Raw genomic sequence first — 71,620 nt, forward strand, 5'->3', positions numbered from 1 at the left:
TATGCCCAGTGGCAGGTTGAGCCACACCTGAGCCAGCAGGAACCAATGGCTGGGGCAGCCAAGGGGCACACTACTGGCATGTGGGAAGCAGAGTCATGAGACAGCGTGAGCCAGTGAATGCTGTCTGTGATGGAAGGGGCAGCCTCAAACAGTGCCAGAATGCCTTCGGGATCATTCTCCCACCGTCTTGATAGCTCCTGGGTTCCTTCTATTTATAATAATCTTTTCAGCAGTCTCTGGAGATACAACCTTGGTTTGCTCCCCTAAACACACCTTTTCACTTCATAAATGGGCAGCCTGCAAATTCCATATCTTTTTGTTCTGCCTTCTAATTATGTTTTATCTTTAAATCATTTCTACCTCTCACATCTTACTATATGCAGTTAAAAGAAAACATGTAACTCTTTCAGTATTCTGCTTAGAAATTTCTTCCACCAGATATTCAGTTCATTGGTCTTAAATTCTGCCTTCCAATAAAGCCCAAGGCATGGTCACAAATTCAACCAAATTCTTTGTTAATTTCTAGTAAGGATGGCCTTTATTCCAGTTTCCAATACCTTGTTTCTCATTTCCGGCTGAGACCTCATCAGAATTGCCTTTGCCATCCCTATATTTATCAACGTTCTGATCACAACCACTGAAGTAATCTCTAAAAAGTTTCAGACTTTCCATACAGCTCTTCTGAGCCCTCACAAGAATCACCCTTTAACATTCCACCCACAGCAATAGTCTTTTTCTAACATTCACTTCACAACTTTTTCAGCTCTTCCCCATTACCTAGTTCCAAAGCCACTTCCAGGTATTTGTTATAGCAACTCCTCACTTTTCCAGTACCAATTTTCTGTCTTAGTCTGTTTTGTGTTGCTATAACAGAGTACTACAGACTCAGTAATTCACAGCAAACAGAAAAATATTGACTCATGGTTCTGGAGGCTGAGAAGCCCAAGATTGACAGGCTGACATCTTATGAGTGCCCTCTTGCTGTGTCATCTCATGGCAGAAGGGCAGAGAGGGGGTGAGAGAGACAGCAAGCCAGCAAAAGGGGCCAAACTCACCCTTTATAAGAAACCCACTCGTGATAACAAACCCATTCCTGTGGTAACAGCATTAATCCATTCATGAGGGCAGAACCCTCATGACCTAATCACCTCTTAACAGTCCCACCTCTTAATACTGTTGCATTAGGGATCAAGTTTCTCCCAAAAACTTGGAAATGAACTTTGGGGGATACATTCAAACCACGGCACCTTCCACAAAATAAAAGTAAGTATTACCATAACTCCTTATTTTTAACCAACTCTCTGTAATGTCACTCTGTTCATAGATTAAGATTTGTACCTCGAAGTCCAGTTTGCTCAGATTGGGCAGATGTCATTGATTAGTCATTAATCATCTAGAATAATAAATCTTTCCCACCCAAGATTTCAAATTGCTTTTAATTTGTAAACAGTAAACTGTAACATGAAGAAGACTATTTTAAGTGCTATAGTAAAATTAGGTTTTGCTAATAGGACAGTGTGTTTCTCCTCTTAGGTAACATTTTCACATTAACAGAGGTCTTCTGGAGACAGTACATTTACTCAGAATTTCTGAAAATATGTTCCACAGAACACTAGTACTTAATCCTACTTGAAGGAAATGATTTTGTGAAACATGTATGAGAGCTCTGTATACTATATTTCTTGGGGGGAAAAGTCACATTAAGTGCCTATCAAAATGAAAAGGGAGTTTTATTTTATCTAACTCAGTGTAATTCAGACTTCACCATAGAACTCCCATTCCCAATACCTATTGCAGATGTGATTCTACTTTGGCAGATGCTGCCATAACCAAAGGACTTCAAAGATGAAAATGTCAGCATTATGGCATATGTATGGTTACTTGTATGGTGAGGAAAGCAACTCCCATCATGGTTTGTAACCAACTGCTTGCTTTTTTTGAATGATACTTTTCAATAGAATAGAAAGTCCACTGGCCCTATGTTTTATATTTATACTATATGTATTTAAACTTTCTTATTGATCAATATTTAGGTGAGAAGCAATTTCTTGCTGTGAAAAATACCTTATTCAACAGGTCTGTGTTTATTACTGTACATAAGCAAGAGTTTCTCTAAGGTATTTATCAAAAGTAGGATTGCTTGGTCATAGTTAATATTTACTTTCAACCTCACTAGATACTGTCATAGAAGTAGAGAGCATCAGTATGCTCCCAGTTCACAATCCCTTCAACCAGTGAAATATGTTTTCCTTATATCCTTACTTCTGGTATGCATAGTAATATTTTCCTGGTTAATAGTGAGTTGGGCATCTTTTCACATCTGCACATTGGCTCAACACTGTAACTTGCCAATTCATGTATTTGCCTGTTCCTTTAAAAAAGCTTTTAAAATATAAGAATTATAGGATTCTTAAAAAATAAAATTCTAGATAGTAGTCCTTTATTATAAATGGACTTACCTTCTCCCATATTGTATTTATGTTGATATTGTCATATGAATACGTTAAATGTGGATACAATCATAGCTTTCATTATTACCTAATAATCTTTTAAATTTTATTTTTTACTACACTGCTGGTTTTCTAGGCAATCAGGTGTGTCAAGTGCAAATAGATATAATTTTGGTTTTATCCTAAATATTTTACTGATTTTTTAAAAAATTATTGTTATTGTAATAGAGTCTCCAGAACAAGGTTTAGTATTCGTGGTGATAGCAGGCATCTGTTCATTTTCTCCAATTTAATGAAAATTACTTGGTGTAATGTTTACTCTAGGTCTGAGATAAATAGATTTTGTTGTGGCTCAGTTGTTTCAGTTCTGTTTAACTTTTTTTTTTTTTTTTTTTAGAAATGTCTGCTACATATAGTCAGATGCCTTTTTGGCTCATTGATACGATGTTTTTCTCCTTGAGTTTGTTAATGTGACAAGTTGTACTGTAGTCATTAAGGCAGGTATGTTAGAATGAACAAGAATGTTCATTCATGTATGTTAGAATGAGCAAGAATGAACAAATAGACCAATGGAACAAAATGAAGAGCCCTGAAATATCTCTCTCTGTATATATATATATGTGGTTGTCTAGTTTGTGATAAAGTTTCCTCGGCCATGTGGTTTGGAAATGGTGGTCTTTTCAATAAAAAGCACTGGATCAGTTGTCTATCTGTTCTGATAAAAAATTCATCTTGACCCTTACCTCACACTATACATAAATCAATTCCAGATGCATGAGTGATCTAATAGTAAAAGGTAAAGCAAGAAGGGCTTCAGGAGAAAATGTAGAATATCTTTCTAGCATTGGAGAAGCAACACAATTTTTTTTCTTTTTATTGGAGAAATTTTGAGAAAAAAGCCAAATTTTAAATGATGATATTAAATTGTTTAAAAAACCGGCCGGGCGCGGTGGCTCATGGCTGTAATCCTAGCACTTTGGGAGGCCAAGGTGGGTGGATCACCTGAGGTCAGGAGTTCAATACCAGACTGGCTAACATGGTGAAACCCCGTCTCTACTAAAATACAAAAAAAAAGAAAAAAAAAAAATTAGCCAGGCATGGTGGCACGCACCTGTAGTAATCCCAGCTACTTGGGAAGCTGAGGCAGGAGAATTGCTTGAACCTAGGAGGCAGAGGTTGCAGTGAGTTGAGATCACACCATTACACACCAGCCTGGGCAACAAGAGTGAAACTTCGTCTCCAAAAATAAAAATAAAAAATTGTTTTTAAAAAAACCAAGTGTGGGCCGGGCGCGGTGGCTCAAGCCTGTAATCCCAGCACTTTGGGAGGCCGAGACGGGCGGATCACGAGGTCAGGAGATCGAGACCATCCTGGCTAACACGGTGAAATCCCGTCTCTACTAAAAAATACAAAAAAATTAGCCGGGCGAGGTGGCGGGCGCCGGTAGTCCCAGCTACTTGGGAGGCTGAGGCAGGAGAATGGCGTGAACCCGGGAGGCGGAGCTTGCAGTGAGCTGAGATCCGGCCACAGCACTCCAGCCTGGGCGGCAGAGCGAGACTCTGTCTCAAAAAAAAACAAAAAAAAAAAAAACAAGTGTGTTGGGTATCATTTGTTGTTGTTGTTTTGTTACAAGTATTCTACTGTGCCCCAGGCTCTTTTTTGTGCTACAGAGGCTAGAAGCCTCAGCACTACAGTTTTTAGACCCTCATGCCTCTAGAATTCCAGATGTGATCTATGTTCTTCCAGTGAGATAAACTCATGCAAGATTAGGAAGACAGAAGAAAGCAGAAAGCAACAGCTTTCTCCTTCATCAGTGCTGATGGTATGAGGTTTTGCAGCAGCTTCTGATAGTGCCTTTGTCATTAAGGTATTTAACAAAAGTTGAGGTCATAAATTATACGATATTACCACAAATGATTAAAACACAAGGTTTGGTACATGTTGGGCCACTTTCAAAATATGCAAATTTAATGTAAAGTACATCCACAAGATATAGTTTTGGAATAAATGAAGGCTCCAGAAATATGTTGAGAAATAACATAGATTTAATTCCTGCTGAGGCACCTTTAGTTTTTCTGATTTCAAAGTTAGTAAAATCATATATATATATGTATGTGTGTGTGTGTGTATATATATACACAAATATAAATATGAAAAAAATTGAGTAGTTGGAATTACAGATGTGCCTCACCATGCCTGGCTAATTTTTGTACTTTTTTGTAGAGTCGGCTGTTACCCAGGCTGGTCTTAAACTCCTGGGCTCAAGCCATTCACCTGCCTCATCCTCTCAAAGTTCTGGGATTACAGGCTTGAGCCATCGTGCCTGTCCATGACCTGTTAATAAGAACAACAAACAGGTTAGAATGACAGGTTTTAGATGTACAATGGAAGGGTTTTTGGAAAGGACACTGCTCTGTGTCAAATGATGGAGCATTTGACACGTGGGTTTTTTTTTTTTTCTACTGAGAGAAACTGCAGGTGTCTGAGAGGTGACTGAAAATATTAATAGTACAGATTTAGATAATGAGAAATGAAACTCTCTGAAAGAAACGCTCTTATTCTGCATGATTCTGATGATTGAAGATTCAAACAGCTTTTTTCAAACTGAACAATACGAGAAAAGAATCTGAAGAAAATTCTATTTCAGAAGGTCAGTGAGCATGATATTGGACTAAGCGCACCATCATTTGACACAGTGCAGGGCCCTTTCCAAAAATCCCTCCATTATACCTCAGGGAGGTCAGGCGTTAATTCTCTGGTGCTGTTGGACAAGGAAAATGACCTACAGTTAGTTATGTTCACCAGCAGTCTCCTCACCAGAGAGAGTGTGAAGAATTTAGCCCCTAGTGTCAGAAGGCCTCAAAACTTAGTCAAAACAAGGCCAGGTGCAGTGGCTCAAGCCTGTAATCCCAGCACTTTGGGAGGCCGAGGCAGGCGGATCACTTGAGGCCACGAGTTTGAGACCATCCTGGCCAACGTGGTGAAACCCTGTCTCCACTAAAAATAGAAAAAATTAGCCAGGCGTGGTGGTGGGCACCTGTAATCTCAGATACTCAGGAGGCTGAGGCAGGAGAATCCCTTGAACTTGGGAGGCTGAGGTTGCAGTGAGACAGTATTGTGCCACCACACTCCAGGCAGGGTGACAGAGTGAGACTTTGTTTCAAAAAAAAAAAGTCAGAAAGAGAATATGGAAGAGATATTTTAATAATTCTTTATTGCTTTTTTTAATGGAGTATTGATTTCCTTACATAAATTTAATTGTAAACATGTACATAGGACTGTGATTTTGAATTTAAAAAATACTTTGGGACTTCAGCCTTCTTAGTAGTTTTGTTTGTTTGTTTGTTTTTGATACAAAGTGTTGCTCTGTCGCCCAGGCTGGAGTTCAGTGACACGATCTTGGCTCACTGCAACCTCCGTCTCCCAGGTTCAAGCGATTTTCCTGCCTCAGCCTCCGAGTAGCTGGGACTACGGGTATGCGCCACCGTGCCCGGCTAAATTTTTTTGTATTTTCAGTAGAGACGAGGTTTCACCATGTTGGCCAGGCTGGTCTCGAACGCCTGACCTCAGGTGATCCACCTGCCTCGGCCTCCCACAGTGATGGGATTACAGGCGTGAGGCACCGCGCCTGGCCGCCTTCTTTGGGTTATTTAGTAGCTCAGATTTTTCATTTATCTCCTATTTCATGCATATCCTATTCTTTGCAAAATGAAACAAGATTGCCTAGGCATTTTCAAATATCTTCTAAAGTTTTATATTCTTTTTTTTTTTTTTTTTTTTTTTTGAGACGGAGTCTCGCTCTGTTGCCCAGGCTGGAGTGCAGTGGCCAGATCTCAGCTCACTGCAAGCTCCGCCTCCCGGGTTTACGCCATTCTCCTGCCTCAGCCTCCTGAGTAGCTGGGACTACAGGCGCCCGCCACCTCGCCCGGCTAGTTTTTTGTATTTTTTAGTAGAGACAGGGTTTCACCGTGTTAGCCAGGATGGTCTCGATCTCCTGACCTCGTGATCCGCCCGTCTCGGCCTCCCAAAGTGCTGGGATTACAGGCTTGAGCCACCGCGCCCGGCCAGTTTTATATTCTTAAGGAAAGAACAAATTATTTCATGTATTAACTAATGTATCAAATAATTTGGGATACAGAAGATGCCTCAGGGTGGTCCCTGGTGGGCTTATCCCATTTCTTTCCTGAAGGAACGCAGGGCAGGACAAATTCAATCTTATCTGAGACCTCTCCAGTTAGTCTTTTTCTTTTGGAACGGAGTTCTGCTCTTGTTGCCCAAGCTTGGGTGCAATGGCGGATCTCAGCTTAATGCAACCTCCGCTACCCGGGTTCAAGCGATTCTCCTGCCTCAGCCTCCCCAGTAGCTGGGATTACAGGCGCGCGCGACCACGCTCGGCTCATTTTTTGTATTTCTAGTAGAACGATACATTCACAATTGCAGGAGATACGAGACAGAGAGAGAGAGAGAGAAAGGGAGAGCGCAGTGAGCACGAGCGACCTTTCTAGGTCTAGGTCCTGCTCCAGGTTCTGGTGGGCTTTGAGAGTATTTTCATTGCATGCCTGATGTGTGCCCACACCTTGCTTGGGTGTATGCAGTGAGTAACTGCTAGGTGTTTAGTACACGTATTAGGCACCTGCTGGTGCCAAAACTTCTTTCTAAATCCTCCGCAGCTGAGCCTGGTGCCTCACGCCTGTAGTCCCAGCATTTTGGGAGGCTCAGGCGGGAGGATCTTTTAAGCCCAGGAGTTCGACACCGGCTTGAGTAACATCGGGAGCTCTGGTCTCTATAAAAATTTTAAAAATTAGTTGGGCGTGGTGGCGCGCGCCTGCAGTCCCAGCTACTCTGGAGTCTCAGGTGGGAGGGTAGCTTGAGCCCGGGAGGTCGAGGCTGCAGTGAGCTGTAACTAATCACGCCACTGCACTCTACCCTGGGCGACAGAGCGAGACCCTGCCTCAAGAAAAACATAAATAAAAAAGTATTCCTCAGCGACAAAAACAAACGCAAGCCCGAGCTCGCCTCAGCCACAGGAAGCCTGGAAAGCCCTCCCGCCCAGAACGTCCAAAGTTCCAGCGCCCGCGCATGCGCACTCCGAGCAGCCTGTTGGGGCTGGAACCAGTCCCTCCCATCGGCGGACTACATTTCCCACAGGCCTCCGCGCGCAGTTCTTTCCGGCTTCCCTGCTGGTGTCGGCTCCAAGAGGTGAGTTGGTCGCGTGCACCCAAGCGATGGGCGCGGGGGCGGCGCGGGGGCGGCGCGGACCTCTGTGTGAGCCAGAAGGCCGTAGCTGTGGAGTTTGTGGCGCTGACTGGGCGCCGGGTGCCCTGTTGCGTCCTCTGCCTTACCGCTTCAGAGCCGCGCAGGTCCAGCGGCCCGGAATGGCTCCGAGTTAGATGCAGGAACCCCGGAGTGAATGAAGGCCCCCAAACAAAAAGACGCAGTCTGAAGAAGGACTGCAGATTGCACAGCTTTTCCCGAGCTCCCTCCCATGGAAACTGCGGGGAACTCGGAGACAGATTCCAGCCCCTTCTTCGTGTACCTGGCCTTTCTCTCTGATACGGGAAAGGGTCAGCTTTATTCCAGGCTCCCTGTTATTTCCATCGGGTTTTGCGCGCAGTAGACGGAGGGAGCAAGTGAGCTAGCGGGGGTGTGTCCTGATCATCCAAGGCCGGCTGCAGGAAAGGCCTGGGGTCTCAAGATTCCCGTATCCTTTCCCAATCCTGCTGTTCTTTAGGAAGGCAGCGGGGAGAGGGGAAATGATTACTGTTGCATATACACAAGTCAACATCCAGATGAGTTTGTGTTTCCTTTTTGTTCCATGAAGTGTAATTTTTATTTTTCTGGGCGTGGGGACGTTTGCTTTCCTCTTCTGTGAAGGGGTGAAAATCAGCTCGGACTGAACAATGAAGCAGCTCTGTCATTAATCAGGCTAGGAAGGAAGAGACAGATAAAGCCAGTTGCAAAATTAATAGAAAACATGATTTTTTCCCAGATGGTGCAGTAGTTGTAAAATGGCATAATGACTCCCTCTTTGAGAGATTAGTTTTCTTACCAGTGATGTTCTAGACTTGCTTTGCTGTTTTCATTCTATTACTGGGGATACCCTCTTGATTACACTCATGATTGCATTCAATATCTCATTAATTCCTGCCTCTCATAATCTCACCTTGGAAACAACAGCTATTCCAGATCGCAGCTGTCATTAGATCCTCCTTAGAATCCTTCAGCTGGAACTCAACCGTTTACAAAAAGAGCTTTTCTCCTCTCTCTCGTCCATCCTATTCCAACCCTTCCTGTGGAATTTTCTCCCTTTCTACCAGTCAATAGATATGATTTTGTCGGGCTATGCGGGCTTGTTCCCGTTAATCTTAAGCTGGTTAGGCTTTAACTCCTGAAATGTCCTGTCCACTGACCTGGTGCTTTGGCCTTCCTTCCCAGTGAATGATGGGGTGATCAGGGTAGATTCCAACTTCCTACCCCTTTGCAGTAGGTTTTTGTTTTGTTTTGTTTTTGAGATGGACTCTGGGTCTTTTTTTTTGAGACGGAGCCTGGGTGTGTTACTCAGGCTGGAGTGCAGTGACAGGATGGGCTCACTGCAACCTCCGCCTCCTGGGTTCAAGGGATTCTCCTGCCTCAGCCTCTCCAGTAGCTAGGATTACAGGGATGAGTCACCGCGCCCAACTTCCAGTAGGTATTGACGTGAGCATTTGGCAGTAATTTAGTTTCTCTTATGAGCTGCCTCTTTCTAATCATTTGGATGGTCTGGAAGTAAACCTCCTGAAGAGAAGCTAACTGCAGAGCTTTATTTTATTACTTACTTACTTTTTTTTTTTTTTTTTTTTTTTGGTGGGGGACAGAGTCTCACTCTGTCCCTCAGGCTGGAGTGCAGTGAGGTGATCTCGCTCCCTGCAGCCTGGACCTCCCTGGCTCAAGTGATCCTCCCACCTCAGCCTCCTGAGTAGCTGAGACCACAGGTAGGTGGCCCCACGCCCAATTTTTAAAATTTTTTGTAGAAATGAGGTCTCCCTATGTTGCACAGGCTGACCTCAAACTCCTGGACTCAAGGAATTCTTCCACCTCAGCCTCCCAAAGTGTTGAGATTACAGGCATGAGCCACCATGCAGAACTTTCATTCGATGGTGATTAGTTGAGGAGTTTAGAGTTTAGATGGAATTACACACTAGGTCTCTTTGATCCCCACCGCCCTAAGTTCAAAAGCAGGGAAAGGTAAGGAGGTGGTTTGGCGACAGGATCTTTTCTGCTTTTGAGGCTTTTAAGGAGTGATAATATGATAGGGTTTTTAGTGGAGAGGTCTGTGTTAACAAGGGAAGGGGTTATTAGAAGGGAAGGGAAGACAGTAGAAATTTGGAAAGTGGTTTGAAGTTTTTGACAGGGTGAGTTTGTTTCAGGCCACGTATTTATCAGGTCTCATGAGATGCAGTTTACTATAGTGACAGTCATATGGGTTATGGAGCTAAAGTAGCAGGGTTCTAGTCCTCAACCTGCCACTTAGAGCTGCCTGAGCTTGGGACAATTTATTTCATCTCTCTGTGCCATAGTTTCATCATCTGCAAAATGAGGATAATGATAGAGCCTACTATATAGGATGGCTCTGAGTAGAGGAATTAATATATGCAAAACCCTTAGCTAATGCTTGGTACATAATAAATGCTCAGTAGATTTTTTTGTTTTTTTTTTTTTTGTTTTTGTTTTTTGTTTTTTGTTTTTGAGACGGAGTCTCACTCTGTCACCCAGGCTGGAGTGCAGTGGCGGGATCTCAGCTCACTGCAAGCTCCGCCTCCCGGGTTCATGCCATTCTCTTGCCTCAGCCTCCAAGTAGCTGGGACTACAGGCGCGCACCACCACGCCCAGATAATTTTTTGTATTTTTAGTAGAGACGGGGTTTCACCGTGTTAGCCAGGATGGTCTCCATCTCCTGACCTCGTGATCCGCCCGCCTCAGCCTCCCAAAGTGCTGGGATTACAGGCGTGAGCCACTGTGCCCGGCCAATGCTCAGTAGATTTGTTACCGTTAGATTGTAATTTAATATCTTTCCTCATCACCCATATCCAAAAATTAGTATCCTGCCGCATTTGTCTTATCTATGTACCCTCTTTTCGTAAACTGTTGATCATCAAGAAGGATTGCCTATCAAGAGCAGGGCTGTGAAGAATGTTTTTTGTTTGTTTGTTTTTTGAGACAGAGTTTTGCTCTGTCATCCAGGCTGTAGTGCAGTGGCACTATCTTGGCTGACTGCAACCACCACCCCCCAGGTTCAAGCCATTCTCGTGCCTCAGCCTCCCAAGTAGCTGGGATTACAGGTATGCATCACCATGCCTGGCTAATTTTTGTATTTTTAGTAGAGACAGGGTTTCACCATGTTGACCAGGCTGGTCTTGAACTCCTGACCTAAGTGATCCGCCTGCGTTGGCCTCCCAAAGTGCTGGGAAGAATTCTAAAAATAATTGTGGGAAGAAGCATATGTAGTATTCTTCATCTTTAGTAATATAGCTGACTTATGAAATGCTCATTTACTATTCTAAGTGCCTTATATGTAGTATCTTATTTATTTCTCATAACAATTCTTTCAGGTAGGAACTGTAGTTCTCACCATTTCATATGGGGGAACTGGAAAGTAACCTAATATCATGCAGTTAAAAAAAAAAAAAAAGCGGCCGGGCGCTGTGGCTCAAGCCTGTAATCCCAGCACTTTGGGAGGCTGAGGCGGGCGGATCACGAGGTCAGGAGATCGAGACCATCCTGGCTAACACGGTGAAACCCCGTCTCTACTAAAAAATACAAAAAACTAGCCGGGCGAGGTGGCAGGCGCCTGTAGTCCCAGCTACTCGGGAGGCTGAGGCAGGAGAATGGCGTAAACCCGGGAGGCGGAGCTTGCAGTGAGCTGAGATCCGGCCACTGTACTCCAGCCTGGGCGACAGAGCGAGACTCTGTCTCAAAAAAAAAAAAAAAAGCATATATTGGTAATTACAAGAGTATACCAAATATCATCATTATACATACTTAAAAAAAAAAAATCTGGCTGGGCATGGTGTCTCATGCCTGTAATCCCAGCACTTTGGGAGGCCAAGGCAGGTGCATTACCCGAGGTCAGGAGTTTGAGACCAGCCTGGCCAAAATGGTGAAACCCCATCTCTACTGAAAATACAAAAATGAGCTGGGCATGGTGGCACACGCCTGTGGTCCCAACTACTCGGGAGGCTGAGAATCGCTTGAACCCAGGAGGTGGAAGTTGCAGTGAGCTGAGATCGTGCCATTGCACTCCAGCCTGGGTGACAAAGCGAGACCTTGCCTCAAAAAAAAAAAAAAAAAAAAAATCCTTCCTGCTTTATTCAGCAATCTCATAATGAAGGGAAGAGATATCAATCTGATAGATATCGATCTGATGATGGCACGCACTGTCAAGTTTTGTCCAGATTATACTGAAGCTATAGGGTCTTTATGGAGGTAACTGGATTTCATACAGATGTATACCTTACAGTTTTTATTTTAATGATGTTATATGCAAAGTGAGACCAGTTGGTCAAGGAGACCCAACATCTGCTGGAGGGCTTCATAGGCATCTTAGCCAAAAGAACTGGTTCAGACGCGAAATAAACCTGTTTGTCTGGAAGATGTAAAAGGAAGCAGCATGGGGCTGCCTTCAGTGCTTAGAAGACATCAGTCAGGGACTTTTTGCCATTCTTTTCTAGGCCATACTCCAACACACATGGGCAAATTAAATCATAGAGTTGGTTCATGAATGGGAAGCTGAAGTGAAAAAAAAAGCCACTCAGGAAAAACAGCATCTGTTTTTACAGTATCCTTAGCTTTTTTTCTCAGTTAAAGGGAAGACTGAAAGAAAAACTTGAGCCGGGAAAGTCTTATTTGGAGTATTTGGGTATTTCAGGCTCACACTGTATTTAATGTGGTGATGCGTGTTGCTGGCTGTGACTGTAAACATTTTAACTGGTCCTGCTAGGGAAACATGATTTTTTTTTTTTCTGTCAAAATAGTTTCACACTGCACATGCTGGTATTTTCTTTTTTTAACACGCTGGCTTCACCCATTCAAAATTAAGGCAACATCATTTTTAATAGTTGCATCATTTTCAATGGTATGGATAAGCAACAGGTTATTGAATCATTCTGAAATTAGGTTCCTTTCATCTTTAATTCATTATAAACCATGCCGTCAGCATAGCTCTGCATACATTTTTTTTTTCTTTTTCTTTTTTTTTGAGACGGAGTCTCCCTCTGTCAGCCAGGCTGCAGTGCAATGGCATAATCTCAGCTCACTGCAACCTCTGTCTCCTGGGTTCAAGCGATTCTTCTGCCCTAACCTCCCAAGTAGCTGGGATTACAGGCACCTGCCATCATGCCCGGCTATTTTTGTATTTTTGTAGAGACAGGGTTTCACCATGTTGGCCAGGCTGGTCTTGAACTCCTGACCTCAGGTGATCCGCCCACCTCAGGCTTCCAAAGTGCTGGGATTACAGGCATGAGCCAGTGCCCCTGGCCATAGCTCTGCATAATCTTTATGTACAGATACAAACAGTCCCTTTAGTGTCGGAAGTGGAGCTTCTGATTCAGAGTTTACAGGGTTGAAATGCTACTTCACATAGCTCTAAATGTGGACTGACCTAGTGTCGGCGTCCCCACGACCTTGCTAATATAGGGCATCATCCATCTTTGAGGTCTCCCAATGCAGTCCTTGTAAAAAAGTACATTTTGTTTGCTTTAACACTCATTTTTTTCTTTTATTTTCTTTTTTCTTTTATTTTCTTTTCTTTTCCTTTCCTTTCTTTTCCTTTCTCTCTTTCTCTCTTTCTTTCTTTCTTTCACAGGCTCTTACTCTGTTGCCCAGGCTTGAGTGCAGTGGCATGATCTCAGCTCACTGCAACCTCTGCTTCCCAGGCTCAAGCCATCCTCCTGCCTCAACCTCCTGAGTAACTGAGACTACAGGTGTATACGCTACCATGCCTGGCTAATTTTTAAATTTTTTTTTGTAGAGACGAGGTCTCGCCATGTTGCCCAGATTCTGATAACTACCATTCTACTCTCTACCTCTATGAGATCAAGTTTGTTTGTTTATTTATTTATTTTGAGACAGAGTTTTGCTCTTGTTGCCCAGGCTGGAGTGCAGTGGTGTTATCTCAGCTCACTACAACCTCCTCCACCTCCCGGGTTTAAGTGATTCTCCTGCCTTAGCCTCCCGAGTAACTGGATTACAGGTGTACACCACCATGCTCGGCTAATTTTGTATTTTTAGTAGAGATGGGGTTTCTCCATGTTGGTAAGGCTGGTCTTGAACTGCCAACCTCAGGTGATCCGCCCACCTCGGCCTCCCAAAGTGCTGGGATTACAGGCGTGAGCTACCACCCCTGGCCGAGATCAACTTTTTAAGATTCCATTTATGAGTGAGATCATGTGGTGTTTATCTTTCTGTTTCTGGCTTATTTCTCTTAACATAATGTCCTTCCAGGTTCATCCATGTTGTCACAAATGACAGGTTTTGTTTCTTCATCATAGCTAAATAGTATTACATTTTATATACATAGCACATTTTCTTTGTCCATTTATCCATTGATGGACACTTAGGTTGATTCCATGTGTTGGCCATTGTGAATAATGCTATAATAAATGTGAGAGTGCAGAGATCTCTTTGACATTCTGATTTCATTTCCTTTGTATATATACAGTAGCGTGATTGCTAGATATTTGAGGCCTTTCCATACTGTTTGTCATAATGACTGGCTTCCCAAAGTGTTGGGGTTACAGGCATGAGCCACCATGCCCAGCCTGTTCAGATTTTTTATTTCTTCATAATTCAATCTTGGTAGGTTGTATGTGTCAGGGAATTAATCATTATTCTAGGTTATCCAATTTCCTGGTGTATATTTGTTCATAATAGTCTCTTGTATTTCTGTTGTATCAGTTGTAATGTGTCCTTTTTCATTTCTGGTTTTATTTGAATATTTTCTTTTTTTTTGAATATTTTCAATATTTTCTGTTTTCTCTTGGTTAGTATAGCTTAGTTAGGTTTGTCAATTTTGTGGGTTTTTTTTTCTTTTTTCAAAAAAAAAAAACCTCTTAATTTTATTGATTCTTTCTAATGGCTTTCTAGTCTGTGTCATTTATTTCTGCCCTAATCTTTATTATTTTCTTCCTTCTAACTTGGGGCTATACCTGGATATTTACCTTTCGTCAGGTTTGGAAAGTTTTTTTGCTACTCTTTTTTTCTCTTTCCTCTTTCTTTTTTTTCCTTCCTTCCTTCCTTCCTTCCCTCCTTCCCTCCTTCCCTCCTTCCCTCCCTCCCTCTCTCCCTCCCTCCCTCCCTGCCTCCTTCCTTCTCATCTCCCTTCCTTTCCTTTCATCTCACTGATGCCCAGGCTGGAGTGTAGTGGCATGATCATAGCTCACTGCAACCTTGAACTTCTGGGCCCAAGTGATCCTCCTGCCTCAGCCTCCTGAGTAGCTGGGACTACAGGCACCCACGACGACGCCACCTATTTTTTTTGTATTTTCTAGTAGAGACGGGGTTTCACCACATTAGCCAGGATGGTCTCGATCTCCTGACCTCGTGATCCACCTGCCTCGGCCTCCCAAAGTGCTGGGATTACAAGCGTGAGCTACCGCGCCTGGCCTATTTGAATTCTTTATCAGGCAGTTCAGACATCTCCATTTTTTTAGAGTCAATCAGTGGCACTTTATGTTGTCCTATTGGTGATATCATGTTTCTCTGATTGTTGTTGATCCTTGTGACCGTGCGTTGATGTCTGCACACTTGAAAGGACTGTGTACTTATTCCAGTCTTTGCAGAATGAGTTTCATCTAGGATAGCCCATCAGTAGTCAGCCCATCCAGTGATTCTGGGCAGCCTGTCTGGTTTGGTTCTTAAGGCCGGGGCTGCTATGGTGGGTATAGTGCTGGGATGCTCCAAAAGGCTGGAACCACATTCTCTGATGTTGCACATAGCATGCCCCAAGGCCAGGGCCAATCTGGCCAGTGCAGTGCTGGGGCACGCTCAAAGCCTAAGACCACTGTGACTGGTGCCATACTGTTATGTGCCTGATTGCAGAGGCCACTGAGGCTTGCCTGTTGCTGAGGGCTGTTGGAGCCCAGGGCCTCTGATGTCAGCCTGATGGTGGTGGCAGCCTAGAGGTGGAGTTCATCATGATAGCCTGAAGCCTGGGCGGCATGATCTTTCCTGATGCCAGAGCAGGTCTAGAGGGTTAGTCTGTGGCTACTGGCCTGGAGTCTGGGGTTGGGAGTCTCCCTGTTGCTGGGCGGGCCGGGCCTGGTGTTAGGGAACAGGCAAAAGTTCTGTGCTCACTTCCCTGACTTCCCCAAATGGGCAATACCTTTGTCTACACTGTGCTGCCTTGAGTTGGGGAGGGGTGACATGGGTAATGTTGAACTGTCCTTCCTGCATTCTTCAGTGCTTCTTTTCTTATTATTGTGCTACAACCCAGTACTGCAATCTCTCACCTGGTTGCCTTAGCTATTGTGAAGGCATTTTTGCTCATGGATAATTGCTCAAACTGATGTTTCTGCAGGTGGACCATAGATGGAGAGAACTATTTTGCTATCTTCTAAGATTTAATATTTTTTGAAAGATTATTAGCTGGGCATGGTGGTGCCCACCTATAGTCCCAGCTACTTGGGAATCTGAGGTGGGAGGCTGCTGTGAGCCAAGATCATGCCTCTGCAGTGCAGCCTGGGTAACAGAGTGAGACCCTGTTTCTGAAAAACAAAACAAAATCTACTGTTAGTTATTCCTCTTTTTTTTTAGTGAATTGCTGATGGTCAGATTTCTCCTGGTGAAGTAGAAATCCTTGCTTCAGAGACAAATACCTGAGTTGAAAGAGAAACTGGCTTTTAGGCTGGGTGTGGTGGCTCACGCCTGTAATCCCAGCATTTTAGGAGGCTGAGGCGGGCGGATCAGTTGAGATCAGGAGTTCGAGACCAGCCTGGGCAACATGGTGAAACCCTGTCTTTACTATAAATACAAAAATTAGCCGAGCATAGTGGCAGGCGCCTATAATCCCAGCTACTCGGGAGACTGAGGCAGGAGAATTGCTTGAACCCTGGAGGCAGAGGTTACAGTGAGCCATGGTCATTCCACTGCAGTTCAGCCTGGGTGACAGAACAAGACTCCGTCTGCAACTTAACTGATTTTACCCTTGGGCATTAGTTTCCTGAGCTATTAAAAGGAGAACACTACATTGCAGAGCAGTGCTGAGGACAACTGACAGTGTGTATAAAGTACCTAACACATAGAGGTTCTCAGTGAATGTTGTTGACCAACTGCAGGAATCATGAATCCCTTCCGTCCCCAGCTTGGATACTAAAAGGAAAGTGGGACCAGGCACGGTGGCTCACGCCTGTAATCCCAGCCCTTTGGGAGGCTGAGGCAGGAGGATCACCTGAGGTCAGGAGTTCAAGACAAGCCTGGTCAACATGGTGAAACTCCATCTCTACTAAAAATATAAAAATTAGCTGGGCGTGGTGGCGTGTACCTGTAATCCCAGCTACTCAGGAGACTAAGGCAGGAGAATCGCTTGAACCCGGGAGCTGGAGGTTGCAGCGAGCTGAGATCATGCCATTGCCCTCCAGCCTGGGTGACAGAGTGAAATTCCATCTTAAAAAAAAAAAAAAAATCAATAAAAGAGAAGGAGTGGTGAAGGATGTCATGGTATGGGAGGCCCTGATTGGAAAACTGGAGTGGTGAGCTTCCTGGCTGGAGAAGGCAAGGGTGGCCTCACATTGGTGGAAGCTGCCAGGTTCAGTCTGTGTGGTCTTTTAGGTGTTGTGTTTAGGCAGTTCAGGCAGGATCCTAGGGGCAGGATTCAGGGCCCATCTCAGTCCTGAAAAGATGTCTTACCGTGAGGAGGAGCTGCTTAGAACAAATCTGAGTAATCCAGTGCCTGGACCAGATCCACATTGCCAGAGGGCGACCTGGTCAGAAATCCTCTTGCAGAAGTAGCTGGCCTTCTACACCAAGTTCATCATTTGTCACCTATTTCTTCAGAGCTTTTCTTTCTCTTTTCTCCCCTTCCCCTTCCCCTTCCCCTTCCCCTTCCCCTTCCTCTTCCCCTTCCCCTTCCCCTTCTCCTTCCCCTTCCCCTCCCGCTCTTATTGCCCAGGCTGGAGTACAATGGCACAATCTCGGCTCACTGCAACCTCTGCCTCCTGGGTTCAAGCAGTTCTCCTGCCTCAGCCTCCCGAGTAGCTGGAATTACAAGCATGTGCCACCACGCCTGGCTAATTTTGTATTTTTAGTAGAGGTGGGGTTTCTCCATGTTCGTCAGGCTGGTGTCGAACTCCTGACCTCAGGTGATCCGGCTGCCTCGGCCTCCCAAAGTGCTGAGATTACAGGCGAGAGCCACTGCACCTGGCGAGAGCTTATATTTCTTTAGACTCCCTATACTTTTCCCCAGTTTATGTGGGTATAGCATAGGATGGGCATAGTAGTAGGTAGTATTTTGGAAGAGCCAGTGGAAGTAGTTTGGGAGAAGGAATGGAAGAGAAAAAAGTTTTCATATTTATGATGTACATCATTTTGGGAGCTCTGTGGCGCAGCTTATTTCATGGTTTCTTTTTTTTCTTTCAGCTCTGGCTTATCAGGATTCCGTAGTTCTCCAACAGAGAAATCTTGAAGAGGACTGACCAGTTTTTGCACTTCTAAAACCATGGCCCATGTAAGTTAACGTTTCTCTGTCCTTTTCGAAATACTGTCAATTTCTGTATCATATATATAGATTCTTTTTTTATTCCGAAACTTCCTGCTTACCAGAGCTTCATCCAAGAACCTGCTCCATGGCTAGGCACGGTGACTCACGCCTGTAATCCCAGCACTTTGGGAGGCCGAGGTGGGCGGATCACTTGAGGTCAGGAGTTCGAGACTAGCCTGGCCAAGATGGCGAAACCCCGTCTCTACTAAAAATACAAAAATTAGCCGGTGTGGTGGCAGGCGCCCAGGAGGCTGAGGCAGGAGAATCGCTGGAACCTGGGAGGTAGTTGCTGCAGTGAGCTGAGATCACGCCACCGCACTCCAGCCGGGGCGACAGAACCTGATCCAGTCCTTTTCCCTCCTGTGAGGACTGGGGACAGATAGCCCAGTGTTCCCATAGCCCAGTGTTCTATGTGGCTATGCCTTCTTCCACTAATGTTGAGCATCTCCTACCTACAAAATCTTCTGTCAATAGCTGTGAGAGAGCGGAAATGAGATGTCTTGAGAAAACTGAAGGCATTCTCTGCAGAATGTCCTCCTGTTAACATCTTCCAGTGGAACCACTTTTCATTTTAAAACTTAAACTCCAGCGGAGCTTGCAGTGAGCTGAGATCCGGCCACTGCACTCCAGCCCGGGCGACAGAGCGAGACTCCGTCTCAAAAAAAAAAAAAAAAAAAACTTAAACTCCAGAAAAGATATATTTTTCTCAGTACAGTGATTTTTGGCTTAGTTTTACATAGGAAAAATGGGTGTCCCCAATACATAATATGACTTTTTTTTTTTTGAGACAGAGTTTCACTCTTATCGCCTAGGCTGGAGTGCAGTGGCATGATCTTGGCTCACTGCAACCTCCACCTTCCAGGTTCAAGCAATTCTCCTGCCTCAGCCTGCCAAGTAGCTGGGATTACAGGTGCCCACCACCATGCCTGGCTAATTTTTGTATTTTTAGTAGAGATGGGGTTTCACCATGTTGGCCAGACTCGTCTTGAACTCCTCACCTCAGGTGATCCACCTGCCTCGGCCTCCCAAAGGGCTGAGATTACAGGTGTGAGCCACTGCGCCCAGCCACAAGATGATATTTTTAAAACGTTTTTCAAATTTTTTGTGGATATATGACATATATACAAAAAAATACACAAACCATAAGTATATGGCTGAATGAATTTTCATAAATTGAGTACATCTATGCTATCAGGTCAAGAAAGGAAAGCACCTCAGATGCTTGCAGTCACTCCCCACCCACCGCCCAGGGTAACCACTATCCTGATGTCAAACACTATAATGTAATTTTGCTTATTTTTGGAACCTTGTTCAAGTGTGGCAGGTGTGTTAGTTCATGCCTATAATCCCAGCACGTAGGGAGGCTGAGGTGGGTGGATTGCTTAAGCTCAGGAGTTCCAGACCATCCTGAGCAACAAAGCAAATCCGTGTCTCTACAAACAATACAAAACCTAGCTGGGCATGGTGGCACACCTGTAGACACAGCTACTCAGGAGGCTGAGGTGGGCGAGTAACTAGAGCTCGGGAGGTGGAGGTTTCAGTGAACCGAGATCGTACCATTGCACTCCAGCCTGGATGAAAGAGCCAATCTCGGGCCGGGCATGGTGGCTCAAGCCTGTAATCCCAGCACTTTGGGAGGCCGAGACGGGCGGATCACAAAGTCAGGAGATCAAGACCATCCTGGCTAACATGGTGAAACCCCGTCTCTACTAAAAAAATACAAAAATCTAGCCGGGCGAGGTGGCGGGCGCCTGTAGTCCCAGCTACTCAGGAGGCTGAGGCAGGAGAATGGCGTAAACCCGGGAGGCGGAGCTTGCAGTGAGCTGAGATCCGGCCACTGCACTCCAGCCTGGGCGATAGAGCGAGACTCCGTCTCAAAAAAAAAAAAAAGAAAAAAAAAAGAAAGAGCCAATCTCAAAAAGTCAAAACAAAACAAGAACTTTGTTCAAGTGGAATCATCATATAGTTCAATATAATTTCTTTTTTTTTTTTTTTTTTGAGATGGAGTCTGGCTCTGTCACCCAGGCTGGAGTGCAGTGGCGCGATCTCGGCTCACTGCAATCTCTATCTGCCAGGTTCAAGCGATTCTTGTGCCTCAGCTTCCCAAGTAGCTGGGATTACAGGTGCCCGCCACCATGCCCAGCTAATTTTTTTTTTTTTTTTTTTTGTAGAGATGAGGTTTTACCATGTTGGCCAGGCTAGTCTCGAACTCCTGACTTCAAGTGATCCACCTGCCTTGACCTCCCAAAGCGCTGGGATTACAGGCATGAGACACCATCCACCATGACACCCAGCCTTTTTTTTTTTTCTTTTCTTTTTTTTTTTTTTTTTTTTGACACAAGGTCTCACTTGGTCACCCAGGCTGGAATGCAGTGGCATGATCCCAACTAACTGCAGCCCCAACCTCCCAGGCTCAGGTGATCCTCCCACCTCAGCCTCCTGAGTACTGGGGACTACAGGCACATGCCACCACTCCTGGCTAATTTCTAAAATTTGTTGTAGAGATGGGGTCCCACTATGTTGCCTAAGCTGAACTTGAACTCCTGGGCTCAAGTGGTTCTCCCACTTCAGCCCCCCAAAATATTGGCATTATAGGTGTGATCCACCGTCCTGATCCAATGCTTTTTTTTTTTTTTTAAACAAAAATAACATCCAGGAAGAATCTTGTTATATCCCAAATACAGTTGTTAGACCAATGGAACCATCTGCAGATGTTTTGAAATGTGTGTAACTATCATTCAAGAGCATATGTGTACCTGGTGCTGCTAGTGACTGAGGAGGTAACAGAGCACCATCCTGAGTGTCAGCTGTTCCTCCTGTTACGTTCTTGTTGGAAACAATTTTCCATACTGTGCTTCATATGTAGCCCTCGTTTTTGTCTAGTGTAAAATGAGTTCCTAAAAGGTTGGAAAAGTATTGAAGAAAATTGTGGAGAAAGAAACAAAGCAAGTGAGAAAAATGAATTTAGTAAAAGAGATGATTAAAATACTAAAAGCAGGCTGGGCGTGGTGGCTTATGCCTGTAATCCCAGCACTTTGGGAGGCTGAGGTGAGCGGATCACGAGGTCAGGGGATCGAGACCATCCTGGCTAACATGGTGAAACCCCGTCTCTACTTAAAAAATAAAAAAAATTAGCCGGGCGTGGTGGCGGGCGCCTGTAGTCCCAGCTACTCAGGAGGCTGAGGCAGGAGAATGGCGTGAACCCGGGAGGTGGAGCTTGCAGTGAGCTGAGATCCGGCCACTGCACTCCAACCTGGGCAACAGAGCGAGACTCCATCTCAAAAAAAAATAATACTAAAAGCAAAGATGTTGTGTGTGCACTGACCCACTGTGTCCCATAGTTCTATATTGGCGGAAAATGTGCGAAGCTAGTTGGAGGAATGGAATTGACATACAACACATTATAATGCTCTGATTTAGCATAATGGGAGGCCATGTGTAGTGGCTCATGCCTGTAATCCCTCCTTTGGGAGGCCATTGCTTGAGGCCAGGAATTCAAGGTTGCAGTGAGCTGTGATCACACTACTGCACTCCAGCCTAGGCAACAGCCTGGGCAGCAGAATGAGACCTTGTCAAAAAAAAAAAAAAGAAAGAAAAGAAAGAAAAGGGAAGGAAGGAAGAAAAGAAAGAAAATAGAAAATACATTATGGAAAAATAGGTACCTGGTTAATCGTTAAAATGTCTGATTTTCAGGAATTGATTACTGATATTAAGTGGGAGGTCCCTATTTTGAGCTTTCCTTAAGATCTGTGATTTGATGACAGAGAGAATTTGGTCTTATCTGATTGCTTATGGGGAAAACTCTAAACTTCTCCACAGATCTGAGTGTTTCAAGTATATAAGATAGGATTTAGTGTTGACTGACCTTAGTTTTTATGTGTGTTGAGACCCTGTGCTATGTAAGGCTTTTAGGGTTAGCTGGATTGGGTAGGGATGTAATTGGGCCTTATAAGGTAAGGCCTAAACTTTCATGTGTGTCTTGACAGCTTTGTCAAGACCCTAAAGGCCTAACCATGAGTTTCCCTGCTCTTACCCGACATGCCCACACCCAGCGGGAAAGGCTTCCTACTCAGCTAGTTCCCCTATGAGCTGGACAAGTTACACCCCTCGGGGTCCTCAACCTGATGGGTTTCACCTCCCTCCTAGCCTATGGAATTATTCAAACAAGCCAATCACATACCACTACAGGAACCAGGGAACACCTCACCTTGTTATCACTGTAAAGCCTGCCTCCCACACCCCTGCTTGTTCATGCTGTTCTTGAATGCAACCCCCTTGTGCCCCTGCGTGATGTATGATGTCCTCTCTCAGGCTCTGAATATATGCATCTAACAAATTGCTGTCAATCTCATCTGTTGGGCGTGGGCTGTTTGATTGTCTTGTACTTTTTAGGGCAGGGATCCCTCCTTCACCAATAGGGTGAATAGGATGTGATCAGAATAGGACTGCAAATAGATACATCAATCAATGGAGATTTCCTCCTGTGGAGAAGAATGCCAGGAACGAGGTCCATTGTGTATTTTTACAGGATGTGCTGGTCTAAAGCAGGATTTCTCAACCTTGGAACTATTGACTTTTTTTTTTTTTTTTTGAGACCGAGTCTTACTCTGTTGCCTAGGCTGGAGTGCAGTGGTCTCAGCTCACTGCAACCTCCGTCTCCTGGGTTCAAGTGATTCTACTGCGTCAGCCTCCTGTAGCTGAGATTACAGGCTCCCACCATCACACCCAGCTGATTTTTGTATCTTTAGTAGAGACAGGGCTTCACCATGTTGACTAGGTTGGTCTCAAACTTCTGACCTCAAGTGATCTGCCCACCTTGGCCTCCCGAAGTGTTGGGATTACAGGCATGAGCCACTGCACCTGGCCTGAACTATTAACATTTTGCTGGAGAGTCTTGTATTGTAGGAGGCCGTTCTGTGCATTGTAGGATGTCTAACAGTGTCCTTGGCCTCTACCCATTAGATGCCTGTAACACTCACACCCTTTCCTCCAATTGTGACAACCAAAGTTGTCTCCAGATATGGCCATATATCTTTTGGGGAGCAAAATGACTCTTCATGAAAATGACTGATACAGGGGGCCAGGCGTGGTAGCTCGCGTCTGTAATCCCAGCACGTTGGGAAGCCGAGGCGGGTGCATCACGAGGTCAGGAGATCGAGACCATCCTGACTAACATGGTAAAACCCTGTCTCTACTAAAAATACAAAAAAATTTAGCCGGGCAGGGGGGCGGGCGCCTGTAGTCCCAGCTACTCGGGAGACTGAGGCAGGAGAATGGTGTGAACCCGGGAGGCGGAGCTTGCAGTGAGCTGAGATCAAGCCACTGCACTTCTGCCTGGGCGACAGAGTGAGACTCTGTCTCAAAAAAAAAAAAAAAAGAAAAAGAAAATGATTGATACTGGTGTCCGGATGATAATATAATATCTTCATGATTCAGTATCCTGTAACTCAGCAACAAAAAAACGATGTTCGAGAGATGATAGATGGTGACAAGCAAGATGATTCACATCCGTAAGGATTAGATATTGTAGACATTGAGAATTGGGGAAGACTTTCAAGATTTTATTGAATTAAAATATCTAAAGAAAAAAGAAGCTAATATATTAAAAATGTAGACTGCCATCGAATAAATTTTTGAAAGTTTGCTAAAGAATTGGTTATAAAAGGGAAAGTGTTTATAATAAAACCCGAGTTTGTGATGAATTTGAATCTATCTTCTTAGAGATTTTGTAGCACATGTGAGATAATTTTTATCAATGTTTTTTTTTTTTTTTTTTTTTTTTTTTGAGAAGGAGTCTCGCTCTGTCACCCAGGCTGGAGTGCAGTGGCCAGATCTCAGCTCACTGCAAACTCCGCCTCCCGGGTTTACGCCATTCTCCTGCCTCAGCCTCCCGAGTAGCTGGGACTACAGGCGCCCGCCACCTCGCCCGGCTAGTTTTTTGTATTTTTTTAGTAGAGACGGGGTTTCACCGTGTTAGCCAGGATGGTCTCGATCTCCTGACCTCGTGATCCGCCCGCCTCGGCCTCCCAAAGTGCTGGGATTACAGGCTTGAGCCACCGTGCCCGGCCTATCAATGTTTTTAAATGATCATTAAAGGGAAAAAGAGAGCCCAAGACCTCATATTTCTTTTTTTTAATTTTTAAATTTTTAAATTTCTTTTTTTGTAGAGACAGGGTCTTGCTAATGTTGATCAAGCTGGTCTTGAACTTCTGGGCTCGAGTGATTCTCTCATCTGGGCCTCCCAGAGTGCTAGGATTATAGGCATGAGCCTCTGTACTTTGCCTCAAGACCTCATATTTTTAAAGAATTTATGGTGGAGGCACATAGTATTCAAAAGGCTTGTGTGCGATATTTCATTTAATTAGGGTTTTTTGGGTTACCTACTCATTTCTAGATATGTTTGGATGAAAATGTCATCATATCTGTAGCCACAGGACTATTTAAGAACATGTAGGCTCAATGCTTCAGAAATACTGATTTTCTTACTGGCCCCTCCTCGTGTCACAAGTTTTCAGCCCAGTGCTGTTTGCATGCCGTGTTACCCCTCTCTGCAATGCAATCCTCAATCTCCCCTCTTTCCATTGTAAAAGTATTTAATTTATTTTCACAAGTTATAACTGAGTTTGTTTTTTCAGGGTTCAGTGACATTCAGGGATGTGGCCATAGACTTTTCACAGGAAGAATGGGAATTCCTGGATCCTGCTCAGAGGGACTTATATAGGGATGTAATGTGGGAGAACTACAACAACTTCATTTCACTAGGTAAGGTTATTTATCCCAAATGATGTTAGCTTTCTCTGCTGTCAATTTCAGGGCTATATTTAGAAAAACGATCTAAAACTTCTACTTTCTGTTCCCAAAGAAATGATTTAAGCTTTGTTAGGTTGGAACTAAGCCTCTCCATTTCATCATGTCCAGTCAGCTATGCCCTTCAGGCTTCCTTCAGACTCTGTAATTCCTGATTTCCTTAGTATCCAAGGGGATGGATTTGAATATGAAAAAAAGCATTGTTCAAGAAACCAGACTTCACCATATATTGGAGCTCGGAATTGACATAGATGCTTCACACCACTTTCTAGTCCATCTGCAAGTAGAATACCTAGACATAGGGGTTCTGAGTTTCTCTAAAAATCAAAGGAGTCTGTAGAACATAAAGAGTGTGAGATGGATCCAGAAAGGTTGTTTAGAACTCATAGCCGGGAATGGTGCCTGTAATCCCAGCTACTTGGGAGGCTGAGGTAGGAGAATCACTTAAACCCAGGAGGCGGAGGTTGCAGTGAGCTGAGATCATGCCACTGCATTCCAGCCTGGGTGACAGAGCAAGACTCCATCCCAAAAACAACCCCTCAAGGCCAGGCATGGTGGCTCATGCCTGTAATCCCAGCACTTTGTGACTTGAGGTCAGGAGCTCGAGACCAGCCTGGCCAACGTGGTAAAACCCCATCTCTACTAAAAATACAAATATTAGCCAGGCATGGTGGTGTGTGCCTGTAGTTCCAGCTACTTGGGAGGTTGAGGCAGGGAGAATTGCTTGAAGCTGGGAGGCTGAGGTTGCAGTGAGTTGAGATCGCGCCACTGCACTCCAGCCTGGGTGACAGAGCAAGACTCCGTCTCAAACAGAAAAAACCCTGAAACACATTCTGTTTCCTATAACAGACGTATTCAGTTCTACCTACTTCGTAATTGAAAATTGAAATCTAAAAGCCTGGCATTTAACATTGAATGAATATCCTAGAAAAGATCTGAGAATGTCTTAGTAAACCTTTTATTATGCACTCATCAAAATGATAACAGTAAATAGCTAATAGCTAATACATATATTATGTGTATATGTTAATAAACATCACCATATAGGGCTTAAACATTATTCTAAGCATTGTTCATTATTAATTAATCCTCACAACTCTATGAAAAGATACTATTATCTTCATTTTATTTGAGGAAACGTAGACACAAAAGGTTAATAATTTGCTAGGTAACACAGAAACAAAGGCAGGATGTAAAGCCAGACAGTCTGGACCCAGTCTGTGTTCTTCCTTCTACACAATACTGCCTTTCAACAGAGCCTGTGTGAGGTTAAATTATATTAAGGCCTGTTCTTGACCAGATGGTTAATATAATAGCCTTAGTATAATTAATTTAACCTCACATAGGCTATTCCTTGTGACCCTCAAGTTACCTTAATATGAGCATTCTTCAACTGCCTTGCAATTCTTTGCTCTTAGGCTTTATAAAGTGTCATACTGATTTATAGTTAATTATAAATTTAACCAAATCTGAATCTAAAGATTTTCAGGTGTATAATTTCATGTCACATTTTTCTTTTAAGCAGGACCTTCCATTTCTAAACCAGATGTGATTACCTTATTGGATGAAGAAGGGAAGGAACCCGGGATGGTTGTAAGGGAAGGGACAAGAAGATACTGCCCTGGTGAGTGAGGGCTGAGCAGGCATTCAGAAATCATTACTGCAGGTAATAGCTAAACTGACTAGGGTGGAGGCACACCCTTGAGATGTTGGGATCTGTCTTCAAAAAGTCCCTGGCCTATGGAGGAAGGGCTTGGGACTTGAAGCAAATTAAGATCTTTTAAGCCTGGACTAGCAAAGGAACTTTCTATTGACCTTGATTGCAACACTGTTTCTCATCTTTCATACTTCTATCTCACTTTAAAGAGAAGAACTATTCCTGATAGAAGAAAAAAATAATTAAATATAAGAGCAGAAATCAGCAAAATAGAAAAGAAATAAAATTAATAAAGCCAAAAATTGATTTCTTGAAAAGATCAACAAAGATGGTTAACACCTAGTAATTTATGTTCTCTCTTTTTAAAGAACATAAATTACTAATATCAGGAATGAAAGAGGGATTTTCACTTTAGATCCAATAGCCATTAAAAGAATAATAAGAGGCCGGGTGTGGTGGCTCATACCTGTAATCCCAGCATTTTGGGAGGCTGAGGCAGGCTGGACACTTGAGGTCAGGGGTTCCAAACCAGTCTGGCCAACACAGCAAAACACTGTCTCTACTAAAAATACAAAAATTAGCTGGGCATGGTGGCAGGCGCCTGTAGTCCCAGCTACTCTGGAAGTTGAGACACAAGAGTCGCTTGAACCTGGGAGGCAGAGGTTGCAGTGAGCCAAGATCGCGCCATTGCGCTCCAGCCTGAGTGACAGAGTGAGACTCTACCCCTACTCCAAAAAAAAGAATAATAAGAGAATGCCATGAATTACTTTATGCCAGTAAATTTGATAACTTAAATTTTAAAATTTCTGGAAAAATACAACTTACCGGAACTGACACAAGATACAAAAGAAATTGAATACCCTTATGCTATTAAAGTAATTGAATTCATTATCAGAAATCTCCACAAAGAAAATGCCAGCCCCAGATGGTTTCACTGGTGAATTCCATTAAATATCTAAGGAAGAAGTAGCAGCAGTATTGTACAAACTCCTTCAGAAAAGGAATGCATTTTATGAGGCCGACATAACTCATACCATAACCCGAAAAAGAAATTACAAAAAAAGCATAAACCCATATCTTTTCCATACATAGATACAAAAATTTTAACCAAATATTAACAAATCAAATATAATGATATACAAAAATGATGATTAAGTAGGATTTCCTTCTACCTGTTAATTCACCATATTAACAGAAAAAGTGAAAAACCATATGATCATTATCTTAGTTCATTTTCTGTTGCTTATAACAGAATACCTTGAAATTCAGTAATGTATAAGGAAAAGGAATTTATTTCTTACAGTTTTGGAGGCTGAGAAGTCCAGCGTCAAGGGGCTGTGTCTAGTGAGGGCCTTCTTGCTGTTGGGGACTCTGCTGAGTTCCGAGGCTTTGCAGGGCATCACATGGCAAGGGGGCTGAACATACAGATGTGCTAGTTCAGGCCTCCCTTCTTATAAAGTCATCAGTCCCAATCCTGTGATAACCCATTAATCGATTAACTCACCAATCCATGAATAGGTTCATCCATTCATGAGAGCAGAGCCGTCATGGCCCAGTCACCTCTTAAAAACCCCACTCTCAATATTGCCATTAGGAATTACTTTTTAACATGAGTTTTGGAGGCAACAAACATTCAAACCATAGCAGTCATCTTCATATTTGTAAAAATAGCATATGACAAAATCCACCATCCATTCATGATAAAAAGCTCTCAGCAAACAAGAAATTGAAGGGAACGCCGGGCGCGGTGGCTCAAGCCTGTAATCCCAGCACTTTGGGAGGCCGAGACAGACCGATCACGAGGTCAGGAGATCGAGACCATCCTGGCTAACACGGTGAAACCCCGTCTCTACTAAAAAATACAAAAAAAAAAACTAGCCGGGCGAGGTGGCGGGTGCCTGTAGTCCCAGCTACTGGGGAGGCTGAGGCAGGAGAATGGCGTGAACCCGGGAGGCAGAGCTTGCAGTGAGCTGAGATCCAGCCACTGCACTCCAGCCTGGGCCACAGAGCAAGACTCCGTCTCAAAAAAAAAAAAAAATACACTATAAACTATAAAAATCCATTATCAATAAGAAAAAGAAATGAGACATAAAGATCAAAAAAGGAAGACATAAGTCTGCATTTGGAGATGACATGATTGTGTACATAGAAAGTCCTAAGGAATCAAGACAACAACTATTCGAAATAATAATTGAAAAATCGCAATAAGGCCACAGGCTGTAAGGTTAATGTTAAAAAATCAGGCCGGGTGCAGTGGCTCACACATATAATCCCAGCACTTTTGGAGGTCAAGGCAGGCAGATCACTTGAGGTCAGGAGTTCAAGACCAGCCTGACCAACATGGTGAAACCCCATCTCTACTAAAAATACAAAAATTAACTGGATATAGTGGCGCATGCCTGTAATCCCAGCTACTCAGGAGCTGAGGTGGGAGAATTGGTTGAACTCGGGAGGCAGAGTTTGCAGTGAGCCAAGATCATGCCACTGCACTTCAGCTCAGACGATAGAGCAAGACTCCATCTCCAAAAATAAAATAGATAGATAGATAGATAGATAGATAGATAGATAGATAGATAAATAGATAGATAGATAGATCAGGGCTGGGCATGGTGGCTCATGCCTGGAATTCCTGCACTGTGGGAGGCCGAGGTGGGTGGATCACCTGAGGTCAGGAGTTCAAGACCTGCCTGGTCAGCATGGTGAAACCCCATCTCTACTAAAAATATAAAAATTAGCCAGGCATAGTGGTACGAGCCTGTAGTCCCAGCTACTGGGGAGGGTGAGGCATGAGAATCGCTTGAACCTGGGAAGTGGAGGTTGCAGTGAGCTAAGATCACACCACTGCACTCTACCCTAGGTGACAGAGTGAGACTCTGAGTCATAAATAAATAAATAAATAGCAAAATCAATTGTGTTTTTATATACTAGAAGCAAAAAACAAAACAAAACAAAACAAAAACCAGAAAAGTAAATAACAATTTATGGGAGTGTCAAAAAACATAAAATACTAAGAAATGAGTTTGATAAAACATATGCAAGACATCTACGCTAAAAACCATAGACCATTGCTGAGAGAAATTAAATAAGGCCTAAATAAATAGAAATAATCATTTTTGGAATGGGAAGACTCAGTATTATTAAAATTTCAATTTTATTAATTCAATATAATTCCAGTCATAATCCTAGCAGGCTTTTTTTTTTTTTTTTGGTAGAAATTAGCAAGCAGATTCTAAGATTTATACAAAATAACAAATGACTTAGCATATCCCAAGCACCTTGAAAACATAAGAGCATATTACAGGACTTAGATGACATGACATCAAGATATTTCAGGATTTAAAATTACCCGGGTGTTGGCGTGGCACATGCCTGTAGTCCCAGTTACTCAAGAGGCCGAGGAAGGAGAATCGCGTGAATCTGGGAGGCGGAGGTTGCAGGGAGCCAAGATCGCGCCACTGCACTCCAGCCTGGGTGACAGAGTGAGACTCTATCTCAAAAAAAAAAAAAAAAAAAACTTCAGGATTTATTAAAACTACGATGATCAAGACAGTATGTTATTGGCAAAGATCACCGAACAAAACAGAACAGAGGTCCTAGAAACATACCCTGCCACACACACACTTAAAGGGTCATTTATTGTTTGACAAAGATGCCAAAGCGTTCCAATGGGGAGAAGAAAGTCTTTTCAACAAATAGTACTGGAATAACTGGGGAAACAAATAAACCTCTCAACCTTTACCTCATACCAAAATTAATTTGAGATGGTTTTTAGACCTACATATAAACGCTAAAATCATAAAGTTTTTAGAGGGAAACAGGACAGTGATGAGTATCCCAACTTAAGACTTAGGAGTAGACAAAGGTTTCTTGAGTGAAAACAATAACCATAAAAATAAAAAAATCAGGCCGGGCGAGGTCCTTACACCTGTAATCGTAGTACTTTGGGAGGCCAAGGCGGACAGATTGCCTGATATTGGGAGTTTGAGACCAGCCTGGCCAACATGGCGAAACCTGATCTCTACTGAAAATACAAAAATTAGCAGGGCGTGGTGGCATGCCTGTAATCCCAGCTACTTGGGAGGCAGGACAGTCACTTGAACCCGGGAGGTGGAGGTTCCAGTGAGCCAAGATCGCACCACTGCATACCAGCTTGGGTGACAGAGCGGGACTCTGTCTCAAAATAAATAAAAAATCAATACATTAGACTTTATCCAAATTGAAAACTTTGTCTCATCAGAATATACCAATAAGCAGATGAATGGGTAAGTCATAGACTGGGAGAGTAATAGTGGTAAAACATATCTGACAAGGGACCAGTATCTAGTGTATATACAACTCAGTGCTAAAATGATAAGTAGCCCAGTTAAAACTGAGTGAAAGGCACACCAATACCATGAATAGACTGATCAACAGCAAGGAATAAACTCTTGATACATGCAACAACTTGGGTGAATTTCAAGGAAATTATGCTGAGTGACAAAATCAATCACAAATGGTTATGCACCACATGACTTTACATATGTAATATTTGCAAAATAACATAGAGATGGAAAAACAAATTAGTGGTTTCCAAGGATAGGGATGTAGGGAGGAGAGGATGGTTTGGGTTAGAAAGGGGTAATGCAAGGTAGTCTTGCAGTCATGGTATGGGTGAGTATCTTGATTGTGGTGGTGGTTTTGCCAGGCTACCTGTGATAAAATTGCATAGAGCTATGCACATAAACACACATGAGTGCACACAGAACTGGTGAAGTCTAAGTAAGCTTTATGGAATATACTAACATTAATTTCTTTCTTTTTTTATCTTTATTTTTTTGAGACGGAGTCTCACTCTGTCGCCCAGGCTAAAGTACAGTGGTGGGATCTCTGCTCACTGCAACCTCCACCTCCCGGGTTTATGTGATTCTCCCACCTCAGCCTCTCAAGTAGCTGGGATTACAGGCATGTGCCACCGCACCTGGCTAATTTTGTATTTTTAGTAGAGAAGGAGTTTAACCATGTTGGCCAGTCTGGTTTCGAACTCCTGACCTCAGGTGATCCACCCGTCTTGGCCTCCCAAAGTGCTGGGATTAGAGGCATGAGCCACCGCGCCCGGCCCCATGAATTTCTTGATTTGAATATTGTACTATACTTGCCTAAGATGTTAACACTGGGAGGGGCTGGGTGAAGTCTACACAAGACTTTTCTGTACATTTCTGTGCAACTTCCATTTGCTCTGTAATTATTTTAAAATAAAAAAGTTTTTTTTTAAGGATGCTGTTGAGGGGAAAGGGGAAAAGATTTGACAAAGAGAGGGGCTACTCTTTTTTTGGATCGGTGACTACAGTTTCATCTCTATCTAAATCTGTATTAGTCATCTTAAGCTGCCATAACAGAATACCATAGTCTGGGTGGCTTAAACACCAGATATGTATTTTCTCACAATTCTAGAGGCTGGAAGTCCAAAATCAGGGTGCCAGGTTCTGGTGAAGTCTCTTCCTGGCTTGCAGGCAGCTGCCTTCTTGCTGTGTCCTCATATGGCACAGAGAGAGAAAGAGGCCACTCTCTTCCTTTTTTTTTTCCTTTTTTTTTTTTTTTTTTTTTGAGACAAGGCTTCACTCTGTTGCCCAGGCTGGAGTGCAATGGTACCATCACAGCTCACTGCAGTCTCGAACTCCTGGGCCCAAGCAATCCTCCCGTCTCAGACTTCTGAGTAGCTAGGTTTACCGGCACATACCTCCACACTTAGCTATTTTTAAAAAACATTTTTTGTAGAGACAGAGATCTCACTGTATTCCCTAGGCTGGTCTTGAACTCCTGGGCTCAAGTGATGCTCCCACCTCAGCCTCCCAAGGTGCTGGGATGACAGGTGTGAGCCACTGCACCTGGCCCTCTTCCTCTCCTTAAAGGCCAGTAATTCTAGTGGATTAGGACCCCACCTTTAGGCCTCATTTAACCTCAATTACCTCCTAAAAGCCCCATCTCCAAATACAGTTAGGGCTTCAACATTCAAATTTTGGGGAACACAGTTCAGTCCATATTTAGGACCCAGTTTCTTCCCAGCTTCTATTATGATTAGGTTGATATGTCTTTCATTGGCTAGAAATATATTCCTTCATTTATTTGGCAAGTACTTGAGTGCCTAGTCGGAACTAAGTGTTGTGCTGGACGCTAGTGAAGCAGATGTGAATGAGACCAATGGGTCCCAGCAATCATGTTGTTTCCATCTTAATAGGAGTAAGGACATTAAGTAAACAAGTACACCAATACGTAACACTAGGTAGCAACAAGGATTAAGAAAAGTAAGAAGGGCCAGGCGCAGTGGCTCACACCTGTAATCCCAGCACTTTGAGAGGCTGAGACGGGAGGATCACTTGAGGCCAGGAGTTCGAGACCAGCCTGGCCAACATTGTGAAACCTGTCTCTACTGAAAATACGAAAATTAGCTGGGCGTGGTGGCACACGCCTGTAGTTCCAACTACTCAGCAGGCTGAGGCAGAAGTATCGCTTGCACCTGGGAGGTGGAGGTTGCAGTGAGCCGAGATCACGCTGCTGCATTCCAGCCTGGGCGAGAATGGAAGTAGAGAGGGATATTTTAAATAGGGTGGTCAGGACATTTTGAGGAGGTGATACTTGAGTAGTGACATGAAAAAAGAGCCCAGGCCATATGAATATCTAAAGCAACGACATTCCTGGCAGAGAATAGCAAATACAAAGGCTTTGGGTGGGGAGAGGGGAGCTTTGTATGTTTGAGGAACTGCAGGAAGCCCAAGATGATTAAGATGCTTATTCAAAAGGTAAGTGAAAGGTGTAGAAACAAGATAATGTTAGGCAAGAGCAAGATCATGTAATGGTTTATCATAGGAGAAGGCATTTGACTTTTTTTTTTTTTGTGATGGAATCTCGCTCTGTTGCCCAGGCTGGAGTGCAGTTGCGCGATCTCGGCTCACTGCAACCTCCACCTCCCGGGTTCAAGCGATTCTCCCACCTCAGCCTCCAGAGTAGCTGGGATTTTAGGTGCCCGCCACCGCGCCTGGCTAATTTTTGTATTTTTAGTAGAGACAGGGTTTCACCATGTTGGCCAGGCTGGTCTTGAACTCCTGACCTTGTGATCCACCCACCTTGGCCTCAGCCTCCCAAGTAGCTGGGACTACAGGCGCATGTGCATGCCACCACCCCTGGAAAATTTTTGCATTTTTTTGTAGAGACGGCGGTTTTGCTATGTTGCCCAGGCTGGTCTTGAACTCCTGGGCTGAAGTGATTCTCCCACCTTAGTCTCCCAAAGTGTTGGGATTACAGGCATGAGCCACTGCACTCAGCTGCATCTGACATTTTTTATTTTAAGTGTGGTAGAAAGCTGCTGGAGATTTTTGAGCAGGGGAGTAACATGAGCTGGTTTTTTTTTTTTTTTTTTTTTTTTTTTTCTTTTTTTTCTTTTTTTTGAGATGGAGTCTTGCTCTGTCGCCCAGACTGGAGTGTACTGGCGTGATCTCAGCTCACTGCTGAGCTGGGTTCAAGTAATTCTCCTGCTTCAGCCTCCCGAGTAGCTAGGATTACAGGCACACACTACCACACTCAGCTAATTTTTGTATTTTTAGTAGAGATGGGGTTTCACCATGTTGGTCAGGCTGGTCTTGAACGCCTGACCTCGTGATCCACCTTCCTCAGCCTCCCAAAGTGCTGGAATTACAGTCATGAGCCACCACACCCGGCCTACATGAGCTGATTTTTAAATATCACTCTACAGGCTGGGCGCGGTGGCTCAAGCCTGTAATCCCAGCACTTTGGGAGGCCGAGACGGGCAGATCATGAGGTCAGGAGATCGAGACCATCTTGGCTAACACGGTGAAACCCCATCTCTACTAAAAAGTACAAAAAACTAGCCGGGCGTGGTGGCGGGCGCCTGTAGTCCTAGCTACTTGGGAGGCTGAGGCAGGAGAATGGCATGAACCTGGGAGGCGGAGCTTGCCGTGAGCTGAGATCCGGCCACTGCACTCCAGCCTGGGCGACAGAGCAAGACTCTGTCTTTAAAAAAAAAAAAAATCACTCTACAGAAAATAGATTGAATAAGGGCATGATGGATCATTGGAAGACCCACTAGGAGGCTATTTCATTTGTTCAAATTGAAGATGATAGTGGTTTTGCTGAGAATGGTACTAGTGGGAGGTTAAGAGAAAATGTTAGATTCCTGATAGGTTTGCCCGGTACATGGTGGGCTGCTCTTCTCTGAATACTTCCCTTACCGCGCTTGGACTGCAACAGCCTGCACCAGGCTGCCCCCATCAATGGAAACAGCATCCTATCCGCAGTGTTGGTAAGGAAGATCTTTTTCTTTTTCTTTTTTTTTTTTGGGGGGAGATAGGGTCTTCTCTGTTGCCTCAGGCTGGAGGGCAGTTACATGAACATGTCTCATTGCAGCCTTAACTTCCTGGGCTCAAGTGATCCTCCCACCTCAGCCTCCTGAGTAGCTGGGACTACAGGTGCACACCACCACACATGGCTGATTTTTAAGCATTTTTTTGTAGACACAGTGTCTCACTGTGTTGCTAGGTTGGTCTAAACCTCCTGGCCTCAAGGGATCCTCCCACCTTGGCCTCCCAAAGTGCTGGTATTACAGGTGTGAGCCACTGTGCCCAGCCATTTTTGTCTATTAATTGATGTATTTTATCCATCTACATTTCATTAATTTTCTTATGTATTTGGATTTAAATCTGCTGTCTTCCCAGTATTTTTCTGTTTGCTCAATATGTTCTTCCTTTTTTCATTCTCCTGCCTTTTTTGGATTAATCAAGCATTTTTATTCTAGTTTTTCCTTTTATAACATGATCGTTATACATACATTTAGTTCTCTTCCTGTGGTTGCCTTAGAGATTAACAAATACATTATTTACTTATTGCATTGAACCTGCAATTAGCTTCTTTATATCTTTCTCAAACTTGTAGGGATCTTAATAGAATTTTTTTTTTTTTTGAGACAGAGTCTGGCTCTGTTGCCCTGACTGGAGTGCAGTGGCACGATTCAGCTCACTGCAAGCTCCACCTCCCGGGTTCATGCCATTCTCCTGCCTCAGCCTCCCGAGTACCTGGGACTATAGGCGCCCACCACCACGCCCAGCTTTTTTTTTTTTTGTATTTTTGGTAGAGACGGTGTTTCACCGTGTTGGCCAGGATGGTCTCGATATCCTGACCTTGTGATCCAGCAGCCTTGGCCTCCCAAAGTGCTGGGATTACAGGCATGAGCCACTGCACCTGGCCGGATCTTAATAGAATTTTAAAAAATTTATTCATTTATTTATAGAGACAGGGTCTCACTCCATCACTGAGGCTGGAGTGCAGTAGTGTGATCATAGCTCACTGCAACCTCAAACTCCTGGGCTCAAGCAGTTCACCCACTTCAGCCTCTTGGGTAGGTAGGACTACGGGTACACACCACCATGCCTGGCTAATTTGTTTTATTTTGGAGATGGGGGTCTCACTGTGTTGGCCAGGCTGGTCTTGAACTCTTGGGCTCAAATGATCCTCCTGTCTCGGCCTCCCAAAGTACTGTGATTACAGGCATGAGCCACTGTACCCAACCCTTAATAGTAGTTTAATTCCTTTTATGTGTCCTCAGTTTTTTGTGCATTTGTTGTCATATATCTTTTTGTGTGTGTGTGATATACAGTCTCACTCTATTGCCTAGGCTGGAGTGAAGTGGTGGGATTCTGGCTCACTGCAACCTCTGCCAACTGGGTTCAAGTGATTCTCCCACCTCAGCCTCTTGAGTAGCAGGGACTACAGGCATGCACCACCATGCCGGCTAATTTTTGTATTTTTTAGTAGAGACAAGGGTTTCACCATTTGGCCAGGCTGGTCTTGAACTCCTGATCCCAGGTGATCCCCCCACCTCAGCCTCCCAAAGTGCTGGGATTACAGGCGTGAGCCACTGTACCTAGCCACGTTGTCATGTATCTTAATTCCACATTTTAATCCCCACAGGGCATTAATTTCTAATTGTAATAATGTAGTGAATGTTTGTTTACATTTGCCCACATATTTACCTTTTACAGTGTGCCTTATTATTTTCTGCATTGCATTGCTTTTATCTGGAACCATTTTCTGTGTACCCAAATAACTTACTTAGTATTTATTTTATTGTGCCCACTGGCAATACATTCTCTTAGGTTTTATTAGAAAATATATTTATTTCGTCTTAATTTTTTTTTTTTTGAGACGGAGTCTCGTGCTCTGTCCCCCAGGCTGGAGTGCAATGGCACAATCTTGGCTCACTGCAAGCTCTGCCTCCCGGGTTCACGCCATTCTCCTGCCTCAGCCTCCTGAGTAGCTGGGACTACAGGCGCCCGCCACCACGCCCGGCTAAATTTTTTGTATTTTTAGTAGAGATGGGGTTTTACCACGTTAGCCAGGATGGTCTTGATCTCCTGACCTCAGGATCTGCCTGCCTCAGCCTCCCAAAGTGCTGGGATTACAGGCGTGAGCCACCGTGCCTGGCCGTTCATCTTAATTTTTGCAGGGTACAAAATTTTGTCTTTATTTTTGTGGAGAATAGAATTCTGAGTTGGCAGTTATTTTCTCTTAGCGAATATCTTCTCCTTGTCTTCTGTCTTTTATTATTTCCATTGAGTAGTAGTTTGTCACTTACATTGTAACTCCTTCAGAGATAATTGTTTTAGAGGTATTTTTTCCCTTTAGCTGCTTTTAGGATTTTTTTTTAACAGATTGGTGTGCCTACTTTTATATTGCAGTGAAATGTAAAAATCTCAATTATATTGTGGTGTAGTTTTATAGTGTGGTGGATATTGTGGTGTTATCTGCTGGAAGTATTTAGGAAGTTTTTTTTCTGTTTGTTTGTTTGTTTTAAAGACAGGGTCTTGCTTGGATGCCCAGGTTGGAGTGCAGTGATATGATTTTAGCTCACAGCAGCCTCACCCTCTTGGGCTCAAGTGATCCTCCTACCTCAGCCTCCCAAGTAGCTTGGACCACAGGTGTACACCACCACACACCCAGTGAACTTTTGTATTTTTTTAGAGATGGGGTCTCCCTATGTTGCCCAGGATGGTCTCAAACTCCTAGCCTCAAGTAGTTTTCCCTCCTTGGCTTCTCAAATTGTTGAGATCACAGGCCTGAGTCACTAGGCTCAGCTAGGAATTTTTTTAAATCTTGGGTTTGATGTGTTTTGTCAGTTTGGGAAAATTCTGGTTACTATATCTTCAGATAGTGTTTGTTTCTCATTTTTGTTCTTTTCTCTGTGTGAGTTACACATATGTTAGACACTTTAATGTTGTTGCATGTATCTTTTGCGTTCTTTTCTGTTTTTCGTTTTTTTGTTTTTTTTTTTTTTTAAGACGGAGTCTCGCTCTGTCGCCCAGGCTGGAGTGCAGTGGCTGGATCTCAGCTCACTGCAAGCTCCGCCTCCCGGGTTCACGCCATTCTCCTGCCTCAGCCTCCCGAGTAGCTGGGACTACAGGCGCCTGCCACCTCGCCTGGCTAGTTTTTTGTATTTTTTAGTAGAGACAGGGTTTCCCGTGTTAGCCAGGATGGTCTTGATCTTGTGACCTTGTGATCCGCCCATCTCGGCCTCCCAAAGTGCTGGGATTACAGGCTTGAGCCACCGCGCCCGGCCCTGTTTTTTTTTTTTTTTTTTTGAGACAGGGTGTGACTCTGTTGTCCAGGCTGGGGTACAGTGGCACAATCTCAGCTCACTGCAGCCTCCACTTCCCCAGCTCAAGCACCACCAAACCCAGCTACTTTTTTTTTTTTTTTTTTTTTTTGTATTTTTAGTAGAGGCAGGGTTTCACCATGTTGGCCATGCTGGTCTCAAGCTTGTGGAGTTTGAGTTCAAAGCAATCTGCCCGCCTTGGCCTCCTAAAGTGCTGGGATTACAGGCATGAGCCACTGCGCCCAGTCTATCTGTTGTTCTTTTTTATTCCTTTCAACCTTGATATTTTCTTCAAATCCATGCCTCTATTCACTAGTCTTCTCGTGTGCTAAGTCTAACCTGTTGTTAAAGCTACCTGTTAGATTTTTAATTTTCATTTCAACATTTGTATTTATATATAATATATAATATAAAAATTATGTATTTTATATATATATATATTTTTTGAGACAGAGTCTTGCTCTGCCACCCAGATTGGAGTGCAATCGTGTCATCTTGGCTCACTGCAACCTCTGGCCTCCTGAGGTTCAAGTGATCCTCCTGCCTCAGCCTTCCGAGTAGCTGGGGATTACAGGTGCACACCACCGTGCCTGGCTAATGTTTAGTAGAGATGGGGTTTTGCCATGTTGCTCAGGCTGGTCTCAAACTCCTGAGCTCAGGTGATCTACCTGCCTTGGCCTCCCAAAGTGCTGGGATTACAGGCGTGAGCCACTGTGCCTAGTCTGTAATTTCACATTTTCAAAGAACATTAAAGAAATTAATTAAACTGGTATATTATTCTGATAAAATACAACTTTTTTAGTTCTAGAGGAGAATAAATTGTGTTCTTCCTCTTTTTTTTTGAAACAGAGTTCCCCTCTTATAGCCCAGGCTGGAATGCAATGGCGTAATCTTGGCTCACTGCAACCACTGCCTCCTGGGTTCAAGTGATTCTCCTGCCTCAGCCTCCCAAGTAGCTGGAACTACAGGCACGTGGCACCACACCTGGCTAATTTTTTGTATTTTTAGTAGAGATGGGATTTCACCGTGTTGCCCAGGCTGGTGTTGAACTACTGACCTCAGGTGATCCACCCACCTCGGCCTCCCAAAGTGCCGGGATTACAGGTGTGAGCCACCATGCCCGACCCTCTTCTTGTTGAATAGAATTTTCCACTGAGATACAGAGTCAGAGCATTGATAAAAAAAAAATACAAGCCAGCTTAAGTTCCACCTCTTGTTTCTGGGATATCCTGGGGAGGAACCAGTTGCTGTTATTTCCTCTGAGGCTGCTTCTTCCAAAGCAGGTACAGCACTTCCTACAGGAGGTCCCAGAAGGTTGCAGCACAGGTGGGGTCAAATCCTGACTCTGGAGTTCAAGACCAGCCTGGCTAACATGATGAAACCCTGTCTCTACTAAAAATACAAAAATTAGCAGGGCGTGGTGGTGCATACCTCTAATCCCAGCTACTTGGGAGGCTGACGCAGGAGAATCACTTGAACCCAGGAGGCGGAGGTTGCAGTGAGCCGAGATTGCACCACTGCACTCCAGCCTGGGCGACAGAGTGAGACTTCATCTCCAAACAAACAAACAAATAAAGAAACAAACAAAAAATCCTAACCTCCCTGACTGTCCTGATAAGACATTCTCCAGAACCTACATATCAGGGAGTCAGCTGGTGTTACCCTGATAATTAGGAACTGGGCATTCTGATCTCATGAAGGCCAACCTGGACTAAAGGGGTCAGCTTCCCAGGTTTATCAGTGACAGCTATATATTTGTGTATTTGTGGCTTGAACATGTCAAACAGAAGTATCGACTCAAGTACCTACCCAGTCCTTTAAAAATGTACTTAAAAGCCAGTTACACAATTTCATTTAAAATGACATGTCAATCCTTAATTCCAATCCCTGTAGTATTATTGCATGGCACCCAACTACTTATATTTCTGTTCTGTAGGCTTTGCCTATTCTAGGTGACTGGTGACCAGAGAAAGTCATTAGAAATTGACTTTTCGAAGGGAATACGTGTGGGCTAAGAGAAAGAAGACTTTTTTTTTTTTTTTTTTGAGACGGAGTCTCGCTCTGTCGCCCGGGCTGGAGTGCAGTGGCCGGATCTCAGCTCACTGCAAGCTCCGCCTCCCGGGTTTACGCCATTCTCCTGCCTCAGCCTCCCGAGTAGCAGGGACTACAGGCGCCCGCCACTTCGCCCGGCTAGATTTTTTGTATTTTTTTTAGTAGAGACGGGGTTTCACCGTGTTAGCCAGGATGGTCTCGATCTCCGGACCTCGTGATCCACCCGTCTCGGCCTCCCAAAGTGCTGGGATTACAGGCTTGAGCCACCGCACCCGACCTTTTTTTTTTTTTTTTTTTTAATCACTCTGTTGCCCAGGCTGGAGTGCAGTGACACAATATTGGCTCACCTCAACCTCCACCTCCCGGGTTCCAGTGATTCTCCTGCCTCAGCCTTCCGAATAGCTGGGGTTACAGGTGCGTGTCACCACACCCAGCTAATTTTTGTATTTTTAGTATGACAGAGTTTCACCATGTTGGCCAGGCTGGCCTCAAACTCCCGACCTCAGGTGATCTGCCCACCTCAGCCTCCCAAAGTGCTGGGATGACAGGCGTGAGCCACTGCGCACAGCCTGATTTCATTTTTATACTCAAAGATAATTTGGAGTTTTAGGTTTTATAAAATGTTCTGGGCCGCTTTAAATATAATTGAGTGCTTTCTCAAATTTTGATAATCAAAATAATTTTTGGAGTGAGTCTTTTTCTTTTTCTTTCTTTTTTTTCTTTTTTTGTGAGATGGAGCCTCGCTCTGTTGCCCAGGCTGGAGTGCAGTAGCACAATCTCGGCTCATTGCAACCTCTGCCTCCCAGTTTCAAGTGATTTCCTGCCCCAGCCTCCCAAGTAACTGGGACTATAGGCACCTGCTATCACACCTGGCTAATTTTTGTACTTTTAGTAGAGACAGGGTTTCACCATGTTGGCCAGGCTGGTCTTGAACTCCTGACCTCAAGGAGTCTACCCGCCTCGGCCTCCCAAAGTGTTGGGATTACAGGCGTGAGCCATTGTGCCCAGCCTTGATTACTTTTTCTATACTTTGTTAGTAATCAGCCTTGGTTGTCATAGTAGTCCGTTATGATTTTCAAAATATTCTTTTTTGTTATTTACTGGTGTCCAGAACTATATTATTTCTACAACTTCACCCTACTTGCAAGCTGACAAGTTAGCTTGCCATAGTGTCATGGATGCTGGCAGGAAACACACACTCTCAGTCAAAGACAAAGGATTTGATTGTTGTCAGCACAGCCAGCAGTTCCTCCTTGCTTGCAAGTCACATGAGGCTGATACGGATGGGTCTAGATAGTTCCTGAGCATGCAGTGAGCTGCCTTATAGAAAAGGAACACTGAGCTTAGAGAACCCAAATCATTCATCATGGGCAATAAGTGTACGTAGCCTTAGCTTGGAAGGAGACATTACCTTTATTATCCTGAACAAGCAAGCAAACCTGCCTATTGATCCAGAGAGAGACATTATCTCTACCTTGCAAGGCTGTTTGTTATAGTATAGAAATATTCTTGAAAAGATATCCCAGAACAAAGGTAGGTAGTGCTTCTGCCAACAAGATGTACAAAAAACGTGAGAGTGGCTGGGCGCAGTGGCTCACGCCTGTAATCCCAGCACTTTGGGAGGCTGAGGCCGGTGGATCACGAGGTCAAGAGATCAAGACCATCCTGGCCAACATGGTGAAACTCCGTTTCTACTAAAAATACAATAAAATTAGCTGGGCATGGTAGCCTGTGCCTGTAGTCCCACCTACTCGGGAGGCTGAGGCAGGAGGATCGCTTGAACCTGGGAGGCAGAGGTTGCAGTGAGCCGAGACTGTGCCACTGCACTCCAGCCTGGTGACAGAGCGAGACTGTCTTAAAAAAAAAAAAAAAAAGAGCTCTATGGTGAGTTGTCACTGAACAGCTAGTGGCCATTTTTTATTTTGTTTGAATGCTTTCCTTTTTCTCTTGTTATCTTAGCTAATGGTTGTGTTCCACTGATTGTTTTTGTTTTTGTTTTCCAAACAACCTGGGTTTTTTGTTTGTTTGTTTTGAGACAGGTTGTCGCTCTGTCACCCAGGCTGGAGTGCAGTGGCATAATCATGGCTCGTTGCAATGTCTGCCTGCTGGGCTCAGATGATCCTCTTTCTCTGAGCCTTCCGAGTAGCTGGGACTATAAGCAAGCACCACCATGCCTGGCTAATTTTTTGTAGAGATAGGGTTTTACCATGTTGCCCAGACTGGTCTTGAACTCCTGGGCTCAAGCAATCCTCCGGCCTCAGCCTCCCAAAGTACTGGGTTTACAGGCATAAGTCATCATGCCTGGCCAACCTGGATTTTTTTATATGTGACTTTCATTTCTGTTACCTAATGAATGAAATTCTGCTTTCATTTTAATCTATTTCTTCGTTCTTTGTTCCTCAGTATACTTTGTTGTTCTTTTTGTAACTTTTGAGTGGGATACTCATATTTTCCTTCATTTCTATTGCTCTAAGAATTTAAAAGTATCTATGAATGTTCTTCTAAGATCTGTAGCTATTTTCATAGGTTCTCTATAATGTAGTATTTTTCAGTATTACTGTTCTATATTTAGGAAAGAGTTTTAAAATCTGAAGTGAAGATGTCTTTTGGTTTCATCATTTTGTTTTTTCCTATTTTGTTTCACAGTGACCACAAACTATTCTTTGGGTCATTTCACCAGTTTTACACATTTATACTGTAGTCACAGAAAAAAATTCTCCTGTCCTATACCATCTCAACCCATGTCTTTGCTTACTTCATTCAGCATTTTAGATTTTCTTCATGAAAGTACCCCATCTGGGCCGGGCGCGGTGGCTCAAGCCTGTAATCCCAGCACTTTGGGAGGCCAAGACGGGTGGATCACGAGGTCACGAGGTCAGGAGATCAAGACCATCCTGGTTAACACCGTGAAACCCCATCTCTACTAAAAAATACAAAAAAACTAGCCGGGCGAGGTAGCTGGCGCCTGTGGTCCCAGCTACGCCGGAGGTTGAGGCAGGAGAATAGCGTGAACCCGGGAGGCGGAGCTTGCAGTGAGCTGAGATCCGGCCACTGCACTCCAGCCTGGGCGACAGAGCGAGACTCCATCTCAAAAAAAAAAAAAAAAGTACCCCATCTGGATCATGATCTTCGAGCCCACATCCAACATAGCCTTTATTTTTACTCTCATGCATTCAGGTGACCCCAGACGCCCTTCCATTTTTGATAGTCATTCTGCTGTACTTGATATTTACCATGACTTTTTGCTCAGGATTTCATAAGCCTTTCAATGTTAGCGTGATTAAAAAAAAAAAAACCTTAACTTGCGTTGGCTACATGGGAATGGATAGCACCACACAAGGGAAGGATGTGAAGGAACAAAAGTTTTGTTTTGTTTTGTTTTGTTTTGTTTTGTTTGAGATGGAGTTTCACTCTTATTGCCCATACTGGAGTGCAATGGCACGATCTTGGCTCACCCCAACCTCTGCCTCCTGGGTTCAAGCGATTCTCCTGCCTCAGCCTCCCGAGTAGCTGAGATTACAGGCATTTGCCACCACACTTGGCTAATTTTGTATTTTTAGTAGAGACGGGCTTTCTCCAAGTTGGTCAGGCTGGTCTCGAACTCCCAACCTCAGGTGATCTGCCCCCCTCAGCCTCCCAAAGTGTTGGGATTATAGGTGTGAGCCACTGCACCTGGTCAACAGAAGTTTGAGTAAGTGTAGAATTGATAAGTAATAGTATAAATTCTAGCGGAGATAAGTAAATCATTATAATATGGTATAAAGCAGCAGTCCCTACCTTTTTGACATCAGGGACCGGTTTTATGGAAGACAATGTTTCCATGGACTGGGGTGGGAGAAAATGGTAGGTGGTTTTGGGATGAAACTGTTCCACCTCAGATAATCAGGCATTAGATTCTCATACGGAGTGTGCAACCTAGATCCCTCGCATACACAGTTCACAATAAGGTTCACGCTCCTATGACAATCTAAAGTCACTGCTGATCTGACAGGAGGTGGAGCTCAGGCGGTCATACTCGCTCACTGGCTGCTCACCTTCTGCTGTGCAGCCTGGTTCCCAACAGACCATGGACTGGTCTGTGGCCCAGGGGTTGGGGACCTCTGGTATTAAGATTAGAGGCAGATAAACATATTAATGACTATATAATTATGAGAATTAAACTGGTAATATGTATTTGGGATTTGTTAATTAATGGTGATAATAGAGATTGTTTCTGCCCCAGGGGTAACTCAAGGATAACACTTAACAGACTAAATAGGCTAACAGAATAATATGAGAAAATTAATAAACATATTCAAAAATTGGAGAAAGAGTTATAAATATGAAAAAAAATGTGCATGGCCGGGTACAGTGTCTCACACTGTAATCCCAGCACTTTGGGAGGCCGAGGCGGGCAAATCATCTGAGGTCAGGAGTTCAAGACCAGTCTGGCCAACATGGTGAAACCCTGTCTCTACTAAAAATACAGAAAAATCAGCCGAGCCTGGTGGTGGGCGCCTATAATCCCAGCTACTGGGGAGGTTGAGGCAGGAGAATTACTTGAACCTGGGAGGCAGAAGTTGCAGTGAGCTGAGATTGTACCATCGCACTCCAGCCTGGGCAACAAGAAAGAAACTCCATCTCAAAAAAAACAAGAAAAGAAAAGAGAGTTTGCTGAGAGTGTTGCTATGGTTTGAATGTTTGTCTCCTCCAAAACTCATGTTGAAACTTAATCCCCATGGGTGGGACCTATAAGGGGTGAATGGGTCACAGGGCTTTCATGGCTTAATGGATTAATGAGTTATTATGGCAGTGGGACACATGGCTTCATAAGAAGCAAAAGAGACACCTGAACTAGCACACTCAGCCCCCATTACCCATTGATGGTCTGTGCACTGCGTTGGGACTCTTCCGGGTCCTCACCAGCAAGAAGGCCCTCACCAGATGCAGTCCCTCAACTTTGGAGTTCTCAGCCCCCATAATTGTTAAGAAATAAACTCCTTAATCTGTCAGAGTAGAGTAGAAATAATAATAATACATTCCTTTTCTTTATAAATTACCCATTTTCAGATACTTCGTTATAAGCAACAGAAAATGGACTAAGACAAGCATAAAGTGCATAGACTTAAATAGGGCCAGCAGGACTAGCCTTTGTGAAGAAGTGATTTTGATTTGAGGCTGAGAATGAAAACCAGCTAACCATGCAGTGTCAGAGGATTCCTCAAAGAAGGAGCAGCCTGTGAAGAGTCCTATTTATTTGGAACAGTTGTGGGGCATTTTGTGCGTTGAAAGAGGCCCAGTATGCTATGGACAGAGAGAATAAATGGGAGAAGAGATTTGTTGACAAGCAGCAGCTTTATTATTTATGCTCAGGTATTTATATTTTATTCTAATGGTAAAGAGATAGCATTGAAAACATTTAAATAGAAAGACTCAAATGTTGATCAGCATCCCAATGATTTCTTGAAGAATGTAAACAAGAGCAAAACAATTACTTGCCCAGGACTTTGTCCTATAGATGGTTTCAGTCAGTTAAAAACACATCTGCATAGTTTAAACAAATCTCTAGGTGATTCTTATCCACACTTAAATCAGGGCTTCACTGATTTGACTTGCTTTCCTAATCACTAGCGCTACCTGCACTCCTGGACTCTATTGCTATGTTTGCCTTGCCCTTTTTCAAAATGATGAGAGTGCAATCTGTCCCATGGTACACATTAGCAGAATAGTGACAAAAGAATTGTGTATAATGTAGAAGATGATTAGCTCATGAGTAATTGTCCTAGTCCAGTGGAGCTAGCTTAGTAGAGGTATATTTATAATGTTCAGTAGGAAAGACAAAGGCCTTCCATATGATGCTTTATTATCAGGAGCCATTTCACCTCTGTTTTAAGAAAATTAATAATAAATGTCTGCACCCAGGGCTCCCTCCCCAGAGGAATGTCCCATCAACCTTGCATGGCCTCTTATCTAAAGACAGGCTTCAATTTACCTTACTCCCACCTTAATGACGTCCTCACTGGCTCTGGCCTTTATTTTCAAGTGCAGTGTCTCAGGACCTGAAGTCTAGCATTGCTTCTTTATTTTTGTGCATTTTAATACACATGAAGTGGATTTTAGCCATGCTGAGCTGCCTTTTACTTTATCCCTTTAGATGTCAACTAGTTTATTTATTAGTATTCTACTGATTAAAGATGCATAGAATTGGCTGGGCATGGTGGCTCACACCTGTAATCCCAGTATTTTGGAAGGCTGAGGCAGGCGGATCACCTGAGATCAGTAGTTCGAGACCAGCCTAGCCAACATGGTGAAACCCCATCTCTACTAAAAATACACACAGAAAAATTAGCCTGGCTTGGTGGTGTGTGCCTGTAATTCCAGCTACTAGGAAGGCTGAGGCAGGATAATTGCTTGAACCTGGGAGTCGGAGGTTGTAGTGAGCCGATTGTGCCACTGCACTCTAGCCTAAGTGACAGAGCAAGACTCCGTCTCAAAAAAAAAAAAAAAAAAAAGATGCATAGAATTAAGTGTTCCTGTTCCGGGCCTATTTTTCTTCTGAACACAGTAATTTTTTAGTGTATACTTTTGTAGAAGATAAAGTTTTTTAGGTACACATATGTAAGATTGTGGCAGAAATGTGTATGTTTGAGATCTGTCTCATCCATTCAGCTTGTAACAGGCATTATTTTAGTGCCTTTTATTTCTTTACAGAAGTTTTTTTGTTTGTTTGTTCTTTGTTTTTTCCTTTCTGGAACAGGAAAACAGTATGTATTTGCTTTCTTGTTTTCTTTCAGATTTGGAGTCCAGATACAAGACCAATACTTTATCTCCAGAAAAGGACATTTATGAAATATATTCATTTCAATGGGATATAATGGAAAGAATTAAAAGCTATAGCCTTCAGGGTTCTGTTTTTAGGAATGATTGGGAATGCAAAAGCAAGATTGAGGGGGAAAAGCAACAACAAGAGGAATATTTTGGGCAAGTGAAAATTACCTCTGAAAAAATGACCACTTACAAAAGGCACAATTTTCTTACGGAGTATCAGATCGTTCATAATGGAGAAAAGGTGTATGAGTGTAAGGAGTGTAGGAAGACCTTTATTCGTCGCTCAACACTTAGTCAACACCTGAGAATTCATACTGGTGAGAAACCTTATAAGTGTAAGGAATGTGGGCAGGCCTTTAGACAGCGTGCACATCTTATTCGACATCACAAACTTCACACCGGTGAGAAACCCTATGAATGTAAGGAGTGTGGGAAGGCCTTTACAGTGCTCCAAGAACTTACTCAACATCAGAGACTTCATACAGGTGAAAAGCCCTATGAATGTAAGGAATGTGGAAAGGCCTTTAGAGTACATCAGCAACTGGCTCGACATCAGAGAATTCACACTGGTGAGAAACCCTACGAATGTAAGGACTGTGGAAAGACCTTTAGACAGTGTACACACCTTACACGCCATCAGAGACTTCATACTGCTGAAAAGCTCTATGAATGTAAGGAATGTGGGAAAGCCTTCGTATGTGGTCCAGACCTTAGAGTACATCAGAAAATTCATTTTGGTGAGAAACCCTATGAATGTAAGGAATGTGGGAAGGCTTTTAGAATATGCCAACAACTTACTGTTCATCAGAGTATTCATACTGGTGAGAAACCCTACGAATGTAAGGAATGTGGGAAGACTTTTAGATTAAGACAACAACTAGTTCGCCATCAGAGAATACATACTCGTGAGAAACCCTATGAATGTATGGAATGTTGGAAGACCTTTAGTAGTTACTCACAGCTAATTTCACACCAGAGCATTCATATTGGTGAGAGACCCTATGAATGTGAAGAGTGTGGAAAGGCCTTTAGACTGCTCTCACAACTTACTCAGCATCAAAGTATTCACACTGGTGAGAAACCTTATGAATGTAAGGAATGTAGAAAACCTTTTAGACTGCTCTCACAACTTACCCAACATCAGAGTATTCACACTGGTGAGAAACCTTATGAATGTAAGGAATGTGGTAAGGCTTTTAGACTTTATTCATTTCTTACTCAACACCAGAGAATTCATACTGGTGAGAAACCCTACAAGTGTAAGGAGTGTAAGAAGGCCTTTAGACAGCATTCACACCTTACTCAACATCAGAAGATTCATAATGGAATTTAATAGAAGAAGGCCTTCAAATGTATATGATGTTACAGAACATCAGAAAATTCATTTTTGAGAAAATGTGTTCCATGCTCAATTCCAAACATAATAAATTTTATACAAGAGAAAGAATATGTTGATTTAAAAGCCTTCCAACACCATTTAAACATGGTTTATCTTCAGCAAATTCCTATGAGAATAATGTAATGAATGTAGGAAAATCTTTAGCCTTATCTGTCATTATCTCCCTTTCTCCACTTTATTACCAGTGTGATTTATTGGACAAGATACTAAGCTTCTGTGCCTCATTTTGCTGACTTGTAAAATGGTAATAATAGTACTTATGTGTATTAGTTATTTATTGCTGTGTAATACATTACCACAAATGTAGTAGTTTAAAATAACATACATTTATATCTTACAATTTGGATCACAAGTATAGGCATGACTTAATTGGGTCCTCTGCTTCAGGGTCTCTTGCAAGGCTACAGATTTCAGCCAGGGCTGAGGTCTCATCTGAAGGCTCAACTGGGGAAGGATCCACATCCATACTAACATCGTTGTTACCTAAATGTATTTCCATGAGGCCTGTTGCATTGAGATTCTTAGTTTCTAGCTGGCTGTTGGCTGAACACTGACTGCAGTTCCTGGCCACAATAGTCTCATCAACATGGCTGCTTGCTTCATCGAGGCATGCAAGCCAAAAGCGGGGAGAGTCTGCTGGCAAGATGGAAGTTACAATCATGTGTTATCTAATCATGGAAGTAACATTCCCTCACCTTCTACTGGTAGAAGTAAGTTACTAGGATAGCCCACACTCAAGAGAAGGGGATGATACAAGAGTGTGAACAGGTCCTGGAGACAGGACCATTGGGGGGCCTTTTTAGAGTCAGCCTGTCACACTGTGGAATAGGATTGTTGCAAGGAGTAAGTAGTTAATACTTGGAGGAATCACAGTCATATAGCATGTATTCTGTAAATATTATCTATAATTGTTATTGTCATTAATATTAGTGAATTCACATAAAAGGAAGATCTATAGATATAATAAATGTAGATATGCCTCCTATCACCCCTCAGAAATTATTAAACATAATTTATTCTAGGTAAAATCTAGATTGTAGTGAATGTAGGAAGTTCTTCAGCACTTGAGCTGCATTAGAAATTTCATGCCAAAAAGAAACCCTGTGAATTTCGTGAGTGTGAGGTCATTAGTAGTACAGCTGTTGAATTAGAGAGAAACAGGAAATGATTTTCCCATAATTCCAAAAAGCAAAAGGCTTACAATCCCTCTTGTCTGACCACAGTTCAAAATTAATTAGAAACTATCAAAAATGTGACTTAAAAGAAATGAACCACCTAGGAATTTCATATTATTGTGTATATTTATGTGTGTGTATAAAACTGCTGTGGAAAAGAAAGAAAACATCATTCTATAAGTATCTTCAACCAGTAGGAGTTGTTTCAAGTTGAGTTTTTGATGTGATCCCACCAGTAATTTGATAGTTTACTTGATTGTGGCTGCATAATTTGGTCACCTATGAAAGATGCTAGAGCACCAATTTATATGTATATTTTTTGAGACAGGGTGTCACTTTGTCCCCCAGGCTGGAGTGCAGTGGCACAAGCATAGTTCACTATACCCTGTTCCTCCTGGGCCCACCTCAACCTCCTGAGTAGCTAGGACTACAGGTGTGCACCACTGTGCCTGGCTAATTAATTCATTTTTTTTCTTTTCTTTTTTTTTTTTTTTTAGAGAAAGGGTCTCACTGTGTTGCCCAGGCTGGTCTTGAACTTCTGGGCTCAAGTGATCCTCCCTCCTTGGCCTCCAAGGGTGCTGGGGTTACAGGCATGAGCCATCACACCCAGCCCAATTCATTATTCTTGAAATCAATAAATCAGAGGAAAAATTGTCATTTCATTTCGTTTTTCCACGTGAACCAAATTTCAGGGTCACCAGAAGTTCATCAGATTCAAATGGATTTGGCCTGGCACAGGAGCTCATGCCTGTAATCCCAGCTCTTTGGGAGGACAAGATGGGTGGATCACTTGAGGCCAGGAGTTCAAGACCAACCTGGTCAACATGGTGAAACCCTGTCTGTACTAAAAATACAAAAATTAGCCAGGCATGGTGGCATGCGCCTGTAGTCCCAGCTACTTGGGAGGCTGAGGTGGGAGGATCGCTTGAACCCAAGAGGCAGAGTTTGCAGTGAGCTGAGATCGTGCCACTGCACTCCAGCCTAGGTGACAGAGTGAGACCCTGTCTCAAAAAAAAAAAAAAAAAAAAAAAAATTGAATGGGTTTTTCTTTTTTAAAGAAGTCTAATAAATCCAGAAGGAATTATAGGATTAGAAAAATCACCATTTTCTAGACCTTAATGGAATAATGGGTCCAGAAGACACAATCTTCAATGGGTACTACAACTAATAAGTGAAACTTTTTTTTTTTTTTTGAAACGGAGTCTCGCTCTGTCGCCCAGGCTGGAGTGCAGTGGCCAGATCTCAGCTCACTGCAAGCTCCGCCTCCCGGGTTTACGCCATTCTCCTGCCTCAGCCTCCGGAGTAGCTGGGACTACAGGCGCCCGCCACTTCGCCCGGCTAGATTTTTTGTATTTTTTTTAGTAGAGACGGGGTTTCACCGTGTTAGCCAGGATGGTCTCGATCTCCTGACCTCGTGATCCGCCCGTCTCGGTCTCCCAAAGTGCTGGGATTACAGGCTTGAGCCACCGCGCCCGGCCAGGTGAAACATTTTATAGCGAGATTTTTATGGTGGATTTATCAGGCTGGCCACCTCTAAACCCTTTGATCTATTTTAACCTTAATAAAAATAGGTCTGTCAGACAACACACACACTTCCTGACATAGTGCAATAAGAAGTCTACACCACCATCGACAAAGCCTTATTGCTGGAATAATGAACTGAAAGAAGGGGACTAGATGAACAGTGTATGGTCATCCCTTGGTATCCATGAGGAATTGGTTCCGGGACCCTCCAGTGATGGTAAAATCTGAGGATGCTCAAGTCCGTTGTATAAAATGGCATCGTATGTATTTGCATATTACATACTCACATCCTACTGTATACTTTAATCTTTGGATGACTTATACCTAACACAATGTAAATACTATGTAAATAGTTGTTATACTGTATTTTGCAATTTGTATTATTTTTATTGTATTTTTATTTTTATTGATTCTTTTTTTTTTTTTTTTTTTTTTTGAGTATTTTCTATTTGAGGTTGGTTGAATCTGCAAATATAGAGGGCTGGCTATAAAGGGCACCACAAGGAAGAAGCCAAACAGATCCAGAATGTGTGAAATTCTACAGAGCAAATTACCTGATTTCTTCAACTAATACGTGGCATGAAAATACAAGGGGAAGGGCAACCATTAACAGATTAAAAGAGACTTGAAGAGACATGTCAACTAAATTCAGTATGTTGGCATTACTTGCAGCCGGTTTGAACAAAACATAAAAAGCCATTTTGGAGACAGTGGGGGAAGTGTGGACATGGATTAATATTAAATGATATTTACATATATTAATTTGGTTAGGGATGATGTCAATGTGATGATAAAAAATAAAAGATCCTATGTGTTAGAGATACATACTATGAAATGAAGATTGACAAATTTGGATTAAAATATTCCAGCAAAAGAAAAATAATTGGCAAAGAGAGCTGGGAACTAAATTGGCAACATGTTGATAATTTAAGTGGAGTGGTTTGTTCATGGAGATTTATTGCTCTAATATTTCTACTTTTGTATGTGTTTGAAATTTCAATAATAAAATGTTTAAAATGAAAACCAAAATTATAGACTATGTAGAAATGAATGACAGTGAGATGCCTGCACATCTAACCTTATCAGATATCATCAAAGTTCTGTTCAGTGAGAAATTAATACCCTGTAATGTGGTAAGGAAATCTTATTTGTGGATACAGTCTTTGTCTTCTTCACTTACCCACAGCAGCAACACCAGGCCTGTCACACAGATGAATGTGTTGAGGGAATGAATAAGCATTTCCGTCAAGAAAAAGGAAACGGCCGAGACGGGTGGATCACGAGGTCCGGAGATCGAGACCATCCTGGCTAACACGGTGAAACCCCGTCTCTACTAAAAAAAATACAAAAAATCTAGCCGGGCGAAGTGGCGGGCGCCTGTAGTCCCAGCTACTCCGGAGGCTGAGGCAGGAGAATGGCGTAAACCCGGGAGGCGGAGCTTGCAGTGAGCTGAGATCCGGCCACTGCACTCCAGCCCGGGCGACAGAGCGAGACTCCGTCTCAAAAAAAAAAAAAAAAAAGGGAACAACAAAATAAAACCAACCCAAGTAAAGAACAGCCAAGTGGCCAGGCACGATGGCTCATGCCTGTAATCCCAGCACTTTGGGAAGCCACAGTGGGCGGATCACCTGAGGTCGGGAGTTTGAGACCAGCGTGACCAACATTGAGAAACCCCGTCTCTACTAAAAATACAAAATTAGCCAGGCGTGGTGGCACATACCTGTAATTCCAGCTACTTGGGAGGCTGAGGCAGGAGAATCACTTGAACCCGGGAGGCGGAGGTTGCGGTGAGCTGAGATCGTGCCACCGCACTCCAGCCTGGGTAACAGAGCAGGAGTCTGTTTAAAAAAAAGAAAAAAAAAAAAAAGGAACAGTCAAGTACAGTAGAAAGTAGAAATTAAGAGAATAGAGAATATTAGACTTGATTCAATGTTAATAGTGATTAGATTTTGGCATTATAATCAAGGAAGAGAAAATGAAAGAATACATGAGTATTGATGATAAAAGAGACACAATTCTAGATTATATCAGGGAGATGTTTTAAATTATAAGGCAAAACTAGGCTGGGCACAGTGTCTTACGCCTGTAATCCCAGCACTTTAGGAGGCCGAGGTGGGTGGATCACTTGAAGTCAGGAGTTCGAGACCAGCCTGGCCAACATAGCAAAACCCCATCTCTACTAAAAATACAAAAATTAGCCTGTCATGGTGGCGGGCACCTGTAATCTAAGCTACTGGGGAGGCTGAGGCAGGAGAATCGCTTGAACTCAGGAGGCACAGGTTGCAGTGAGCCAAGATCGCACCCCTGCACTCCAGCCTGGGTGACAAAGTGAGACCCAGTCTCAAAAATAAATAAACATAATATGGTAAAACTATACATGCACACATGCACAAACATGTATATTCATTCCAATACAAGTAAAAATGTAGAAGGATTACATTTTTCCCCCAAAGGAATATGTTATTATAATTAACTCACTGTAGAACCCAAATAGATTAACAAAAAATGTGTGTGTGTGTGTGTGTGTGTGTGTGTGTGTGTGTGTGTGTGAACTCCCTGTTTAAGTAAAAAATCTGATACTTATAAAAACTTTAAGGAATATCCTAAAAATTTTACCAATTAATTCTGCACAGCTAAAATGATCCTAATAAAAATTAGATGAAGATAGCTTCTGAAAGCAAAATCTAGACCACCTTCATTATGAAGATTCTGTTTTTCACAATTCTAAATAAAGTTTATTTAGAATTTATTTATTTATTTATTTATTTATTTTTATTTTTTTTTATTTATTTATTTTTTTTTTTTTGAGACGAAGTCTTGCTCTGCCGCCCAGGCTGGAGTGCAGTGGCCGGCTCTCAGCTCACTGCAAGCTCCGCCTCCCGGGTTGACGCCATTCTCCTGTCTCAGCCTCCCGAGTAGCTGGGACTACAGGCGCCCGCCTCGTCGCCCGGCTGGTTTTTTGTATTTTTTAGTAGAGACGGGGTTTCACCGTATTAGCCAGGATGGTCTCGATCTCCTGACCTCGTGATCCGCCCGTCTCGGCCTCCCAAAGTGCTGGGATTACAGGCTTGAGCCACCGCGCCCGGCTATTTAGAATTTATTACAAAATCTATCTTTGCTAATAGGTCAGTGTTTCTTTTCCCAAGCACCAAATACCTCCAGAAGGCCTGTATTTGACCCCTAAATTCAACATTCTCCAGAAGTTTGCTTCAAGGAATACTAATTCTTGATGGTATTTGAAAAAAAGATTTCTTGGGAAAATAGGCAAATGAAGCAAAACATAAAACATCTACTTTTGGCCGGGCGTGGTGGCTCACGCCTGTAATCCCAACACTTTGGGAGGCCAAGGCAAGCAGATCACCTGAGGTCAGCAGTTCGAGACCAGCCTGACCAACATAGTGAAACCCCATCTCTACTAAAAGTACATAATTAGCTGGGCATGGTGGCGGGTGCCTGTAATCCCAGCTACTCGGGAGGCTGAGGCAGGAGAATTGTTTGAACCCAGGAAACGGAGGTTGCAGTGAGCCGAGATTGTGCCACTGCACAATTGCCTGGGCAACAAGACTGAAACTCAGTCTCAAAAAAAAAAAAAAGAAAAGAAAAAAAATCTACTTTTGAGGAATTCAAAGTATATATGCTCAGTTTGTCAAAGATTTAGTAAAGACATTTTTATTTAACTGAGTGTATCTCAAATTTATTGTGGAATTCTCAGTCCCAATATCTGGAATAGGAACTGCTTTGGTAGATGCTGCCATAACCATAATAAATGTCTTCAAGGGTATAATTTTAGACATTATGGTGAGTGGTTGTGTTGGGGGGTAATAAGTCAGGGCAACTTTTTGCCGCTCACATCATGCTCTGAAAGTAGCTACCTGCTTTAATGGATGGTTAGTGCTTTTCTATAGAATGGAAAAGTTCCAGCCTGATCCTTGATGTTTGTATTAAACATGCTTATATATAATATTAAACAATGATTAAGGACATAAACGAGTTTCTGTGGTAATAAAGATGCTATATTGAATATCATTTTGTGTATTTTCTGATTTCCCTAAAGAGTAAAGAATCTAAGGTGTTACCTAGAAATGAAATTGTTCGTTATAGGCTGTATACACGTTCAGCTTCACTGCTTATTGCCAAATTGTGGCTCCACCATTGTTCCAGTTTTGAATCCCTTTGATCATTGAATATGAGTGTTCATATTTCCCTGCCTCTGCTATAAGTTTCCATATTTATTACACTGAGCCAGGCACGTTGGCTCACACCTGTAATCCCAGCACTTTGGAAGGCCAAGGCAAGAGGATTGCTTGAGCCCAGAAGTAGGAGACCAGGCTGGGCAACATGGCAAAACCCCGTATCTACAAAAAATATAAACATTAGCTGGGTGACATGCGCCTGCGGTCTCAGTTACTTGGGAGGCTGAGGTGGATGGATCACTTGAGTCTGGAAAATCGAGACTGCAGTAAGCCGTGATTATGCCACTGCACTCCAGCCTGAGTGTCGGAGTGAGACCCTCTTTCAAAAAAAAAAAAATTATTACCTTGATTACAAGTGAGTCAAGCATCTTTTCATATGTGTTTATTGGCCAATTGTGTTTTCTTTACTGTGCTTTTTAATGATGCCTTTGTTGTATTTTTTTTTTCATTCTCATTTTTTGATTTTCAGGATTCTTAAAATATTTCAGGTATTGGCCGGGTGTGATGGCTCACGCCTGTAATCCCAGCACTTTGGGAAGCTGAGGTGGACGGATAATCTGAGGTCAGGAGTTCAAGACCAGCCTGGCCAACATGGTGAAACCCCGTTTGTACTAAAAATACAAAAATTAGCCGGGCGTAGTGACGGGCGCCCGTAATTCCAGCTACTCGGAAGGCTGAAGCATGAGAATCACTTGAATCCGGGAGGGGGAGGTTGTAGTGAGCCGAAATCGCTCCATTGGGCTCCAGCCTGGGGAACAGAGTGAGACTCCGTCTGAAAACATAAACAAAAACAAAACAAAGCAAAAATAAGCCTATTCCAAAACAAAAATAATGAAAGTATTTATTCGGATGTTTTTATTTTTTTTTCGGATGTTTTTAAATAAATTTTTTAATCTTATGTATTCGTGTCCAAAGGTGAAGAACGTAATGTACTGAAGAAGGTGATGGGACTTAAGTCACTTCTGTAGGACGTGAGTCCATTTACCTAACATTTTTCTTTTACCTGGGTCAGGTTCCACCCAGGCTCGCCTCCTCCTGGCCCTGAGAATGCACTGACTCCATCCTCCGCATCAAGTCAGGTGCCCCAGCATTTGGCCGATCTGCTCATGCGTACTCCTAGGTCAGGAGGCCACTCCCAGAAGTCTCCGGGGCTGGGGCGGTGGGCGGAGCGCGCGGTCCTCGTGGTCACTGCTGTATTTCTTGTTCGTTTTAGGACTCCACTAAAACCACAGGCACTCCACTTCTCAGGGGTGCCTGCGGTCCTGACTGTTCCGTCTTGCACTACAGATTCCACGGGCGACAGAGAAATCTCGGACCTCTGGCTCCGTTTCCCTGACCTCTGCGCTGCGGGTGACCTGGTCCCATCTGAGGAAGAAGGCGGCGCGGGTCGCTGCCGGAGCCTCTGCAGCCTCAGCTCGCCTCCCGCAGCCCGCGTGGGACCCTATGTGGCGGTGAGAGTGGAGCTGCAGGAGGCGCTCAAAGCGAGGACGCCTCGGTCGCGGGCAGGGCTTGTCTCCCGCCTCCTGAGGCCCGGGGGTGCTGGAACTGCGGAGGAGGGGGCTCATCTCTAGGGAGACAGTTGGGGAACGTCTCCTTTGTGACGTAGGGACTGAGAAGGGTGCGTGAAAGTCTTTGTGAGTGGGACAAAGAGTGAGTGTCCTTTGCAAAGCGTGCTTTGCTGTAGCTTTCTGGTGTCACTGACCCGTGGGTCCAGGGTCTCGGTTTCCCTGTCTCCTCTCAGTCTAGTATGACTGCCACAGAGAAATGATGCAAGCGGGAAATCAGATACTGAGCCTTAGATGAAGGTTTCCAGTGAGAAGAAACAGGATGGGAAGCTTAGAGCAGGAATTGCCCTTAAGACAGTGTAATAGACTCTGTTAGAGAAAAAAAATATTCAGTCAAACTTCTTAAAGCATGCAAAGGAAGACTTTATTCAGGATCATCGTCATAGGTATTGGAAGTACAGCAGTGAGATTTTGCAGTGGGTGAAAGAGATTGGGTTCAACTCTAAATTCAGCATGAACGAGTGGGACTTTATCATCAAGGAGCAGGTTAGGGATCACTGGATGACAAAATACTAAAAGGAAATGTCTGGGATAAGTAGGATTCTGGCTAAACACACCTGTTGGGATTCTTTTTGAAGAGAGAGACCCGGGTGATAAGACATCATCACCTGGGGGATGGTGGAGGGTGAAGATACGGGGGCAGAGGGTTCCTGCTAAACTGACTTAGAAGGGGTCTTTGCTATTATTGGATTTTATAATGAAGTGTACTGATGGGCCCATTAGAAGGAGTAAGAGCCTGAGTAAAGTTTGATCAGGCATAGTTCGTGTAGGATTCCTTCCTGGAAGGGTTATACACTCCGTCCCCATCTCCCGGTTCTTGGAGTTTCATTTACATGTTTAAGAAACCGGCCTTCTTGAATTCTGACCCTAAGAACCTTCAGTGAAGGATGATTGGAGAGTCCACCCACCATACTTCTTTCTGGTTATGTGTATGAAATTATGCACCTATAGCCTTGGAGAGGGAAACAGAAACACTATTTTGAGGCGTTTTTGGATTGTTCCGTTTTGGACTTCTGTAGATCGAAAGCAACAGGAATATGAACTCAGTTGTGATGTGTCCTTGCAAATGAAGGAAGTGAGCCAGAATGTAAGTGTCCCAAAATAGGAATTCTTAGTCATTGGGTCCATTGTCTGTTTTTTGGGGCATACAGGGCACCACAATCCCCCTAAAACTCTATATACATGTTTGTTAATTTGCATTTTTCCAGGGTTCTATCATCCAAATTATTTAGACTTGAGCTTTAGATCTGGAATCGGAGTGTTATACCTTTGAATGGTTTTGCAGAAAACTAATGATCAGGATTATGAGAATGGTTAAGAAAATCATACAACATTCATGAGATTGGACATTATACTGATAATAAAATTTATGCTTATAAAGAATTTGTGAATAGCTGCATACCAGGTTATCAGGAAAACAAAACATAATAAGAATTTGTCATTTACGGAAAAATGACTATGATCTAACCTTAAATAGGATTTATAGTTACAGGTCGCAGTTCTCAAAAACCATATATGCAGGCCATTTTTAAAAAATGGAAGTTTGCGGCCGGGCGCGGTGGCTCAAGCCTGTAATCCCAGCACTTTGGGAGGCCGAGACGGGCGGATCATGAGGTCAGGAGATCGAGACCATCCTGGCTAATACGATGAAACCCCGTCTCTACTAAAAAATACAAAAAACTAGCCGGGCGACGAGGCGGGCGCCTGTAGTCCCAGCTACTCGGGAGGCTGAGACAGGAGAATGGCGTGAACCCGGGAGGCGGAGCTTGCAGTGAGCTGAGAGCCGGCCACTGCACTCCAGCCTGGGTGGCAGAGCAAGACTCCGTCTCAAAAAAAAAAAAAAATGGAAGTTTGCAAAATCTTTTGAAAGGATTGTATCTAATATGACCATTCAACTGGTTTTTCAGAAAAGAATAGAAGGGGAGAGGCCACATTTATTGAACATCTAATATGTACCCAAAATCATGTGGTCTGTTTTCTGTGTCTTTGTCATTAAATGTGCAAAGGCCATTTCCCTGTTCATTAAGGGAAGAATCTTTATAGGGAAATGTTTCTAATTATATAGAAGTGGCACAGCTAAAGGCTATTCAAGAAGACACAATGTTACATGGTTCTGTCACGCTGATATTTTTTAATTCTAGGCCTACTATTTAGGTTTCTTATAATGACAGAAATGTACCCTTTTGCCGTAATGATCATTTAAAGTTTAATACTTTGAAATGTATTGATGTTCTATTTGTAATGATGAAATTAAGACAGGTTCATTGCAAAAATTTCATTACTTAAGGAAGTTATGAAGAAGAAAGAATAACCCCAAATGCCCCCTGCCCAGAGAAAATCACTAACATTTTTGGTGTATGTGTTTCTAATTTTCATGTATGAACATTTGTTTGTAGTTTTGTCATTGCAGAAGTAAACCTTTTAACTAAAGTTTAGACAGAAGCAGATATCCAGATTAAACAAATAAAAATGGATAAGTTATTGACTTTCATAGCCTTTTGGCATATTTCTTTCCTTTTGGTTTTATTTTATTTTATTTTATTTATTTATTTTTTTTGAGACGGAGTCTCTCTCTGTTGCCCGGGCTGGAGTGCAGTGGCCGGATCTCAGCTCACTGCAAGCTCCGCCTCCTGGGTTCATGCCATTCTCCTGCCTCAGCCTCCGAGTAGCTGGGACTACAGGCGCCCGCCACCTCGCCCGGCTAGTTTTTTGTATTTTTTAGTAGAGACAGGGTTTCACCGTGTTAGCCAGGACGGTCTCGATCTCCTGACCTCGTGATCCGCCCGTCTCGGTCTCCCAAAGTGCTGGGATTAGAGGCTTGAGCCACCGCGCCCGGCCCCTTTTGGTTTTAAAAATACTAAAGACTAATTGGATTTGTCTTTCTTTCGAGTTTGTAATTCTGAAATTAATATTTTATTTTCACTATAGTCTTCAAGTCTAACACTTCAATTTTTAGTTTTTATAATTCTGATTTATGTTCTATCACATCTCAAAGTACTTTATTGTAGCGTATTTTTGAGTAGTGTGGTATCGTGTTTTTCTGGCTTGTGGCATTTGTTTGATGTGTATTTAAATTGTCTCTATGTCTGTCATTCACTATTTCTTTTATACTCTTTTGGATGGGGTTTGAACTTGAGTCTCCTTTTTGGACATTTATATCTCAGATAAGTTTTTCTTAACGTTGGGCAAGGTATCATAGTTCTGGGTATTCTAAGTTTGTGATTTTAGTGTGCCCTACTCTCTTATTTTGTTGTGTTCAAATTCTCACGGTTGAGAGGTGAATGTAGGTATAGAGCAGTTTTCTGTAGTATTGTAATTGAATTGGTATTAATCCAGTTTAAAATTGTTACAAATTAAGATGTTAATCCCCAGGGAATCCATTAACACAATAACTGAAAAAAATACATTGCAGAAAAAATAACAAGGGAATTAAAAAGCTACCGTGGAAAATATCTATTTAACAGCAAATTATGCAGTAATAGAAGAATAGAGGAATAAAGGAGATGTAAGACATATAGAAAATAGCAGAATGTCAGACATACTGTATTATATGATTGCATGTCTAGAGGTAGCTAGGGCAGTCAGATTTATAGACAGAAAGTACAGTGGTGATTGCAGGTGGCTGGGTGGAAGGGAAATGGGGAGGCATTATTCAATGAGCACAAGGTTTCTTTAATCAAGATTAATAAGCTCTCGAGACCTGTTGTACCATGTCTTACCTACAGTCAAAAATGTATTGTATGCTTAAAAATTTAAATGGCTAGATACCATCTTAAAGGTTTCCTACTGTAATTTAAAAAAATGAACTCACTAGAAAAAATGTTGAATAAGTAGAAATGTTAAAAGGTGTTGTTCATCCCAGGGATTACCTCATGTCTCTCCGTTTTCTTATTACATTTTCTATAAATCACAATTTGTCTGAACCTCAAAAACTGTTACTGTAAAATGTTCCATGAAATAACAAAAGTAAAGGGATTCTTTTAATCCTTAAAAACAATAACAGTGGATGGGCACGGTGGCTCAGGACTGTAATCCCAGCACTTTGGAAGGCCGAGTCAGGCAGATCACCCGAGGTCAGGAGGCTGAGACCAGCCTGGCCAACATGGTTAAAACTCTGTCTGTACTAAAAATACAAAAAATTAGCCAGGCATGGTGGCACATGCCTGTAATCCCAGCTGCTCGGGAGGTTGAGGCAGGAGAATCACTTGAACCTGGGAGGCAGAGGTTGCAGTGAGCCGAGATCACGCCATTGCACTCCAGCCTGGGTGACGAGTGAAACTCCATCTCAAAAAAAAACCAAAAAACAAAAACAGTAACAGAAATTTGGGAAATTTTATAATAGGTAGAAAGTAAACAACACAAGCCTAAACATTCAAATGGACAGAGAAGAAATGAAAAGGAAAACTAGAGAATACTTTGCGTTGGATAAAAAAAAAAACATACTGAAATTTATGGCATATAGCTAAAACAGTGCTAAGACAGAATGTATAGCCATAAATGCCCACATTGAGAAAGAGTAAAGATCTCAAATCAGTAACCTAACTTTCTAAAACCCAACTTTTCTTAAAAACAAGGAAAGAGCAAATGAAACCCAAAATAACTAGAACTAAGGAAATGGTAAACATTAGAACAGAGGTAAATGAAATAGAGAATAAAAGGAGAATAGAGAAAATCAACAAGTCAAAAGGTTGTTCTTTGAAAAATACAGAAAATTGATAAACTTTAGATACACTGACCAAAATGAAAGAAGATCCAAATTAGTAAAATCATGAATGAAAAGGGAAACATATCTATTGAATTTAGATAAATAAAAAGAATTATGAGGGAAAGTTAAGAATAATTGAATGCCAACAAATTAGAAAACTTAGATGAATGTTGAACTTCAAACAAAAATACAAACTACCAAATTTTACTTAAGAAGAAATAGAAAATCTGAAAAAGAAAAAAAATCTTGGTCGAGCGCAGTGGCTCACGCCTGTAATCCTAGCACTTTGGGAGGCCGAGGCATGTGAATCATGAGATCAGGAATTCAAAACCAGCCTGACCAACATGGTGAAACCCTGTGTCTATTAAAAATACAAAAATTAACTGGGCATTGTGGCATGCACCTGTAGTCCCAGCTAGTCAGGAGGCTGAGGAGGACAATCGCTTGAACCTGGGAGGCGGAGGTTGCAGTGAGCCGAGATTGCACCACTGCACTCCAGCCTGGGTGACAGAGCAAGACTCCGTCCCATACCCCCTGTCCCCCACCCCCCCAAAAAACACAAACCACGTCTGATGCTAAAAAAAAAAAAAAAAGAAAGAAAGAGAAAATCTGTCTTCCTTTCTCTCTTTCTGTCTCCCGGCACTTACTCACCTCCCCTCTCTTTACTTATAAAGAGATTAAATCAGTAACCCAAAAACCTCCTATAAAAATAGGTGGAGGCTGGCTGGGTGCAGTGGCTCACGCCTGTAATCCCAGCACTTCGGGAGGCCGAGGCGAGTGGATCACGAGGTCAGGAGATCGAGACCATCCTGGCTAACACAATGAAACCCCGTCTCTACTAAAAATACGAAAAAATTAGCCAGGCATGGTGGCAGGAGCCTGTAGTCCCAGCTACTCTGGAGGCTGAGGCAGGAGAATGGCATGAACCCGGGAGGCAGAGCTTGCAGTGAGCTGAGATCGCGCCACTACGCTCCAGCCTGGGGGAAAAAGTGAGACGCCATCTCAAAAAAAAAAAAAAAAAAAAAAAAAAAAATAGGTGGAGGCCAGGTGCAGTGGCTCATGCCTGTAATCCCAGTGCTTTAGGAGACCAAGGCAGGAGGATTGCCTGAGGTCAGGAGTTCAAGACCAGCTTGGCCAACATAGCAAGACCCCCCCCCCTTTTTTTTTTTTTTTTGAGACGGAGTCTCGCTCTGTCGCTCGGGCTGGAGTACAGTGGCTGGATCTCAGTTCACTGCAAGCTCCGCCTCCCGCGTTTATGCCATTCTCTTGCCTCAGCCTCCCGAGTAGCTGGGACTACAGGCACCTGCCACCTCGCCCGGCTAGTTTTTTGTATTTTTAGTAGAGATGGGGTTTCACCGTGTCAGCCAGGATGGTCTCGATCTACTGACCTCGTGATCCGCCCATCTCGGCCTCCCAAAGTGCTGGGATTACAGGCTTGAGCCACCGCGCCCGGCCGCAAGACCCCTTCTTTACAAAAAATTTTTTAGAAAATTTGCCAGGCATGGTAGTGTGCAGTCAACTATGATCACACCACTGCATTCTAGCCTGGGTGACAGAGAGAACCTGTCTCAAACAAAACAAAACAAAACAAAAAGGGCTGGGCGCAGTGGCTCATGTCTGTAATCCCAGCACTTTGGGAGGCTGAGGTGGGCGGATCACAAGGTCAGGAGATCGAGACCATCTTGGCTAACACGGTGAAACCCCATCTCTGCTAAAAATACAAAAAATATTAGCCGGGCGCGGTGGCAGACGCCTGTAGTCCCAGCTACTAGGGAGGCTGAGACGGGAGAATGGCATGAACTCAGAAGGCAGAACTTGCAGTGAGCTGAGATCGTGCCACTGCACTCCAGCCTGGGCGATGAGCAAGACTCCATCTCAAAAACAAAAACAAAACAAAAAGGTTGGGCCTAGATGGTTTTCCTGGTTGATTCTACCAAACATTTGTCTAAGAATTGACAGAGGTTCACAAACTTTTCCAAAAATAGCTGATGAGGGAACACTTCTGAAGGTACTCTTTAAGAGCAGTATTTCAATGATAGCAATATGAGACCAACTCAAAAAATTATAGACGAATGTTTCTTGTGCACATAGGTGTAGTAACAACTAGAAAACCAAATGCAGCAACATATAAAAGGGATTATACATTGTAACCAAGAGGCATTTATCTCTGGAGTGCAAGGTTAGCTCAATAAAGGAAAATCAAGGGAGTGCATTCTGTCCCTAGAATAAAGGACAACTACTTTATGATCATCCTAATAGATGCAGAAAAACATTTCCTGAAAATGCAACAGCCTTTCATGATGAAAACAATAAAATAGGAATAGAAAAAGTAGGAGTAGAAAGCAGTTTTCTTAACCTGACCCATCTAAAAAGGCCCATCTACAAAAGCCCAGAGCTAACATAGTTAATGGGGAAAGGCTTAAAGCCTTTATTTATTTATTTATTTATTTATTTATTTATTTATTTATTTATTTTTGAGACGGAGTCTTGCTCTGTCGCCCAGGCTGGAGTGCAGTGGCCGGATCTCAGCTCACTGCAAGCTCCGCCTCCCGGGTTCATGCCATTCTCCTGCCTCAGCCTCCTGAGTAGCTGGGACTACAGGCGCCTGCCACCACACCCGGCTAGTTTTTTGTATTTTTTAGTAGAGACGGGGTTTCACCGTGTTAGCCAAGATGGTCTCGATCTCCTGACCTCATGATCCGCCATCTCGGCCTCCAAGTGCTGGGATTACAGGCTTGAGCCACCGTGCCCGGCCAAAGCCTTTATTTTTAAATTTATTTTATTTATTTTATTTTTTTGAGACAGAGTTTTGCTCTTATTTCCCAGGCTGGAGTGCAGTGGCGCAATCTTGGCTCACTGCAAGCTCTGCCTCCCAGGTTCCTGCCATTCTCCTGCCTCAGCCTCCCAAGTCACTGGGATTACAGCCACCCACCACCATGCCCAGCTAAGTTTTTTGTATTTTTACTAGAGATGGGGTTTCACCACCTTGGTCAGGCTGGTCTTGAACTGCTGACCTCATGATCCACCCTCCTTGGCCTCCCAAGGTTCTGGGATTATAGGCATGAGCCACCGCACCCTGCCTGGCTTAAAGCTTTTCTCCAAAGATGAGAAACAAGATGTCCACTCTTTACATCTCTATTTAGCTTTGTAGTGGAGGCTGTTCCCCAATCATTTAAGCAAGAAAATGAAATAAAAGGTACGCAGACTGGAACGGAAGAACAAACAGTACCTCTGTTAGGCAATGACAGGATCTTGACTATAGAAAATACCCAGGGCTGAGTGCAGTGGCTCATGCCTTTAATCTTAGCAATTTGGAAAGTGAGGTAGAACGATTTGAGCCTAGGAATTCAAGACCAGCCTGGGCAACATAGTGAGGCCCAGTCTCTACCTAAAAAGGAAAAAAAAAAAAAATAGCTGGGAGTGGTGGCATGAGTCTGTGGTCCCACCTACTCAGGAGGTGGGAGGATGGCTTGAACCTGAGTGGTCTGGGCTGCAGTGAGCTGTGTTTGTACCACTGTGCTCCAGCCTGGGCAATGGATTGAGACCGTCTTAGGAAAAAAAAAAAAAAAAAAAAAATGGCTGGGCATGGTGGCTCACACCTGTAATCCTAGCACTTTGGGAGGCCGAGATGGGTGGATCACTTGAGGCCAGGAATTTGAGACCAGCCTGAGCAACATGGCAAAAACCTTGTCTCTACCAAAAATACAAAAATTAGCTGGGCATGGTGGCATGCACCTGTGGTGCCAGCTACCCAGGAGGCTGAGCACTTGAGCCCAGGAGGTGGAAGTTGCAGTGAGCTGAGATTGTACCACCGCGCTGCAGCCTGGGCAACAGAATGAGAACCCGTCTCAAAAAAAAAAAAAAAAGAAAATACCAAGAGACACACACACACACACACACACACACACACACACACACGGTACACTGTATTAGGGTGAATACATTTGTTCACCAATATAGAATTAGTGATCATGGTAAAAAAATGTATTTATGTAGGTATGCAATCAACACAGAATCAAAATTAAGGAAATCAATTTACAATAGTATCAATAAAAATAATATTAATGAGGCTGGGCGCGGTGGCTAACTCCTGTAATCCCTGCGCCCAGCACTTCAGGAGCTCCCAGTCACTTCATTGACCCAATTGCTGTCAATGAGAATGCATTTCTGTTTATGATTTCCATACACGAATTTAATGCCTTTTTCATCTTAACTAAGCACTTATCACACACATGGCTGTACTTTTTAGAGCTTGGGGTGCAACAAACAAGACTAACAGAAACTTCTTTTTCTTTCTTACACTTTCACCTCTAGAGGATTTGTTCTTACCATAGATTTTAGCAACCTGAGCACAGGACTTTCTTTTCTTTTCCTTTCTTTTCCTTCCTTTTCCTTTCTTTTCTTTCTTTCCTTTTTTGAGACGGAGTCTTGCCCTGTCGCCCGGGCTGGAGTGCAGTGGCCGGATCTCAGCTCACTGCAAGCTCCGCCTCCCGGGTTTACGCCATTCTCCTGCCTCAGCCTCCCGAGTAGCTGGGACTACAGGCGCCAGCCACCTCGCCCGGCTAGCTTTTTGTATTTTTTAGTAGAGACGGGATTTCACCGTGTTAGCCAGGATGGTCTCGAACTCCTGACCTCCTGACCACCCCACCCCAGCACGCTGAGGAGTTTGAAGCTTGGATTCCTTGGCCTCCCCTCCCTAGTGCCAGAGATTTCCGCTTAATCCTCCATGCTCCACAGAACACAAGTGACTGTCTCCCTGGGAGAACGGGGCAGTAATTAGGTTAAATAATTTAAAGTAACTCACTGCAAGTATTGGGATTACAGGCGTGAGCCACTGCGCACGGCCTATTTTATTTATTTTATTTTATTTTATTTTAAGACGGAGCCTCACTCTGTCGCCCAGGCTGGAGCGCAGAGGCGCGATCTCGGCTCACTGCAACCTCCGCCTCCCGGTGCAAGCGATTCTTGTGCCTCTTCCTCCTGAGTAGCTGGGATTACAGGCGCCCGCCACCACGCCTGGCTAATTTTAGTATTTTTAGTGTAGACGGGGGTTTCATCATGTTGGCGGCCGGACTAGTCTCGAACTCCTAACCTCAAGTGATCCGCCCGCCTCAGCCTCCCAATAGTGCTGGAACTACACGCGTGAGCCACCGCGCCTGGCCCCATTTCCTTTCTTTTATTTTATTGTTTTCAGACAGAGTTTCGCTGTTGCCGCCCAGGCTGGAGGGCAGTGGTGCGATCTCGGCTCACTGCAACCTCCACCTCCTGGGTTCAAGCGATTCTCCTGCATCAGCCTCCGGAGTAGCTGGGATTACAGGCACACGCCACCACGCCCGGCTACATTTCCTTTAGTTTATTTTTTATAATTTACTAGCCTGTTTGTTGATAACAAGACTGGTGGTGCACAAGGTTGGGTCTTGGTGTTCACCGGGCGGCGGGCATGGGCCAGGTGGGAGGGTCTCCACCACCTGGTGCAAATCTCCAAGAAAATGCAGTTAACAGCATCAAGGGTGATTGTAAAGTTCTGGTTTGGCGCGGCGGGTAGGCGTTCCAGAGCAGAAATGAGCACGAAAGCTTTTGCTGTGGTTGTAGGCAGGTCGGCCCCAAGCGCTTCTTATTGGCTAATGTGGAGGGAACTTGCACACCCATTGGCTGAAATCTCCGTCTAATTGAGGCTGACTGAGAGCTTCTTTTCCTACTGTGTTGCCTGGAAGCGGACTGTCCGCCTAGTAACATCTGATCGCGTTTCCAATTGGTCACCGTTTACGGAAGCCCGCCTTCCCTTTTCCGGAAGCCCGGTGGATGCTGGGTCTGCAGGTTGGAGTCCAGGTGCACAGTGGGAAGTGTGATTCCGCAGTGTTGGGTTGTTCGGCCACGCGCCCGCCGGACAAGGGACCCTGGAGGGTTAGTGGCCTGAAGTCCTCGCCTTCAGCGTCCGCGGCTGGGAAATGGGCTATCGCCACGGCGGGAACTGGGACTCTGGCTGCGTCCCGGCCCTTCCTCATAGTCCACCGGACTCGTGGGCGCGCGCACTGGCGCTGATGTAGTTTCCTGACCTCTGACCCGTACTGTCTTGAGATTAAAGGTAAAAACAGGGCTTTTTCAGCTCACTGGGGTAAAACGCCCTTTCATTTCTAGGCAGGTGTTTTGTTGCAGAACGCCTCGAGGGGAAGGAGTGACGGGCAGGTTGAGGTTTATTAAATAAAATACATGCCTGGTTTATATTATGTTTATAATAAAGCACCCCAACCTTTAACAAATCTTACTTTTTGCTGTTTGTATTCTTTAGTGGACTGTCTCTGATAAGGACAGCCAGTTAAAATGGCATTTTGTTGTTGTTGCTAATTAAACCAATTTTTAGTTTTGGTGGTTGTCCTAACAGCAGCAACTTGTCAGGCTTTATAAAATCATATTTCTTTTTTTTTTTTTTTTTTTTTTTTTTGAGACGGAGTCTCGCTCTGCTGCTCAGGCTGGAGTGCAGTGGCCGGATCTCAGCTCACTGCAAGCTCCGCCTCCCGGGTTTACGCCATTCTCCTGCCTCAGCCTCCCGAGTGGCTGGGACTACAGACGCCCGCCACGTCGCCCAGGTAGTTTTTTTTGTATTTTTTAGTAGAGACGGGGTTTCACTGTGTTAGCCAGGATGGTCTCTATCTCCTGACCTCGTGATCCGCCCGTCTCGGCCTCCCAAAGTGCTGGGATTACAGGCTTGAGCCACCGCGCCCGCCCTTATAAAATCATATTTCTTGTGGGAAATTTCTGTGAAAGTCACAGCGAGTTAGTTTGGAATTGTTTCAAAGGAAGTAAGTTCCTGGTTTTGATATCTTAGTAGTAGTATTTTCCCCAGTGTCTTTGAAATCTTATTTTTGGGGCACGTATGTAGAGTAACTTTTGTGAAAGAAACAACCAGTTAAGGAAGTTTTGGGATTTCCTTTTTGAACTATAATACTGATTTTGATTATTTATTTATTTATTTTGAGACGGAGTTTCGCTCTTGTTGCCCAGACTGGAAGGCAATGGTGCAATCTCGGCTCACTGCAACCTCCGCCTCCCCAGTTTAAGTGATTCTCCTGCCTCAGCCTCCTGAGTAGCTGGGGTTATAGGCATGCGCCACCACGCCCGGCTAATTTTGTATTTTTAGTAGAGATGAGGTTTCTTCATGTTGGCCAAGCTGGTCTCAAACTCCCGACCTCAGGTGATCTGCCCGCCTTGGCCTCCCAAAGTGCTAGGATTACAGGTGTGAGCCACCGCACCTGGCCGATTTATATATATATAAATCACATTCCTCTAACCAAAATGTAGTGTTTCCTTCCATCTTGAATATAGACTGTAGACCCCTCGTGTATGGGGCATTGTTAGCAGTGAAACTACAGCAGTTTTTATGTCATCTGACAGCATCTCCAAATAGCTTTCATGGTTGTCACTGCTTCCGAAGACAGTTCCAAGGAACAGTTGCCAGTGATGACTTGCTATTTGCTATTGTTACTTAATGTGTTAAGGTGACTGTTACAGGCACTATTACTATGTCAGAAATTACACCAGAATTTAGTGGCTCAATCATTTTATTATGTTTGTGGATTCTCATGCTTATGGTCAGGATTTCAGACAGGGCACAAGGGTAGCCCCCTTGTCTCTGTTCGGTGATGTCTGGCCTCAGCATGGAAGACTCAATAGCTGGGGTCTGGAACCATTTGGAGGCTTTTCCCTCACAGCTGATACCTGGCTTGGGATGTTGGAAGAGGGCTCAGCTGGGACTGAGTGCCTGCATGTCGTGTCTCCATATGGCCTTGACTTCCTTACAGCCTGGCAGCCTCAGGGTTGTCAGAATTCGGAGGTGGCACAGGGCTCTAGGGCGGATGCTGAGGGGTCTTTTGTGAGGTAGGACAGCAAATCCACCCAGGATCGGGGAGACAGGCCATGGATTCTGCCTCAAAGGGAGGAGTGGCAAGAAATGTTCAGCCATTTTTTAAAACTACCACAGCAACATGCTTATTAATATGTCAGAAAAAATTAAAGTATCCTGGTAGCTGCGTTTCTAAGTAATTGGTCTCCTTTGAAATTCTATGAGTTGTGTTTTTTGCAGTTTATGGCATAATTCTGAGAAGGGGTCAAAGACTCTCCCATATGTTAGAAGGGTCCTGCACAGAACAGGTTCACCCCCGCCCACTTCCCTCAGCGTTTGAAATGCAGTGTTTGCTCTGGTTTGATTGGGGCAGGACTTTCTCATTTGTTTTAGATCTCACGGCGGTTTAGAAATTGGCCCGTAACTTTTTTTTTTTTTTGGCCTGATTTCCTTCTGTTTGTGCTGATATTGTTCTCACTTCAGTAGGAATCAGGAGCTTCTTTTGCTATTCTTCTATCTTGGATGCATTGGAAGGTAAGTTTCCTTGTGAACCGTATTTTGGACTCACTTTGTAGGCTTTGCCAAATGGCCTTTTTACCCTCCTATCTTGCAGTTTCTTTGGATATTCTCATAGATTCTCAGGGATATTTCCACATTTTACTATTCATGAGTTTAGAAGTGTGTTTACTTTCCTGAGTTTTCATTTTCTTCCTTTTCTTCTGTCGTATGTAATTTACAGAGCAAATACCCACCAGAGAGGATACTTAAGGGATGTGGAAAGTGAGTTTCTTTGTGCTTATCCAGTGAGGTTGATTTTCAGTCAGCGAGCATTCAGTATATGCCTGGGACTCTGGCTTTATTTATTAGCTTTCTGATGCCAAACCTGTCAATGAACTTCTCTATATTTGATTCATCATGAAATGGTGACACTGAGGGTGGCTGATTTCCAGGTTTACATCAGTTGTCCCAGGGGAAGTGCCTGGCCCTTGTCTGGTTGTTGCTGCTCTAACTTTGCCCTGTTAATTGAAGAAATGCGGCTAGAAACACTTCCTGGGGTGTTGCTGGCATTTACCGTCCTCACAGTTTACAGAGAAGCCCATATTTTCAGCCTCTTCCTGGGCTTTCTGTCATTTCTAAACCATCTCACCCGACCTGGTGTAAGCTTCATTGTGTGTGTTTGCAGAGATGTAATTTGGGCCTACACGTCTCCTCAAAGCCTAATGCCCACCTCCCACCTCCACGAAAATCTGGAGCTCAGGACCCAGCACCCTCCCCCGCCCACTGCAGGTTCGAGCATTTGATGGTGGAAACCCCGCCCGGAGTTTGTATGATGGTGGCTTCTCTGGGGTCTTGTTCTCTGTGGGTCTGTCCTGCGCTCTAGTGTGTGGAGCCGGGGGGATTTGCCCTGTGTTCCTGAAGGAGGGTTACAAGGAGTTGTTGGGTAAATGGTCTGATACTTCTTTTTTTTGGGGGGGGACGGAGTCTCACTCTGTCTCCCAGGCTGGAGTTCCGTGGCACCATGTTGGTTCACTGCAACCTCTGTCTCCTGGGTTCTAGCAATTCTCTTGCCTCAGCCTCCAGAGTAGCTGGGATTACAGGCACCCACCACCACGCCCAGCTAATTTTTAAAATATTTTTAGTAGAGACGGGGTTTCACCATGTTGGCCAGGCTGGTCTCGAACTCCTGACCTCAGGTGATCCGCCCACCTAGGCCTCACCAAGTGCTGGGATTACGGGCGGGCGCCTGGCCAAGGGGCTGATATTTCTTAAGGGCTTCCCCCAAGAAGGAAGAAGCCAAACGTACTCAGGCAAATTTTGTTGATTTATTCTTCTAGGTCCAGATTTTGAAGAAATCTCTCTACAGATTGAACCGGTAAGGCTCACCTTTCAATAGTTACACCAAGAAAGGCCTAGCTGATGACTTAAGCTATGGTTTTGGGCTGCACGAGAGTAGTCAGGCGGACAGTGGGGAAGTCTACACATAACCCAAAGGGGAAGGAGAAAAGGCCCCGAGAAATCAGGGCAAAGTGCCACAGTGTCTGTTTCTTGATGGTGTCACTGGCATGTGGGTTACCTTC

At 43.6% G+C, this 71,620-nt stretch overlaps 1 protein-coding gene and 1 long non-coding RNA gene across 7 annotated transcripts in view; both read left to right on the forward strand.

Moving 5' to 3' along the window:
• The first annotated feature begins 7,529 nt into the window (after window positions 1-7,529).
• On the forward strand, window positions 7,530-52,491 carry ZFP14 (ZFP14 zinc finger protein). Of its 6 annotated transcripts, XM_030913588.1 has the most exons (6): window positions 7,530-7,649; window positions 18,060-18,147; window positions 24,816-24,942; window positions 26,510-26,611; window positions 47,108-48,214; window positions 51,679-52,491. In XM_030913588.1, the coding sequence occupies exons 2-6, from the start codon at window positions 18,139-18,141 to the stop codon at window positions 51,690-51,692; spliced, it is 1,359 nt and encodes a 452-aa protein (XP_030769448.1). In that variant the 5' UTR covers window positions 7,530-7,649; window positions 18,060-18,138; the 3' UTR covers window positions 51,693-52,491. The 6 variants fall into 6 exon arrangements, with proteins under 6 accessions (XP_030769448.1, XP_030769444.1, XP_010367121.1 ...); XM_030913584.1 differs by lacking the exon at window positions 51,679-52,491 and having other exon boundaries at window positions 47,108-50,201; XM_010368819.2 differs by lacking the exon at window positions 51,679-52,491 and having other exon boundaries at window positions 26,513-26,611; window positions 47,108-50,201.
• A 14,600-nt stretch (window positions 52,492-67,091) lies between these two features.
• The window catches only part of LOC104666687, a 5,283-nt gene continuing 754 nt past the window's right edge, over window positions 67,092-71,620 (forward strand). Inside the window, exons 1-2 of the long non-coding RNA XR_748587.2 lie at window positions 67,092-67,787; window positions 71,378-71,415. This is a non-coding gene — a long non-coding RNA (uncharacterized LOC104666687). The remainder of the gene's footprint in view (window positions 67,788-71,377; window positions 71,416-71,620) is intronic.

Source organism: Rhinopithecus roxellana, chromosome 12, assembly GCF_007565055.1.
Source record: "Rhinopithecus roxellana isolate Shanxi Qingling chromosome 12, ASM756505v1, whole genome shotgun sequence".
Lineage (NCBI taxonomy): Eukaryota > Metazoa > Chordata > Mammalia > Primates > Cercopithecidae > Rhinopithecus > Rhinopithecus roxellana.

Coding starts and splice junctions, on each gene's coding strand:
- ZFP14 (XM_030913584.1), top strand. Junction 24,943..26,509: donor CAACAACTTCATTTCACTAG/GTAAGGTTATTT, acceptor TTTTCTTTTAAG/CAGGACCTTCCATTTCTAAA. Junction 26,612..47,107: donor GACAAGAAGATACTGCCCTG/GTGAGTGAGGGC, acceptor GTTTTCTTTCAG/ATTTGGAGTCCAGATACAAG.